Here is a 72,089-nt window from a genome sequence, read left to right on the forward strand (position 1 = left end):
TAGGTTTAGCAGGGTATTATAGGCATTTTGTGAAGGACTTTTCTAAGATTGCTAAGCCTATGACCTCTCTAATGAAGTAGGACAAGAAATTCGAGTGGGATGAGAAGTGTGAGGAAGCGTTTCAACTCTTGAAGAAAAAGTTGGTTACATCACCAGTGCTTACATTGCCAAATGATAGTGGAATCTATGATATATATAGTGATGCATCCAAGAATGGTCTAGGATGTGTGCTTATGCAAAATGGGGAGTTGATTGCATATGCATCAAGACAGTTGAAACCACATGAAGTGAACTACCCTACTCATGACTTAGAATTAGCTACAATCATTTTTGCACTAAAGATTTGGAGGCATTACTTGTATGGGGTAAAATGTAAAATTTACACAGATCATAAAAGTTTGAAGTACATTTTCACCCAAAGAGATCTAAACTTACGCCAAAGGAGATGGTTAGAATTTACAACGGACTACGACTTGGACATACAATACCATGAAGGGAAAGCAAATGTAGTTGCAAACGCACTAAGTCGTAAGACTAGTCATGGACTGAACACTTTGATAGTGGCCGATGAGTTGTGTAGGAAAATGAATTTAGAAGTGGTAGAATAGGGAGTACTAGCGAGTATACTAGCGAATCTAAGCATTCAACCAACAATATTTGATGAGATAAGGGAAAATCAGGCAGCAGATGTTAAGTTGGATAAGATTCGTGAGAAAATCAAGCAAGGAAAGGCCATAGATTTCAAAATTCATGAAGATGGAAGTTTAAGGTACAAAGGTAGATGGTGTGTACCATAAAAATATGAGGAACAAAGACAAAATTAATGGAAAAGGTCACAATACACCATACTCAGTACACCCAGGAGGGGAAAAGCTATACAAAGACTTGAAAAAGATGTATTGGTGGCCTAGAATGAAGAATGAAGTTGCGGAATTTGTAGCAAAGTGTCTAACTTGTCAAAAGGAAAAATAGAGCACAAGAAAGCGCAAGGAACCGTGCAATCATTGGAAATTCCTATATGGAAGTCGGACTGCATTTCGATGGATTTTGTGACTTGGCTCCCAAAGTCAAAGAGTGGAAATGATACCATTTGGGTCGTGGTGGATAGACTTACTAAATATGCAGTGTTCATACCAATGAAGGAGACCTGGAAGATGGAGCAACTTAAAAAACCTTACATCAAGAATGTTGTGAGGTTACATGGAGTTCCAAAGGATATCGTGTCTGATAGAGATTCTAGGTTTCTTTCAAAGTTTTGGACGAGTGTGCAGGAAAACCTTGGTACAACACTAAAGATGAGTACATAATTTCACCCTGCCACGGATGGACAAACTGAGAGAACTATTCAAACCTTGGAAGATATGTTGAGAGCTTGTGTCATAGACTTCCAAGGGGGATGGGAAGATAGCTTGGACTTAATTAAATTTTCGTATAACAATAGTTACCATGCAAGCATTGGCATGGCTCCATTTGAGGCATTATATGGAAGGAAGTGTCGCAGTCCTGTATGTTAGAACGATATATGTGAAACAATGATCTTTGGGCCTCAAATGATTGAAGATACAGTTAAGCAAGTAAAAGAGATTCAAGCAGCACAAGATCGTCAAAAGAGTTATGCAGATTTGAAGCATAGGGAAGAAGAGTTTGAAGTTGGTAACAAAGTATTGTTGAAAGTATCACCAATGAAAGGTGTCATGAAATTTGGGAATAAAGAAAAACTTAGTCCAAAGTATATTGGTCCATATGAAATATTACAGAGGATAGGAAAAGTAGCTTATAGGTTGGCCTTACCTATGGAACTAAGTAAAGTGCATGATGTATTTAATGTGTCTCAGTTAAGAAGGTATGTACCTGATAAGTCACATGTGCTACAACTTGAAACAATTGAGTTAGATCAAAGCTTAACTTATGAGGAAAGACCTGTCAAGATCCTTGACAGTAAAGTGTGTAGTACACGCAACAAGGAAGTTAAGATTGTTAAAGTGCTATGGTCTAACCAAGAATATGAGGAAGCAACTTGGGAAGCCGAGGATGAGATGAAAAAGAAATACCCTGAGTTGTTTGAGGTATGTTGCGTTACGGGGACATAACTCGTTTCCTTCAAGGGGGGGTCGAATGCGGTAGAATTTCGCGCTTTTTCCCTCTATTTTTAGTTATTTTAGTGCTTTTTGCACATTTTTAACGATTATTTCAAGTACTTTTGATTTCAAGGAGACATTAAAGGTAAAAGTATGTCAAAAGAGTACAACAATATTATTCAAAGTGAGAAAAAAAATTTGATTTTCGTTACCCAAGTTTCGGGACAAAACTTCTTTTAAGGGGGGTAGACTGTAATACCCCGTATTTTAATTTAGATTATTATTTTATGAAGCATTTAAATAATTTGAAATGAATTATTTATGGTATTTTATTAATTTAAAAAGTATTATTTTAATTAAAGGTCCATTTTTATTTATTTAATTGCTTTGAAAATATTTTATTTTATTATTTAGAAACTTTGGGGCATATTATTTTATAAAATGAAATTTAAAGTCAATGGTATTTAAAGAAAGTCAAATGACTAGTTTGAAAAGGAGAAGGGATCATTAAGGGTAGAAAGGGAATTTAATAATAGGAGGGTTTTAAGAGGCGGTATGAATACCCATCTTATGAGCAAGTTAGATCTTGCCCAAGTTGGAGAATACCCCAAGGTAAACTCTCTCTCTCCTCTCTTATTTTCTCTCCCTTAATTTTTCCCATCCCCTTTATTTTTACACACCAACATGCACAAACAAGGTGGCCGGCCGCCACCACCACCTCCCACTAGCCAGCCACCGGCGTGGAGGGTGGCAGCAACCCCCTCCCTGTCGTGTGGTGTGCGACTCTTTTTTAAAAAAAAAATCATTTTGTTTTAATCCTAATCTAGCCTTGATTTAATTATTATTTTTGGGTGTTGTGATGATTTTTATGATGTTTGAATATGATTATTATGTAAATAAATTTCAGATTTGGTTTTTGAATTTAAAAGCCCCAAATTGAAAACCCTAGGTTTCTAAATTAATGTATATTGATGGAAATTAATTGTAGTTGGTTGGAATTATTGAATAGGTGTTTTTAAACATAATTACAGCAATTTACATGTTTTTATAAAGCTCTAATTTTTATATAAAGGTTAGAATTATGTTTCTTGAAAGGATTTTTAATCACCCATTAATCGGGAATAAAAGTAGGGGTTTTAAATTAATTTTCAGCTTGTTTTAGAGGGTTTATAAGTGATTTAAATAGTGTATATATTGCTGGAAATTTATATTGAATAGGTATTAATGTCTCTTTGTAATTTTTGGTTGTAGGAGATTCCCAAGTGAGTGATTTCGTGTAGTCGTGGCAATTTTGAGATCATATTCGAGGTACGTTCGCTTACTCGGCAATTATTTAAGTGTATAGAAGCATGCTAGGCGTTGTTTAATTAATTCCAAGGTAGTATCATGATAGGTATTGGTTGGAAATGTTGATTAGATTATGTTGGTGATTGATTTGTGAAGTATGAATTATTTGTGGTGAATTGATGATTGGAATTAATTATGTTGGCATGTTGATTATGAACCACACTTTTATTATTGGCATGATTGAGAGCATGTTTAATTAAACTAAATGTTTAATTTGGTTTGGAATATAAAAAGGGAATTTTATGATGATTCATATAATTTTTATTCATGCTTTAAGCATGGGAATTGAGCTATCAAATGTCTTAATACACAGGAATAAAATGTATTGCGCTACCTAAGTGCACTTAAGGTGTTCTAAACACCGAGGGATAGGATTTTGCGGTGCTTTATGCGCTTAAGGTGTAATTTAACGCCGAGGTAATTTAAAAAGGGTTCAACATTAAATTTATGTGGTCACTAATTATTCAAGAATTAAATTGGTGTGTTTGATTGCTTGAATGATTTAATATGATTAATCGTATTATGGTTTGAGAGTCATCACCAAGTCTAAAAATATGTAAATCACGTAAAGTGAAAGAGATTACGCACCAAAACTCTTGCAACGTATATACCTCAAGTATGAACATATGGGGGGATTTATGCGACTTTATACTTGACCATAACTTCTACTAGAAGTACATGACGCTGTATTTTCCTTTATTTATTTTATGCGCAGGACGTCCAGTCACTTTCATGTGGCATTTGCCTACCCGGTTCGCTCCTGGTGTAGTTTACCTCAATTTAATTGGGGCAGGGATTTGGTGGGAAACCCGTTGGATGTGTAATCAAATTAAATAAGCAATTTATTTAGCTATGTATTGGTTGGTTGTGTTGTATGCTTGTAAACAGGTGCAACAAGGTAAGTTGTGTGTTGATAAAATGAAAGCATGTTAGTGTGTACTGTTTACACTTATGTACTTAGCATTGCTGATTGTGTGTTTGGATGTTTGTTTGGCCTTGTCTTTATCTTGGCCCTACGATGACCCATTTCTAATGGCGAGTAGTGGGGACAAAGTAAAGAGAAGTCTTTCAGGTGATGAAGCATATTCATGATGGGCAGGAGTGAAGAGCGAATCGTGCTTAGTTTCTATAAGGATATGATGTGGTTTATTGTTTTGATTATCATATATTTTGCTTGTGAGACTAACACAAATGTTTTTAAAATTTGTTTTGGGTTGATAAGGGCCTACAATGGTTCCAAGTTGTAGGTTGACTTCGTTTGACTTTGGGTTGACTTTACTTTCGTTTGGTTTGACTTTTTAAGTTAAATTGTTTTGAATGATTTTTGAACCGAGTCTTCTGCTGTGAGTCTTTGATAGTTTCCTTAGTTATTTTCACGGTGGCGGTAATGCCTTAGAATTTCCTAATTCGTATTTCAAAAAGAGCAAAACAGGTATTTTAAAGGAAAGGAATTTCTAGGGTGTTATAGTAGAATCTCGTGAAAAGATTCATAAATTGCTACTTGACTCCTTTCAATGTAGAATTAAGTCCACTGGATCCGCGAGTGCGTGACCAAAGTTTCTTACTCACTTAAGATAAACGGTGAGACTACCGAATGGTTTAAGCCCTCAAGAGGTTTAAGACAAGGAGATCCCTTATCGCCTTATCTTTTTATATTGTGCATGGAGGTTCTTATAAGGAAATTATCTCTAGAAAGTAAGAATCGCTAATCTGGAATAGGCTTTAAAATTACATTTCGGTCTTTCAATATCACTTGCCTTCTTTTGCAGATGATAGTCTTGTCCTCTGTAAAGCCACTTCTTCTGCCTGCAATAACCTGAAAAGGATACTTGATGAATTTTGTAGTATGTCAAGGCAACTTGTTAATTTTCACAAGTCCTCAATTATTTTTTCTTGGCAAATTGAAAATAGGCGACGTCCAAGCCTTGCAGCCCATTTTAACATGACATCGAATTCATTGCTCGGACGTTACTTGGGAGTCTTTTTTAGCTCTTATTATCCCTTGAAAAAGGATTTCAAAAAAGTACTTGACAACACGCAAAATAGAATACAACAATGGGAAGCTGGCTACCTCTCTAAAGCAGATCGTCACACGCTAATTCAAAGCAATTTAGAAGCATTCCCTTCTTTCCTATGCTCTTCCTCCCTTATCCTCACGGACATCGCCAAGAAATTAGATTCCCTCCATAGAAACTTTTTTTGGAGACAAGAAAAATATAAAAATGGGAGTCCTCTAGTAGCATGGAATAAAATGTAGACCTAAAGCTCTCGGGGGTTTAGGATTAAGATGGACATTGCCTCTAAATAAAGCTTTTTTAGCCAACTTTGGGTGGAATATTCTCTCTGAACCTTCTAATTTTTGGGTCAAAATCATAAGAGATAAGTATCTTCATAATTCTTCATTTTTCGAATACCACCATCAACCAAAAGATTCTCATATTTGGAAATTGGTGCTGGCCCAACGGGAAATTTTACGAAAAGGTATTCGGTGGAAGATTGGTAATGGTTCTGACATTTATTTTTGAATAGACAATTGGACCACCAATAAAAGCCTGCTAGAGACTCTCAACTTACAAGGACACCAAGTGGATATTGACCTAAAAGTTGCAAACTTTATTTTGCCAAACAATTAGTGGGACAAACCTAAACTCACTTCCCTATTGCCAAAACATATTGTAGAACTCATCTTGGGCATTCCTCTACCCAGTTCAAAAATAATAGTTACACCAGTACGGGGGCCTACCCCCTCTGGAAATTTCTTAGTGAAGTCGGCCACTTGGATAGCACTAGGGGTGTTAAAAAAAATCCGACTTGGTTGACCCGACCCGATGACCCGCCGACCCGGTAAATTTTAACCGGGTAATTTTTTTTTTTTCCAAAATTAACGGGCCGGGTACCCGACTCGGGAAAAACGAAGTGTAGTTGGTCGGGTCATGGGCCGCCCTTTGTGCTTGGCGGGTACCCGCTGACCCAGTAAGCCTTTTTTTTTTTTTTTTTTTTTTTTTTTTTAAATAGGGTATATATTGTAAGTAGGTTTTTTTGTTCCCTTTCAAAGCTTTGGCAGCAGCCAGCCACCACTTTTCATTCTCTCTCCATCCCGTCTCTCTCTCCTCTCTCCATCCCCTTTCTCCTTCTCGTCTCTCACTCTCTCTCATTCTCCATAGACCACAGTACCACACCATCTCATACAACCGTTCACACAGTCGTACCACACCGCACCGAAGCGGCCGACAGATATCCTACCGCAAGTACCACAAACAGCTAGCACACAAAGACAGGCCCGAGATATAAGTTGCAATGTTAATATTGATGCTTCGAGATGGGTCCGAGTTCAACTATGAATTTTAAAGATGCTTATTTGTAATTTTTAATATTTTTTGCCTATGCTAAACTATGATAAAGTATTGCAAATTATAAGCATCCTTCGATTTTTTAGATTTTATGGATTTGTAATTGTTAATGTTGTTCTACATTTGTTTTAAATTTTTAATTGATTATAATTTTGGTGTAATGAGATTTTTTTTTTTTTTAAAAAAAGACATGGATTTTAAAAACGCATGGATTTAATAAATTCAGGTACCATATGACCCAACCTGAGAAAATCGGGTACCTGATATCCGGGTACCCGTTTTTCCCGGGTCGAGTCATGGGCCAAGTTTTAAACTATCCGAAGATTCAGGTACCCGGATCTGAACACCCATAGATAGCACACAATCTCAAACTTGACATGCCTAAATGGCCCTACAATTGGATATGGAAGCTCGATATCCCTCCTAAGGTCCAAATCGTCTTATGGCAATTGATGCATGGTAGCCTCACAAAACAAAAATTATTCCTTTTAGCAATTGTAGCCTTTGTACTTTAAATTCAGAGACAATCAATCACCTGTTTCTCGGTTGCGAAAAAGCAAAAGAAATTTGGCTTCATCCTTTAACCAAGAGTTGGTTGAGCAGTTCTCTTACATATGGGGACCTTCTACCTACCTTAAACAACCTCAGAAAAAATAACTCCATTCTTAAAAAGTTTATCTTGTTATTACGAGGTATATGGAAAGAGCGAAATTCTTTAATCTTTCGAAATGAAACATTAGATACCCCTCGTACTTTCCATAAAGTGCAATTTGCGTTCAATGAGTGGAAATGTCGTACTCTCACAGATACCTTTTTAAGCTCGGGATCACCTATGTAGAGATCGCAAACTCATACCCACCACCAACCATTCATTCCATTCCGCGCCAGCAAATCGATCACATCATCGCTTACATCCTCAATCTTCTTCAAAGGTTTCAGCAATGGGATATTAACCATGTTTACAGATAAACAAACAGAGCAGCAGATTGGATCGCGAATGTAGGTCATCTTGTTAGTGATAACATGGACATTACTCTTTGTACTTCCTCATCTTTGTACCCTATTATTTCCTCTGATGCATTAGGAATTCCCCTCATGAGGAGGGGTCCTATTGTTTTCTTTTTTCTTACCCTTATAGAAAAATGTACAATTTAACACCAACGGAGTTTATTATAGTAATATATGACTAAAGCTATCATAGCTTTAGAAATTCCAACTTTCACCCTCTTTCTTCTAATATAATATGATGTGGAATGTCTACTAAATCTTTCTAACTCTCTATATTTGTATTCTTTTTTTTTTTTTTTTTTTTTTTTTTCACTATCTCTACTAAAAAGTCTATACCACCATATAACCTATCCCTAATATGTGTGTCTAATTCTAATAGGAATTAGTTGTGGGCAAAGAAGATTAACTATTTTATATCACTAAACTACGAGGAAGTACTAATATAGGGTGGTGAGGCACCTCAGATGTATTAAATATAGTAAAAGTATATGAAACAGAGAGAGAGAAAAAAAAACAATAGTGCTGTGGACCCCACATTATGTGGGGTTGTTTTCACGTGAAAAGGGAGAAAAAAGCAATGTGATATTGTATCATTGGAAAAATATAAAATACTATTGAAATTTTTTTAAGCAACACTATGAGTGTATTTTATACCATTGAATATCTAGTGAAATTATTTGTTCACTCAATGATACTAGTCTAAATTTATAGGGCAAATGACTTTTTTTTATTCTTGTTGGACAAATTTTTTGCGGCTCATCGTTAGCCTTTTAAAATGTCTAGACTAATGTAGGTGGAGACATTGAGACGAATCTAGTCATTAAATATTTAGAAGGAAAAACATCAAATTTACAACGAGAGATAATTTTTAGAGAATAGACTAAATTTTAGACAATAATGTTGAAATTACTCAGAGAAAAGTTCTTCAAATATTCCGTAGCACACAATTAGGAGTACTATATACTGTATATACTTAGAACTGATATTGGGAGGGTTTCAGAATCATCACAAGAATCCTCACATCAAAACGTATAGGTCTATGTCATACTACTGAATGACTAACAATCAATTGTACACTACGATAATAGCTAAATATAATCGCGATATAAAGTTCTTTTGTAACATTAAGCATAGTTTGCCAGTTGTAAGTTGAACTAGGACGAGCAGTAGTATTCTAAGGTGCTGTAAAATTTTCAACCCAAGCAGTCGTCTCTTCAGCACCAGAAATAATTTCCCGAGATTCTGGGGCCAAATTCTGCATCTCAATTCTATGTGAGCTATGTGAACCACCTGCAGCTTCTTTTCCATCTAAAATCCAGCTATCCAAGGCATTGTGGATATCTGATTTGAAAATTCCGTGCTTAAACATAGATCCCATCTACATAGAAGAGGTAGTGACATAAAATACAAGCATTTTTTAGCCTGAAGATGGTTGCCTGGCCTTATAACAAGCATATTAATAGCTCACCTGAGTAACAATTGTGTACAGAGGCAATGTACTGTAGCTGCAGAGCACTTGAACAATCACGCTGTCATACAAGAACATAGAGACGGTGATTAGTATAATAAGATTAATAGCTGACCCACGTCATTAAAAGCACCCTCAAAGAAATCAACATAGCACGAAGAAAAACCCCGGGACTTGAAGCCTAGAAATTGTTATATACACTCGGGTGTAAGGTGCACCCAAGTGTTAACTGCTCATTTGATATTTTTTTTTACTCATTTTTAAATCTAAAATGAGCAAATTATACCAAATGAGTAAAAAAACACCTTTAGGTGTACCTACTTCTATGTACATCCGGTTGTATATAAAAGTTCTCCTTGAAGCCGGGGATCAAAATACAAAGAACACTGCATTACACTAAACCAGATTAAAAGCTACAAAAGAAAGATTCACATTATGCCTGTCTGCTGAGAGTAAAGCGAACACAGACTAGAATGTTTATGCTGGACACTAGAGTGCAGCCACACATCAACAGGATTCCAAGTATTATACTACCTCTGTTAATTTTTAGTTGCAACAAAGGAGTATTATTTGTGAGGTATAAAATATTCCTTTGTTGCAACTAAAAATTAACAGATATAGTACTTCTTTTTTAAAATAGCTACTAAGGCAGTTGATAGTGTCTTTCCAGTAACTTAGATTACCTATGCAATTCATGATACATCTCCAATGTCTCTGCTATGTGAAACTCACGAATAGAGGTGATGACTTTGGAAACATTTAAAGAAAAAAACGCAGCTCATTCACAGGATAACAAAAACAATAGAAAGGCAGTTGATCTATGATTATTGCTAACCAGAACAACAAAACAGATATGTGGCCCAGCAAGATGCTTCCCATATACACTCTATGATGCTCACACTTCAATGGAAATTTAAGCGTCGAGCATAACAATTCTGTCATTCTCCATCTAAAGCACTTAGAATAATGTAATGCGTTGGGTATAGAGTGAAGGTACTATTGATAGTGCATAATTGGATTGAAGAGAAACTAAGAAAGCAAGGAAATTAGTTTGAGGAGATAAGAGGGAAACAGAAAATTCAGATCTCAGCATATAGTGTGTTAGAGGGGAAACCATGGAGAATGTTATTCAGTGTTTGATAAAGGCACAACATATTAGAAACTACGTAGCATTTTATTTACTCTGCCAATTAGTCATTTCATAGCTATATCAATTCATCACATAAGCACAACATATGTTTCCTTTTTCACAAAAAGAATGTCAGTCCTGTTTAGAACGTCAAAGAAAATCCCATTTAAGAGTAGAGCATAATTAAGCTATGTTCTATTCATCTTATTTGAAGAGTTATGGTGTGAATTTTTTAAGGTCTAGTATGGTGTTGTCTGGTCTTTTGGGTCAAGTCGACTAGTCTAGTCTAAATATTACTGATGTGGTATGGTCAAAATGTTTCTCATCTGTCTAGTCTGGTCTGGTTTTAAAAATAATGAGTAGTAGGAATAAGGTGAAGAGAACAGAGTTTTATTCTTCGCCTACAACCATTAGACATTACCCGTAAATTTGTAGATCCTTGGGATGCTTATAAACCACAAGAAATACGGCATTTTTAAGGGGTAAATTAAAATTTACAGGTCTAATACAAGTTATTTCTCAACAACAAATCTTCAAAACAATAACTACCCTAAAAAGAAAGAAGAAAGAGTCCTATGCTCCTAAGGTCCCAAATCATTCCATTGATCAACATTATTCAAAATTGTCATTTCATTCAAAGAAAGAAATATACAAAGTTAGGCTGGTCATCAAATAGAGGACACCTAATCTATCCTCACAATAAATACTATGGAACTGAGGATGATCATATATGTCCACATTGATCCAAGAATGAATATGGTAAGATTTCCGGAAATCTATCTTTTGCAATAGAGGTGACTGTTATGTGCATGTTTAAGGCAGAAAACCAATGGTCACACGTAAGTCCTGAAATTTAATGGCACGTGACCTCTCCTACAGCTATAGTATCGAAAAAGGTGTTTTTGTTTTCTCTAGTTCAGAACTTTAGAAGTTGCAAGCAATTTCCATGTATACAAAACTAAAACTAGAAAGACAGAGATGTAGAAGACAAATAACAGTTAATAGGAGAAAAATTAAGCAGCAAATCTTACTTACCCAACAATAAGCCGTGGGATAATGAAACCTAGTTTGTCAAGAATGCATGAATGGACACCGTATGTAAACTGGACAACAAAAGAATGTAGCCGTCAGAAATTAATTTTGCAATGGAGCATTCAAAGTGATTTGTTGTTTGCTGCTCACCAAAACCCACAAGAAAAAAGCTATCTCAAAAGAGTTCTGGAACAAAATGAAGTGAATCATGTACAGAAAAATGATGGGACGTCCAAACCAAAAGTGCTTGTCAGATGGTTGCACCCAACGTTCTTTTTCATCTGTTCCCTCTGTCTGGGCCTGGACTGGAATATTCTTCTTATCTTTTTCCTCAATCTCATCAGCCAAACATACAATAATGTGTTCCAGTTTGGTACCCACAATAAGCAGAAGCTGTTCTCAACTCAAGTCTAATTAGCAAAAGTACAGTGACTAAAATATGCGTTTTTTGTTTCCAATGTATAGCAGATGTACATATTAATTTCTCCCAAATCTGTAGGGAACTTACAATGAGAGGTAGAAACGATAACCAGAAATATGCATGCCATCCTACAAGTACAAAGCATTAAATTATTTCATCATACAAGATAACATTAATAAGTGGCACTGCGAATCAGGAAGAGACATAGGTCTACAGGTCTCTACTGTGTCTAGATCTCTCCCTGGGAAAATACCCCCAGGGATGACGGGAAGGGGGTAGAGCAATGCTGGGCCCTGAAGGCTGAGCATCTGCGACTCAGTGAGGCTGACCAGCAGGAGCAAGAATAATGAGTGAACAAAGCAGAGGAATGCCAATAACTTAAGGGTGATTGGTGATACCTTCCAGGTTGAGCAACAAAAAGAGCACAACAAATACCCACAAGTACCAGCTGCAGAAAGAAAGTATTCTTTTGTCAAAAAGCTCGATACAATTGCTTCAACAGGATACAAATACTTATGTGCGTACCTACCTTATGCCAACCACTTTCTTGAAATCATATTCTAAAGTCCGTAGCATGTACTTGTGGAAATCATAATTGAGATTTGTAGGGCAGTGAGTCTAAAGGATGGAGAAAAGATGCATTAGCCTGCTATTTTATCAATCAAAAGTGGATCAAGTACATATCAATTTATCAAATAAATCCCTTTCTCCTTCCCATTCCCTCCCTCCTACAAACAAGATTATGACAAATTTACCATAATGAATCCATGTCGCATGTTGATGTAGTCAGACTTCGTCACAGAGCCATAAAATTGTTTGAAAAATGACATCTAGCAAGTCACACAAGAGGTATACAACGTCAAAAGAAAGTAAGATTATATTAATTAGTTTCAAGCTAATGATAGATAATTGCTATCACCACTACGCATGTTCTAACATTATCACAAAGTGAACATCTCCAATACTTGGAAAGACTACAACACAATAACACATACCTTACCATGAGCCCGTGTCATAATACTGCCTGTTTTTTTTAAAAAAAAAAAAATATTTGCATCACTTTGACAGGCGCATTTTCCGAGACATAACTTTAACCATTAATATCTTTAATTGTATATTAGTAAAAATTAAAAAAATAAATAAATAAAATTTGAAAATAGAAATTGTAACTAATCCAATAGTACATTACAAAATAACACTAATTCATATAATAGTATTTAAAAAAAAAAACAAAAACAGTCAACAAGAGTATGTGAATAGTGCATAAGCCAAAGTTATGCAAATATTAAAAAAAGGAGGGAGTATATACCAAGTTTCTATAGCCTCCAACTCACTTTTCAAATTATCTTATCCAAAATCAATTATATCTTAAGGAAAATATTCTGTAATAACCACGACCATCATGTTGAGCATCCCATGGAAGTAATTAATTAGTAAGAGATACAATTTAATTAATTAGTACCAGATCATATGACAGTTAACTTCAATTAAATCTTGCTTGGAAAATCTCATGACAAGGTCCATAGTAAGGCTTCTCCACCTCTATGATTTTCTAAAAGAAATTCCTATTACTATTCTTATTCCTACTTCTGTTCCTATTCACTACCATCTTTATAGGTGGTAATATGTTGTAATAGAGATTAAAAAACACATATTTGGGGAATACTTGGAAGTAGAGCTGCATTGTTATACACATTGGCATGGGACTATTATTAAACAACTACATGCAAGATCATTACCAATACCACCAATTTTCACCAACAAACAAGCTGATTAGGTCACATTTTGTTGAGTTGGACTTATTACAAACTATATTAATCCAAGATATACATGCTATCTTCCTAAAGACCGTATAATGAATTTAGAGATCACTACAGGGGATTAATAAATTACATTTTCTATCTTCTTGTCAAAAAGTGTGAACTCACCGTTACACCTAAAACAGTTGAATATCCTCTTCGGGTCTTAAAGAACTCACGGCGATGTTGAGTATAAATATGATTGACCCTATCTGATTCTTCACCTTTAGCAATAGCCTCTTTCAAAAACGAAGAAAAAGAATTATATTTTTGTTTGCATGCTATCCAACTCTTCACCATTAATATAAGCATCATTCCCAAAAAAAAAAAAAGAAAAAAGATTTTGTTTGCATGCAAGTTCATACCTTTTTCGGCTTTTTGTGCTCTTGAAATCTCGCGTCGTAATGAGTCTTCCCAGTGCTTCCATCTCCGTACCTATACAAGAAAAAGAATTAAGCAGACACATTATATAAAGTATTGGACTACATAGCTAAAATTCACCTCTTTTCAAATTTCCTTTGTGCTTCAAACCAATGTGCAGAACCACATTATACACCCAAGCTTTGACTTAGATGTTAAAGGGAGAAAGGCAGTTGTTTCTCTAGTTACTCAAGGCTGATTGGGAAGGCAGCGAATGACACAGTAATTGATGTTATTGTTTCACCTCTTGTTTGGTTGACATAATTAAGGGAAAATGCGGGAAGTGAGAGTTCAATGGAAAATACAAAATCCCACACAGCATATATAACACCCTCCTCAGTAATTTACCCTTCATTAATTTTGGATATTTTATATCAACGTAAATATATTTAAATTTTTTATTTGATCCTCCCAAATAGTAAAGTTATACATTTAGTCCCACCCTCAATTAATTTTCAGGTTTTTGCTTTTATATTAGCTCTAAGTGGATGCCTGGATACTGGAAGGCGGGGGGTAAATTTTGGAGCTAATCCCCTCATGGCTTGAGTACATTGTGTCAGCTTTGCTTGGAAAGTTCCAATAAGCTAAACAAATATGAGGATTAAGATTTGCTCATCCTCACAGAATTTGGTACCATAGACCTAATTATGCACTGATAAAAATATACCTTGAAGCCTCCAAGAATCATGATTGCTGCACAGGAAATAACATAAACAATTGCCAAGACAAAGATAAAGATGTGTAGTTGATGCAACCCTTCCAATGATACTAATTGAGCCTTTCCCTGCAACCACGAATACAAAGGTTTCACTTTTATTTATATACAATTTGGCTTTAACTCAAAAAAAAAGTTGATGGGAAGGTGAGAGGAAAATATATATACTACCTTTGTTTCATATTATTTGCAACTTTGGGGTATTATTTGTGAGATATAAATATTCCAAAGTTGCAAATAATAGGAAACGAAGTCTTAAAGTCGATATAGAAGTGTAAAGAAATTTGGGACAACAAAGAAACAAAAGTGTGAAAGATAGCAAGGGACTGATGGAGTTTACAAAGTTAGAAGGATAAATTTAAAAAGTTAAGATTCTCATTGTTCAAGCACATTCGGGGAGTTTCTTTACCCTTCATTAACCAGGTAATTTAATGCAACACGGAATAGTTGTCTTAAGAAAGGGCATAAACTTTTTTCAGGTAAGGGCATGAATTCATCAGGTAAGATGAAAACCATTTTGATTACCTTTAGTTCACAATGACTACTAGCTTCAGCAAGAAGTCGTCGTTTACTCCATGAAGGTTGATAAGCATATTTGCTATGACTATTGCCTTCATGATCAGCATTTTCCTTTTTGCAAGGTAGCATATAGTTTGTGAGATGCTTTGGAATGCATATGTCACTTACAAATCCTTGGAAGACTGTCAGAAGTAGAGAGATAAATCCCAACAACATCAACTCTGCATACACCAGAAAGAGAAACACCGTTAAGGGGAAAGGCATCCAAGGAACATGCATACAACTCAAGATTTGCACAAGAAAAGAGCCAAGACCCACAAAAGTCAACAGTAAGAATGCCACTTTGTACCATAATACATGATCTAAGAAACAACTATCAGATTGAGAGAAATCATGGACAAAAAATAGTTGATGTCTGAATATATTCCGACATCAACTTACTGCTAATTTATCAAGAAAGAACATTTTAACTGTTCAAAAGAGTGTCCCAAATTTACTACAGCAAAAAATCAGTTACTTCCACTGTTTCAGAAAAAGGAAAGAGAGTGTTCAAAAGAGTGAGAAGACAACACTACCCTTTAAAGGGTGACGGGAGAGATGGGAGTTGGGTCATGAAAGGAAAATTCAAAGGATAATATTTATTTATAATATACAAGGAATGGTGCAATTATTATAACATTTCTGAAATTGAAATATGGCACAATTATATATTAAAATGGTGGAAGTATACAGTAAATATAAATTTGCATGAAAAGTAATACTACATAGAAGCATGAAACCTTAAAACGTTTAGCCAGAATATTTATGAAACAGTAGGATGCGGCCCAGAAGAAAAGGTTAAAGCATCACATTTTCATGGCACTACAAAATATGTTTATAATCTTCTCCCTCTTGATCTGCATTAGCACTTCATCAGCTGTTACTTTCAAATGATCCATATTAGTAGTTTCTTGCTAAGTCTTCAACTCGTAAGTGATACTCTAACTACATAAACCATAGTTTAACTTGGATATTTAAGTTTAACATGACACAAATTAGCCTATCAATTACCTTCACGGACTAGTAACCATTGGATTGCACAGCACATCGACATGCTACCGCAATAGCAACGGTATCTAACCTCATCCAAAACTATTTTCAGACAAGACTTAATTATAACCATTAGCCACCTAGCCAAAATCGGATGAATTTTTGCATCCCTGCATTATAATTATTGGACACATCATCACTATCTAGGCCATTTGGTTGAATGCAGGAAGTTAGACCTAACAATGATGTTTACATATTAAATTACAATGTTCTGCAAGATATATTAATAGGCTAACAAAACATTAAATTAATTGTACAAACGAACTACTATACTACAAGTAGTGCGATAATACAGACTACATGTAAAGAGCATCACCCAGAGCCTTGCTGAAACAATGGTGCCTTTAAAGGAAAGTAACATGTTTGAGAACACTACCAAAATATAGCTAACCTCCTTTTATTTTTTGCAAGGCCTCATATAACGATTCTTGTTCCTTTCTCTTCAAGCACTATATGTCATGACAAGTTCAGCAAACGTTAATCACTAATGGTTAGTAGAAATTATACCCAAAGATCAAAAAATATCTTTGATACCAGTTCCACCTTCCAAAACATCTATTTTTAACATTAAAAAGGGTCAGAGTAAGAAGATGTTCTACTGGTTTAACTCATTTCATTGAACAACAGCAATGTACGTAGTCTTGTAGCTCCAAAATAAATGATGGGGTACAAGGGTCCAGCCTAGGAATGAAAATGATGCTGCTGCATTTAGTATGGTAAAATGGTGATGCCAACCAATCAAAAGGGATTCATACAAGCTAAGCTCTATATATCATATACACACAACTTCATGACAACGATCCTAGTTGTTTCTTTGCCTTTGTTGTTTTATTCAAACATCCAAGACTAAGAAACTTTACTTTGAGGAAGGGAAAGATATTAAAACAAAAGAATATTACAGAAAACCATTGATTTGCAAAAACAGAACCTCTATCAACAAGTTAGAAAACTGAAAACAGGGATGTAAAGTAATTTCCTCCCAGAAAAATATTTGACTACTTAGTCATCGTAATATTGAAAAAATGCACTTCCATTTACTTGACCAAATATTTTTAAATGAGCAAAACTCCAATATTAAAATAAGAAATTTTGATATTTTGAAAATACACATTGATATTATTATAAGAAGACCCCACACAATACAAAACAAGAATTAAATAATAAATAAAAAGCTTAATAAACCCTGTTCTTGAACTTTAATTATTTATGCTAAACTTAACTTAATTTTGTTTTACTTAAACTATTCTCATTTAACTTGAATAGTTTTCATTATATTATTTTTACTAAACTTGATTTGTTTCCGCTGAACTTATATTATTACTATTGATTTTTTATTATATTTGTTATTTGAAGTTACTGCTTATATTGATTAAATTTTGTTTTAAAATGATTTATTTTTGCTCAAATAAAATTCTTTTAATCATAGAATAATGGTAAAAGTTCAATAAAACAAAAAATCATACCAAACAAAAAATATGCCTCAATAAAATCAAATTAGATCACCTTTTTCAAGTGAAAAGAATACAATCTAAACCCCTGGTAAAAATGAAAAAGTAATTTTTTAGTTATGCCAACTAAATTAAAAAAAATATTTAAAAAAAATAAAATAAAACCTCCTTCAAAAATCCAATATGTTAGTAGACTAGCACCTAGAGGGTCAGCAAAAGTGGATATTTTTTTATAATTTTTTTTTTGGTAAGTTAGCTAACATTTCAACCATCAATTAATTATAACAAAAACATTAAAACTTCTAACTTTATACTTGTTAAATACAGTTTTGGGCTGCACCCGCAAATTAAAAGAGAGAGTCCACTTCACAAGTTCAAAGGAGATTTCATCCCAAAATCATATGGCAATAAAAAGAGTAGTCACTTAGCCTATAAAGTGTTTAACTCTCTCTTCTTTTCTCAACGTGGAACAGTTGTTATTTGGTAGGATATATTTCAACAGTACTCTCCTCCATTTCTTTTACGGAGTAAATGTTTTTAGTTGAATCTTGCAACTTACAAGTATTCGTAGTTTGAGATATTTTTGCTTACAATTTTTCATATACTTCGTATAGAAAAACATAGCTATGTGGTCTTGTTGATTTGTCATAATTATTATCTAAAAATGTCAATTTATTAAATTTGAACTAATACTTCGTACGTAATAAGAGAAAATAGGGGTCACAGACATGTATTTGGAAACATTCAAAGTCAAACTATGAACATCTAAAAGACGTACAAGTATTATACATGCATAAACATGGAGAAATTAAAATGTGGCATACGTACAATTAATATAAGAAAATACATTGAAATAGAAATTGAATAGAGAGTACCTTGCCAAGACGGTGAAGGCCTCGCTCGGCAGCAAGAGAAAGAAGAACGAAAACGAAGCAGACAAGTGCAACTATCCAAGTGGGAGTATACTCCAAAGACTCTTCTTCTGCCATTCAATCTTTAATTCAACCAATTTGCTTAGACAACTTTCTGTTAATGGCTGCTTTTCAAATAATATTGCCATTTTTGGTGAAATTTTCAGTATTATATTAAGGAGATTGTGGAATATGAAGGAATGTGGCTGATTCAAGCAAAGAATTTGTAAAGAGCCAATTTTGGGTTAATCAACTGGAAACCTCGGCTTCAAGCAAAGCATACACGCGATACATATACATTTGGTTTTTTACTTTTTATTTTTTTTGGTCGTCATAAATTAAAATGAACTTCTTTTGATACTGGTGGTTGAGAAGTGACTGATCAATTCCTTTGAAAAAAAAAAAAAAAAAAAAAAAAAAACTATGGAGAAAAGAGTAAAATTGAACATTACCTTTGTTTTACAATATTGTACATGCACACTATATGTTTAAATTCAACTTATTTTTATTGAGATGAAATTAATTTTACTAAATTGAATGTAATTTTATTGATTAAAACTTAATCCTATTAATTCCCTATTATATTTGTTTTTTAAAATTTAATGAATTGAACTTATTTTTATTGAATATTACTTTTAATATTTTTATTTTTACTAAACTGAAATTACTTTTAACTTTTATAAGGTGAATAGGGCTTATGTCTTAAACTTATTATGTGTGACACAAGTCCTAACCTTTATTAAATACTAGTGTGTGACTCGAGCTTTACCCCGAGTAAGACTTTAAATAATTTCATTATTATATTAGATGCTTCAAAAGACTCATTAATTTTTTAACATGGGTAAATTAGAATACAATGACAACATAATTTATTTTGGATTTTTATGGTTTTAATTTTACATTCTAAAACATGTATGTATTTATATATAAACTGGTACACACCCCCAGGTGATGCCTCGGGTTCCCTCCATAATTATATATCCTTATGCTTTAAAAATTCTTACATTAATTGGCTACTTATAAAATAATTATAAGGAATAATTATTTTCTCAAAGGCATTATTACTAATGTCTAAATCTATCCATGTTTGAAACATTATATTAGTTGCTTTAAATGTTCATAATCGAATTAATAATTTAATTTTACGGTTCCATTGACATTTAGTAATTTGAGTACTCCTAGACTTTATTCGAAACCCTCAGTTTGAAAGTAAAAATATATTACTACGATCATAAAGTTGTGGGTTATAATTTTTAAAGTATATTATAAATGAATTTTTTTTGAAATACTCTTTAACACGAATATTATGATATAAAATAATAAATGATTAAGATAATATTATAGAAAGTTATAATTTTTATTTTTTAAATGGGTTATAATTTAATTTGTACATATAAATAATGGTATTTTATAGAAAATAAAACACTAAACCAGTAACTTTATCCTAAAATCTATTTAAATTTTATTGAAAATAAAACTCTAAACTAACATTTTTTATCTTACAAAATATATTTACATCTATCCAACATTTTCATCCTACGTGTCATACTAATAATTAATTGTTGCTTACGTGGTATGACACTTGGCAACAAATTAAAATGACAAGTGTCGTTGTCTCGTGGTCTGGCTAAAAGTTTAGATTTACATATTTGTTATATATGATTTGGATTAATGGAGCATGAATTAATTCTAGCTAAGATGGTAATGCATGTGATTCCGTTCAATGAGGTTTGGGGTTCAAATTTCTTTGTATGGATTTTAATTAAGATCATTGGATGTAGGTTGTTGAATAATGATGTGGCATTATACCGGCGTAAGAAGGGATACACGTGGTACATAAATAATTTTATAAACGTCTTTTATATATAGTATACATTGAAATTAAATATAGAAGTCTCATGAAAATGTGATATAAAATTCCATCATAATAATTAATAAATTAAAGTATTATCTCCGTTCCTGAAAGTTCGACTCATTTACTATTCATCTGGTAAAAATAAAATAACTTTGACCACATATTATGATTTATACAATAAAAATAAATTAGTATGAGGGGTCATATTAGATTTCCCTTATAAAATTTTCAAATATCAACTTTTTATAATTTTCACTTATACATAGCCGAAGATATTCATGGTCAAAGATGTTCATTGGAGACCGCACAAATGCAAAGTGAGTCAAACTTTTAGGAACGAAGGGAGTATAAAGTTTCTAGACACATTAATAATTCTACAAAAATCTAAACGAAAGAAATTGAGTTTAGGAGGGAAAATTCCCTCCAAAAAAAAAAAACTCTAATATAGTTTAGGTATATAGATAGATGGACTTAATATTTGAGCGGAGAATTTTTTCATGAAGTAGCGCCACATGTACAGCTTTGAGAAATATGACATTAGCGATTGCTACTTTAGTATTAGTTATTATAAATATTAATGTCAAAGTGGAAATAACATATGTAACGATCAAAGTAAGGGGAAGTAGTAATGCAGGAATGTTATGCATTTAGAAACTACACATATGTACAAATGATGCATTTTCTGGTATCATTGGATGATAAAATAATATCACTGAACATACGGTGATACTATATATACATATAGTGGTATTATATATGCATTAAGGCGATTCAGCTGTACTAAATTTATGCAAAGATAGTACCACTAAAAATTCAATGGTATTATATAAGCTTTTAGTGGAATAATCAGCATGTGGTACCCTTATCACGTGAGACAATCTGACCAAAAAAATAGGTAGGGTCCACCTACAGACCTCTGTCTTCTTATCTCTCTCTATCATATATTTTTAGAATATCTTAATCATTGTTATGTATTTACGAATATATAACATTCCTCCCTTTAAATTCCCTCATCAAAGTAATGCACTTATTTAAGTACAGAGATTCATAAGAAAATGGCCTTCATATAATCAGAAATTCATAAAAAGAAGTTCTCGTAGGAACTTCATTTCTATAATTAAAATAAAATGTATTGTACACCACATTCTATAAGCAAGAAACTTACAAATTGCACTAAAAATTCTGGAAAATTTTCAAGCGTGCAAATTGAAATAATGAAAACTAAAAATGACTAAGCAGCAGGAAGATCTGACAACCAGGGAAGCAGCTTTTCGTGGACCAGAGCAGGTCTATCATCATGAGGGCAGTGTCCAACACCACTGAGAACAGAAAGTGTCACGTTTCGGCAGCTAGAAGGCAAAGATGTGAAGTATCTCCCAACAGGACCATCAAGCGGGGTAAATGGGTCTTGATCACCCCATAAAACCAGAACAGGTATTGTGATTCTTGGCATCAGCTTGACTGGACTCGCTCCAGGAGGGCCAGTCACGATTGAAACGAAAGCATCCAATGCGCCTTCACCATCTGCAGGTTCCTTTATGATCTGCACTCCTCACATGGTATAAAATTTTAAATATTACCTACTCATAGTAAAACCAGTACTTCATATAAACTTGTGGGATGATGAGCTAAGGATCAAGAAACTAGCAGCGTATTTGAATGTGTGGAAATATACGATAATCTCTCTGTTCCCATAAGTTCAATTCATTTATTGTAGACTTTTGTTCATAGAAAAGTTCGTAAAAAGTGAGTGGGTGAAGATAAAGGTGTATAGAGTCAGAGAAATAGAGTAAAAAGGTCAGTGAGTATGTGTAAGACAAATGTGGATAACATATGAGAAGTATGAGGAAAAGTGTAAATAGTGTGGAGTGTTTGAAGTAAGGTAGTAAATGGGGTTTGCCGAAGATAGAACAAAGTAAGAATGAGTCTAACGTTCTGAAACAACTCCATATGGAAAGTGAGTCGAACTTTTGAGGGAGGGAGTATTTCAATTTGGACACATTTATTATCCTTGGTACAAAATAATTCTCCTGAGTTATCTAAAATAACCATTTAATCTTGCAACTGGTGCTGTAGCACTTCAATATACAAAGTTGTTTTAGTTTTTTCTTATTTCCAAGCGTTTTTTTTATCAAATTGCTTGATAAAGTCTGGTCTTTACAGGGTGGTGCCTAGCAACAGATGATCAAATCTCGTATGCAACAGTACCATTTATAGTATACCATGCTAAAATAAGGGGGGAAAAAACAGAAAAAGACACATGAGATGAAACTGAAAAGTACCTCAACCAACGTGTCATCCACTGACTCTTTACATCCATAGACGGACAATAAGACATTTCGTAAGTTCTCTCTGCAGAGAAAGAATATCATTTGCACAGGCTTTCACATTCTAAAATCAGTCAAGTAAACTGTACCTTTGTTTGACGCGTTCAAAGAGAGCTGATGCAATAGGCTTTTGCTTTAGGAGGAAGTCAATCAGCCAAAGCACGGGTATGAGCAATTTGATTCTCCAATCATCAACAATAGCTTTGTTGTTCATGCCACCTGCACAATTTAACAGGACAAGTCCACTGACCAGAGGTTGAGATCTTTGACAGGATTCTGTGTAGAGGAATAAGACCAACAGAAGAATTAAATCACGAACGAAATCCAAGATGAAGTTTAATTTTTTTTTCCATTGCTAATAAATTTTTTTTATCAATTAAACAAAAACACAAAGAAAACTTACCCGCAGCAGAAATCACACAGGCAAGACTACCCACGGAATTGCCTATAAGAACAGCTGGCTCTTGAACCACTTCATTCAAGAAATCCAAGAGCAACTGTTGAAAATGAGCCAAGTGGAGTAATCTGCAATGACTGTATACTCAATAGTATGTTAACATAGCAATTAAAACATTAAGCTTAACTATGATTTATACCCCTGCCCATGTTTCCATTGTATACATAAATCCTGCTGGCTTGTCTGATGCACCAAATCCAAGAAGATCAATAGCATAAACCGTGTGATCTTGGGCCAATGTTGTAATATTCCTACAGGTAAATTGAAAAGAATTAGAATCACCTAAATACATTTTGGTAACAACGAATCCATGAAGTTCTACAGTTTTTACATAATAGTTTTCACATGGATTGCGTACTGCATGCTCTTTTACAACTTCACCGGATACAGTCTAGCAGCTCTAGCTGTCTCTAAAGCACAAAAATGCCTTTGAAATGTAAATAACTGTGATGCCCTCTCCCCCCTTGTATCATTTTAATTATCGTGTACTGATATGACTGCGTACTGAAGGAGCAGTACGTAGGATGTGTCCAGGTTAGCAAGATGAGGATCACATATTGGATGTGTCCTGGATTCATAAATTTACAGGACACATCCTAAACACACTTCAAATTCATAGTTCTTCTGGCCTCTCTTTTTTCATATTTGTCACCAGAAAGCTTGCCACCATAACACTTCCAAATTACTTGTTCCACAAAAGTCAAGGACAGGAATTCCAAATGATAAATAAACTTCAAAAAAGAAACAACAGATATCATTCTAGATGAAAGTAGGGTTACAAATCATCATATGAATGGAATCGATCAATTAATACATACGAATGGATTGAGGTGATTGTCATTTATCCTATAGCATTAGCATGATACTCACATTATATGGTCTCAAATAGCAACGCAAGTTAACCTAGACTGTCTTCTGTTGGAAGAAAAGTCCTTTTCTAGGACAACTTAAACCAGTTTTTCTATGTTCTTACTGTTATATATATTTCAATACATAGATATTCTTTAACTTAGAGTAGTTTACCAGAAGTATTCCTTATATGACGAAATGAAGGACGAGTGGGTTTAGAAGCTAGATTCTACAAAGATCTTTCAATAGAAAATGCAATTCAATTCATAGTATTCTTCTCCATACCAAACAACTACATAGAGAAATTATTACTTTGACAATCAACATTCTTTTTTATTTTTTAACAAGAATTTTTCCCATTTCAATCGAAGGTATTCCAAACAGTAAGACTGAGCGAGGTCAATGAGCACAAATCCAAAATTATATTACCAAATAGAATTGAACAACAGCACCAAGCTAGACAGCAAGAGCATTGCATTTCACACACAAATTAGCAATATGACCTGACTTATTGAAGCAATGAATCCTTAAATGAGAAATATATTTCCTATGCATTACTTCTAGCAAATCTCATATTATACACATGGTCCTTCAATCAATTCATGACCATTCCTTGGGTTAAGAAAATCCAACTCAAATCAAAAGTAAAAATTAAACATGAATAGCACAAACATATTTATAACATAAAATAAGTTGTAATTTCGTAATCAAGTTGAGTTTTATGGTAAGCTCTGCTCGAGTTCAAATGGGAGTGCAACGAGCCTAGCTTGAGCAACTCAAGTTCGGCCTCGGCCACTCGGGTCACTCAATTATCACCCCTAGTCCATAGTCCATACACATGTCGACGGAATCCATGTAACAAAGTTGCAAAGAACAAGTACTACATAACAAATATAGCTGACAGAATAAAATTACACAAATCAAAAACAAAATAAGCGAGTAAAAGAAAAGGAAAACCTTCTCCAGTGAGGAACAGAAGCACCAAATCCATGTACAAGGACCAGAGGAGGCCGACGACGACCAGAATCAGCAGATAACGGAGATTGAACAAAGTAATTGATAGAGTAACGATCTTTCCATTGCCATTTACGGGATCTTTCTTTGATTTCGCTCACTTCTAAAACCTCTCCACTGCCAGTGTAGGTAGTTGTGGATGAGACTGAGAGTGGCAGCTGCAGCGGGCGGCAAGGGAAGAGAATGCGGTGGTTGAGGCTGACACTGCCTCCGTGACCGTGGTTTAGTTGGCGGTGGTGTTGAAGGATATATGGTGGCGAAGAAGGTGATGGTCGAGAAGGTGAGGATAAGAAGGTGGATGATGATGCTGCGGCTCCCGCCATAGATATTGTTGTTGCCATAGACATCACACAACCAACTATTCCCACCTCTCTCCTGTCTAAACTCTTTTTGTTTTTCCCTTCTGCTGTCTCTGTTAAACACCGTATATTAAGACCGAAAAAATTTAACTTTGAGTATTAAAATATAAAATGAGTTGTTTTTTGCACCCAGTGGTGATATCTAACCTAATTTTCAATTTAGCAACTCATATGATATACAACTTTTCAATGATAGAAACTCTCTTAAGTATACTAAAGTCATTTTCCAACATGGCCCATTATATCCAATTAAATAAACAATTTTAAGTTTTTTTTAAAAAAAACATTAAAAGTTAAATAAATAAACAAACCAATATAAAATTGATAAGGGGCCCACTTTTTTATCAATTAAGACTCAAAGTTGAGTATTTAAACTTAGCAACTTTCTTTTTGAGGAATTCCAAACGGAGATTTATACTCTACTTCTTAATGTTAACAAGGGGTATTAAAGACTTTTTGCAATAATATTGTAATGTCCACCTTGGCACTCCGTTCTCCAACTTTTGTACTTTTAAGATACTTCTAAATGGCAAATGACAATAATAATACTGATAAAGACAAGATAAATATTATCAAGATAATATTTTTACTAGTACTGATGGTTTTTAGCGTTTAATCAATACAAAATCACTTTTGGTATTAGTTATCACTACTCTACTACTTATATACCATAATGAATCCTCTTTTCAAGTTTAATGCCCACCATGCTTTGCAATAATAATTGTTTAATAAGAAAATTTTGACCAATACCTGAACTTAGTTGGCAATGGAACCTCTAACATTCTTCAGCTTTTGGCTTTACCAAGGTAGCTAACCCCAACCTTATCTTCCTTAGATTAGGTTCATCACAGATCTAATTATTTCCTACCTTAGACTGTAATCTCTAATCAAATAAATTTTATTGTGTTTATGATGGAACTTCTTAAATAAAAAGATAACTCATTTGATATAAAAGTTCAAGGGGATAACATTCCCTTCATGAATGAAACTTTTATTTAATTTAGAAAGATTACAACACTCATATTTTACAACATACTAAAAGCTTAAACTAACATACATAAGCCGAATTAGAGTTTTCTCTACTTTAAGAGAGATGGAGAACCAATCTGTCTCTTAAGGGGAGGATTTTTCCTTAGAGGACTTTCTAATTTTTTTAGAAAATGCTCTAGATAACTCCTTCCACTCTACTCTCTTCTTATTCTACCATCCTTTATATAGCAAAGGACTCTTATCTTCTACCGACACTCATGACTAAGCAGGCTCATAAGAACCACTCCTTTTTTACAAAGATATATACTTTCAAAAAGAAATACAAAAAATTAGTACATGGCTACAGTAGATTGCATGATTGTTGTTGTGGGCTCAGGAATCCATCATCCATCATCATGTCTTGTAGCCCACCCTCACGTCTTTACAGTCATCATAGTGGACACATGGGATTATCATCTTCTATGCCGAGCTCTATAACACATTTGGCAACATATGATTTATCTCATGTCATAAAAGTTTCAAACAGATACTCATGACCTTCAAACGATAGATATTTTCCACTCTCAACATCTTCTAAATATTTGTAGATCGACTCAGTATTGTTTATGCCATCTACTAAATATTCTCTTATCTCGTTTGGTGCTACAATTGTTGTATTACAAACATGAAATATAACAGGAGGATTTTCGATTCTTTTTATAAAATCATTCAGTTATTGTGAGATGTAGAAGACTTCCTGTGCTCTTGCTTCAGTAGGATTTTTAACAGTCTTTTGACAAACTAGTATGAGATCTTGACTACTAAATGTCATTTTCTTAAACATCATCAAATAATGAGGCGGACTGACTTTTCCTTCTACAACTTCAATATTCGCACATTGCACCCTTGCTTCTAGCTGAAGATTTTCTTTATTGTTATTGTCATCACAAAACTTTCAGACCTTGTTGAATGCATATTATTGGAACTTTGTAAGCTTTGGAAAGAATGAGTCATAAGGAGTAGGGAAATCATGAAAGGCATGTACCATCCCATAATCACAAGCTTTATAATATATCCAAAGGAATGGATGATGAGTGTCATTTAAGGCACTCAATTGATAGTATTTTAGGATGCTTTTGGTTTCTTTTTATAGCTTTCTTTCACTCTTTTCCTTAAGTTTTGATCTTTTGTTCCTTAGTTTGTCTTTTCTTTGCTTATTTCGTGCTTTCTATTATGTTTGTAGATTTTCTTCTGTTTTCTCCTTTATTTGTTCTTCTTTCTTGATTTGTAGGTATGAGGTGAAGCCTGAGACCCAACACAATGATTTTCCGAGTAGAAAGAGACTCAAAGTGCAAGGTGGAAGCTCAAACGTAGCTCACAAGGCAAAGAATGGCTAGCTCAAAGTGAGTAGATTCTTTGCTAGGGTGAAGGGGAAGCATGCATGACTGATGGATAATTGTGAATTAGGTGATTTTGATTAATTGAATGTTGTAATTAAATTGATTAATAGAATTGTGCATGTGTTTGGCTTGATAGGAGTGATCAGCCTAGATTTCCAAGCTGGATTGCATTATAATTCCTAATGACATGACCACTTAATTTAGGGATTGCATTTATTGATTGACTTTGAATTGTGATTCTCTTTGATTAGTCATTCATAGAGGAAACCTAGTTTGACTTCTAGGAGATAACCTTTTGAACTCTTTCGATTGCGATTATTATTAGTCCTTGCAAAATTTGTTTGATTTGACTTCCCCCGATTAGCATTTCTATCTTGATTGCATGTGGATCCTAATCCCTAGTGTTTGTGATATTGATTTTCTCTAGTGATTTAGTTTCTTGGATAACATAGCTTACACAACAAAACCCTATCTTAGCTTCGAAGTAGCTTGACCATAGACTTTAGCCATCGACTCCCATTCCTCATGGACCGACCCTTGACTTACCCTTATACTCATGTTAGGATAGTTGATGTTTACAAATATTGTTGATAGAGATTTGAGCATATAACGACGTGTTCAGCCCCTTTATCAAATGGCGTCGTTGCCGTGGAATGGCGTAGTTTGTTTACTATAGTTTCTACTTCATTTTTATTTGAAAAGCACCAAAAGGTTTTCTCTTTAGGCTACACTTGTAGTCGTGCTACTAATTGTTTCATTAAGTTTGTATGTATAGTGCACGTGATCGTTCTCTTGTTCCTTTTGATCCGGAGATAGAGAGGATAATTTCTAGAAGAAGAATTGCTAGACGTTCTTTGAGTTCTATTCCTTCAAGAGAAGTGCAACAAGAATTTGAACAAGCAAGCATGGGTGACAATCTAAGAGTTTCTTTTGAAAGAGTTGGGTATTCCCGGTGCTTATAGGTTTGAAAGTGGCATTGCACCACCTACAACTCCTGCCAATGACTTTGAGATCCGTTCGGCAATGATAACATTGATTGAAAAAAGGCAATTTAGTGGAGCTAAACATGAAATCCCCCTAAATCATCTCAAGGAGTTTGAGAAGTATTATAACCAATCAAGGTTAATGGTGTGAGCCAAAAGTTCATTCTCTTGAAGCTCTTTCCCTTTTCACTCATAGGAAGAGCTTTGGATTAGTTGGATAAGGAGGTGAAGCCAAATTCATTGAGAACTTGGGATAAGGTTACTAAGGAGTTCTTGTCTAGGTTTTACCCTCAAAAGAAGACGACGGAAGCTATAGCTCTTTTTCAAAGCTTCAAGCAAAATCCTAGTGAGAGCCTTTATAAGTCTTGGGAGTGATACAAGGAGTACCAAAAAGAGTGTCCTCATCATGGAATCTCAACTTATCAAGTAATTCAAATTTTCTATGGAGGTTTGAGTCTTCAAGGAAAGTCATGCCTCGATGCGGGTGCCGGAGGCCCTATAATGAATCGAACGGAAGAAGAGGTGGTCAAAATCATTGAAGATGTGGTGAGAACCTACATGGATTGGCAAGATAGTGAGAGCGAGTCAACAAATAAGAGTAGCTCCACGGTTTATTTTATTGATCATCTAAACGCCATTAACAATTTGTCATCACAATGTAGGGTTTTAGGTACTATATAATGGGGAATTTCACGAATCATATTCGTTCGTATCTAAACAGGATCTACAAGCATAACACATAAAGAATCACATAGTTCATACCTTTGACGCGTGATTTCCACGTTGTGATTGACTGTCAAATAGGGAGATGATAGAGCCCTAAGTGTTGCTCCTCTACTTAGTCCACGGGATAGGATTGAACCTCCACTACTGCTAGATAGTCGGACACGAACACTTCGAACCACCTTCTATGGAGAGGGGAGGAGAAAATCGAGCCACGAACAACCACGACCACCACCGTGAACCACACGCGCCACCTGCATGTGCGGACGTGAGGGAAGAGGAGAGAGTAAGTGCGTGCGGCTTAGGGTTTTGGTTGCTAGCTTGTCAATTCTCAATTGACTGCTAATAGTGTTGTATCTTAAACCCTAGGCAAGGCCTCTATTTATACATCATATGTTCAATTAGAGTCCAAACCAAGCCCAAACTATTCCTTCTTCAATCCCATATGGCCGACCACTCCATGAGGCTTAATAATGGGCTTCTTTCTTTTGTTCAATCCATCACCCTTTTGTGTCACCTTATAGGATCCATTTTATTGGGCTTTGGACTATTTAACTAGCCCAAAGATCATTGATCATGTCTAGCAACAGATAATGACGACCCAAAAGAATGAACTTATTATCTCCATAATATCGATCCATGATATATCTAGTAATTGCACTTGATGAAGACATAAATCCTTCAATCTCTCACTTGTCTGAGACAAGTGTGCAATATTCAAATTCTTCAAGTCAATATGTGTCGATTTGATAATATGATTACATCACATGTCGAGATCATATTAATCTACAAATCATTTCTTGAAATCTGAGTTAGAATTACAAAACAAACGATTACTGAGTAATACATTTGAGCGCGGCCACGTATTCTTTGAATTCTCCCTCTTCAAGGGGCCATGACATATTCCCTAATTGAATAGGTAGACTCAATCCAATCTTATGGCAACCAAAGCTTCCATTTAACTTTTGAAGTAACCTGGTAACACCCTTTATAAGCCCACTTTTATGGCATGACATTTGATTGTACCATAGCTAAATCAATCATTAAATGAAATGAATGTTCCACTCATGTCAAAGGAATCTACCAATATATCCGGAAACTCTATACTTGAACTTCAAAGTAGGTCAATAGTTCGATCATACATCATTCATGCATACCCATGTGATTGATCGAGCATCTCTATGCCCCTATAGCCCATGAAACTGCACTATCCAATCAATATTACATGCTAGTCAATTTATTGAAATCATTTATGTCTAATTTAATGATTTCGAACTAGGAACTTACATAAGGTATGAATATAGTTCACTTATGGGGTTTCATCAAGTCATCAACTTGATGAGCCCATCAATTCATAATTATTTTGGACATTTTATTTAATTCCAAAAACCATAATTAGATAAGATTGAAACTTTGTTTCAATTGATAAACATAATTCTGCAAGTTGATGTATTACTTATGTAATATGTTTTCTCAACACATATATAACTTAAATTACATATGCATCAATCCAAGAACCTTAGTATGACTCTCATACTTTTGGTCATGGAAGGGGTTTAGTAAGTACAATCCATGAGACATTCTCATAAACATGAATTTTACAACTTCTAAAATTTTATAATAATATTCATTTCCATACACTAAGAATTTTCCTTCATCCTTCCGCAAGGAATTTAGGAATTTCTAAATTATACTCCAATGTTATATCGGTTTTCGATTAAAATCTATCATCACTTGTTCTAGATGAGTATAATCCATGGCACGCATGATGTATCCTTTGCAAAATACACAAGGAGCATCACACAAACTCTTAGTTTCATCAACCTTTCTCAATGCATTAAATCTTTAAGCAATGTGCCATGTTATATGGGATTGAAACTCTTTTCAATATAATGTTGAATCTCATAAGAATCTTATCAATATAAGTTTTTTAACTAAGCTCAAACATTCTTCAAAAATTATCTCTATAGATCTTGAATCCCAATTGTACTCATCTTCCTCTTCAAGGTTTTTCATACAAAACGCATTAGCCATCGCTTGACCCTTCAAGCATGGAATAATTTCTCTTTGTACTAGACCAAGAAGACTTTATATCTCCCACTAAACATCTTGTATACGCAAGAATTTTTCTTCATTTTATGAGAACATCAAACAATTGATTAACTCACAAAATAAGGATATTAACTCCATGATGCTAACTTCAATCCATTAAAGGATCTTTTATGCATCCCTAGGATTATTGGATTTTTAAAAATATTCTGATTGTATCATATACAAAACTTATTTCATGAATCATTTCAAGAAAGCGTTTTGAAATCCATATACCAAATCTCATAAGGTAGTAATCACTCAAATATCTTTAATAGATCTTTACAACATGACTAATGTAAAGGTTTCATCGTAGTCATAGTCATAGTATGAATTTGTTGAATCCTGTAACAAGTCTTTGATTTGGTTAGAAAACCTTTTTCTTTCATGTCCATTTTTGCTTACAAAGGGTCTTATCCAATTTGGAAAATTTAATCAAGTGTCATACACTTGCTTACAGACTTAGAATTTATTTAAGATTTTCGTGGTTTTTAAACCACTTGGAGTTATAACTTGTAAAATAATTTTTCTTACTTGCATGATCATTATGTTCCAAAATCAATATTTTATAACTCTTAGTCAATATGAAATCATATTTCTTTGGCTGAATTTTAGATATGCTAGCTTAGTCATCATTCTGGGTCATTATGCAACAATTGAAACTTATATAACAACTTTGTTTAGTTTTCATTGATAAACGACAATAGAGGATGTGCACTTGGAATGTACTACCTTCGACACATGGTTATTAAACCCATTACACTTAATGAGACCACACATTGTCATTTATAACATGAGGTGAATCATGCTCATATTGTTGCTTTTATTCGATTATTTCTCGAATTTCTTCAAGATTTTTTCGAATTAACTTTTCTTGAACTCTTTCAAGGCTCTCGAACTCTTTCGAGATTCTTATACACCCACTTGCCTTTTTAAGAAGTACATTTAGCATAGGGTGAACCAACCATGGTTTGAACCATGTTTGTTTGTTGCTTTTTTTGAACTCTTTCGAGATTTATACTACACCCACTTGACCTTTTGGAAATGACATGTTTTCCATAAGGGCACCTAATTTAGCAACAAACATTTGGTGCTAATTATGACTTGTGTAGTGATACCCCGTGCTTTGAAATAGGAATTGAATGTACATTACACGATTTAATACATCTTTCATTCCTTGTTTGTAGAGAGACTTTATAAGAACTTTTCTTATCCATATCACATATGAAGTCTTTGATACATTTTGATTTGACGCATGTATTTTTGTTTAGTTTTGTAGCCTTATCTTAAAAATATATCCCTTGAATAATGGTTGGAAGATAGGGTATTTTCATCCATTTTCAAAATATATCTCATATATAGATTGATAGCTCCTTCGATAGACACTTCACAAGGTTTTCTTTCGGAGTTTGTTGTAAAACGATTTCACAACTCTTGGATGTTTGTCAAGGTCTTGGCTGAAATTCTCATTATTACGATCATATCGCAATACTTTGAATATATTACCAAGTAAATGTCTTGACTCAAATTTTCACCACTACAATCATATTGTGATGTATTTATTATTTTGTAAAGTTGATAATGAACTTCATACTGGACTTTTGAACTCTTCAAAACTTTCACTCTTATGCTTCAATTAAGTACAAGTGATCATGTCACAAATGAAGTTTCATTGTCCGTCTCTAGCCTTTGAACCTTAGGTTTTCTTACATCGATATGTATTTCTCTAAAGGGTGACTTTGTCAATTGTCAAATTAGAATGATATTTACATATATCAATAGATTCATAATCTAATGATATTGAAAGTCCATCCCTTTGGATCTTCCGTATGCAATGTTCATTTTTATTTGAATCATTCGACATTTTAGAGACAACTTATATATATGTAGAAATGGTTCATCTATATCTAACATACAAATCTTTTAACCTATTTAGCTATTCAAGACACACTTTGATTCAAATAAGCATAGATCAACATTTACTCTATGTTTTTGAATCTTCAATGCTTAGTCATTACTAACATTGATCGGTGTTTGATAATGGCAAGAATAAATAACATTTATTTAATTCTAGCCAATAACTAGGTAAGGTGAAAAAGTAAGTTCTACTTGTAAAGTTGCGACTTTTGCTTCTAAACTTGTAGATTCTACTCGTGAAGTAGCAACATTTGCTTCTAAACTTGTAGATTTATTTCTCCGTTAGCCATACTTCTTCATTTAGTTCAACCACATTCTCAATGAGATAGAACTAAACATGACATTATATGTCCAAGAAGTAGTAATATGCTAAATCAATTTCTATAATATACTTCTTAAATTGTAATATTTCCATTCCTTTACCTTCCAACTGTATGAGGTAGTTTCTAATCAATTGGAATTGGTCCATTTAATTGGAAACATTTGTTGTTCATAACAACTTTTAGCATATAAGTAGTTCTAGGTTTGAGAAGTAGAAACTTGATTGCATTTCTTGGCCTATAACTTCTTAATGCAATCCTAATGTATTCTTAAACCTTTCCCTTTGAACCACTTAGAACATTTCTCTTAGGTTCAAAATGATACTTTGCTTTACTTCTTTAAGCACTTTTCATGATTTTGCTAAGTCTATTAAATCACTATTCATATTAGAGTTTGATCAGCTATTTAACTCCATATGAAATGGATAAAGAATAATGTCATTTGATTAACTTTTGATCATAGAGACTTCCAATCATCACTTTCTTATATTCAATCATATTGAAGATAAGAGATTTAATTGGACTTCCATACTTGTCTTTTAGAGGCTCATACCTCCCATCTTATTATATCCCTTGAAACACTTTTCAAAATGAAGATAATGTTGGCGATTTACTCAAACATTTTGAGTTGAAGGAATCCAACCTTAGACGTGTGACATGGATTTCTAAAACTTGCCTTTTAGAACCATCTTAGCAAAATTGGAATATAGGTTTATGGATTATCTTTTAACCTTTTGAGAACGTTTCTCAACTTTATTTTCAATCGAGAAGATTATATATAATAATAAAATTAGAACGAAATACTACTTATAAATAAACACAAAATTGAATTATGTTTATCTTTAAAGCACCTAAAATTAAAACATAGGTAACTTTAACACTTTATTCAATTTAAATTGTCCCATTTGAATTAAGTGATTCTCAGATCCTTTATTTGTGTAATAGTTGACCTGACTGAGGCCCTACCATCAAGCATTACATTTTCAAGGTAAGTAAACTCTTTACTAATTGCGACTCCTACAACTCTTGGTTGAATAATTAACCATCTGATGTTTAATTATTACCCTTTGCTTCAAGGTTCTAAACGCTTTAGGTAACCTTGTTGAGCACAACCAATTAAATGTGTGGAACGTGATCTACCTCAAATTACCTAAAATAACAAGTGACACCCTATGGAGGCAGACCCATCACTCACGGTCGAAGGGTTGTTGGGTATCTAATTGGAAAAACAATCTCAATATTACTGGGACCTAGATTTTTATGTTATGATTTATTTAGTGAACTCTAGTGCATCATCATCAACGTCAATAAAACTAGCATGCATAATACAGTGAATGCATAAACAAGACATAGCATGACCCCTAATCCTAAGAAAACTAATAAACCCACTTGAACCTTCATGGATCTCATCCACCTCGCTTCTTTGAGCCTTCACTTCATGGGCTTCTTGGATTAACTGCAACCTGTAATTTTACTCTATTCTATTTACTACCTAAATAAAATAAATAAACTTACAAAAATACTTTATCGGTACGCAGACCGTACTTAGATTATTAAAATACATCACGATGTGCAGATCGTATTTAGTAATTTACTGGGCCATACTAGTCATTATATAGCAATATAATATTATATATATTAAATTGCCACATAATAAATATCACGTAAACATGCTGGCCTAAACTACAACATCGAATGTTCATAATTAAAGAAACATGGTACCAAATATCTCATATTTTAATCTGTAATTAGATAATATCATATATTATTCATGACCATCTTTAGAACATCATATATTTTAATTTAGGCATGAGATAGAATCAAATCATATTTTAATCTTAAAAGATAAATCATATTTATCCTCAAAGATTATCCTAACAAAATTAGGAGTTTCTATCCTAATTACTAGCCAATCACAAAATTTAAATCAATTACCTAACTAAGGATGGATAATTATATTACCAAGTCAATCTTTATCCTTTTGGAATCTTGCTCAACAATCCTTAAAATTTTCAAAGATTAAAACAAATTTTAAATTGATATTGTCTTAGATAAAATCAGATTTTATCTAAAATAAAATAAAATAAATAATTTTAATAAAATAATTTATTTTTTTTTTAAATTTGGGAATGCCGTGACTTAGCTTACTGCTAGTCACTTCCCAACCACCGTAGCAGCCAGGCCAAAGCCCAACCACCACAACAACCTACCGCAGCAGCCAGGACTCAGCCCAGCCACCGCGGTGGCCAGCTAGCGCAGCCAGGCCTCAAGCCCAGCCATGCAGCCAGCAGGGCAGCACCTAGACGTGCAACGATTGCACCGTCCAGCCACCACCCTCAGCAAAACTTTTAAGCTGCTCTTCCGTGATTGAGCACTTCGCCCAGCCACACTCAGCTCCTGCCGCAGCCAGGCCGGAGCCCAGTCACGGCCAACCGCGCAACCAGGCAGAATGCCCAGCCACGCCAGCTAGCTTGTAGAGTAGCAGCCAAATCGTGCAACTCTTGCACATTTCAGGCACTGCCCTCCCTAGTTCCGCCATCCCTGCCGCCCTCCGCTCCACCTGACCACCGGAGCAGCCATCGTGGCCCACTGGCAGGTGGTTCTGTCACCCAGCCGTGGCTGCTTCTTCTCAAAAGTAATTTTTTTTTATAAGATTTAATCTAATTAAACAACTTTTGTAAAATTAAATTAAATTAGGTCCTTTGAATTAAAACATAACATTTATGCCTAATCCAACTTTGAAATCAAATTCATAATTCAATTTCAATTTTGGGGTTCTTTATAAAATTAATTCAAATTCAATCTAACACTAAGATCAAATTAGTGATTAAAAATCATATTTTATGTATCAAATCAATCCAATTCAATATATGAAGAATAAATATTCGAAAATTATCAAAATTAAGTACCAAAAATCAAATTTAGGGCTTTATTTTAATCAAAATTTCGAAAAAACTAGGGCTTTATTCAGATTTTGTTAGGAAAAATTGAGCAATTAAATCACATTTACTCAAATTCCAAAACTTAAATCTCCAATTAAAATAAAAAATTGAACCATAATTAGAATTCTCCCTCTTAATTGAATTAAAAATTGTGGACATTAAAGAATTCTAATCAATATGCGTAAATGCAAGAGGCTACCTAATATCACTGTAGGGTTTTGGGTATTATAATGCGGAATTTCACGAATCATATTCGTTCGCACCTAAACAAGATCTACAAGCATAAAACATAAAGAATCACATAGTTCATACCTTTGACACGTGATTTCCACGTTGTGATTGACTGTCAAATAGGGAGATGATAGAGCCCCAAGTGTTGCTCCTTTACTTAGTCCACTGGATAGGGTTGAACCTCCACTACTGCTAGACAGTCGGGCACAAACACTTCGAACCACCTCTTACGGAGAGGGGAGGAGAAAACTGAGCCACGAACAACCACGACCATCACCGTGCACTACATGCGCCACCTGCGTGTGCAGACGTGAAGGAAGAGGAGAGAGTAAGTGCGTGAGGCTTTAGGGTTTTGGTTGCTAGCTTGTCAATTCACAATTGACTGCTAATAGTGTTGTATCTCAAACCCTAGGCAAGTCCTCTATTTATACATCATATGTACAATTAGAGTCCAAACCAAGCCCAAACTATTCCCTCTTCAATCCCATATGGCCGGCCACTCCATGAGGCCCAATAATGGGCTTCTTTTTTGTTCAATCCATCACCCTTTTGTGTGACCTTATAGGATCCATTCCATTGGGATTTGGACTATTTGAATAGCCCAAAGATCATTGATCATGTCTAGCAACAGATAATGACGACCCAAAAGAATGAACTTATTATCTCTATAATATCGATCCATGATAAACCTAGTAATTGCACTTGACGAAGACATAAATCCTTCACACAAATCTCAAATCTAGGGAAAGATATTACTTCTATCAAAGCCGAGTTGGAGAGTGGTTCTTCACAAGCACCTATTCTTCCCTCCCAAATTAAGGGGAGAGGTACATCTTCTAAACCTACTCCTCCTTTCTCTTTTAATAATATGTCTAGTGGATGCTTGTTTTGTGATGTGTGTGGGTCTTATGACCATGATTCTTCTTCTTGTCCTAATGCTTTCAATGATGCATGCAATGATTTTGATGGTTGTGAAAATGAAAAAGTGAACTTTGTGTCTATCTAATGACCATGGACCTTGTTTTGACAATCAACGCAATCATGGGCAAAGGAATTTCCAAAACCAAGGTGGTAATTTTGATAATTATAACCAAGGCGGAGGTTATAGAAACCAAGGAAATCAAGGTTTCCAAGGCAACTATAACAACCAACATGGTTATGGTAATCAAAACTACCACAACCAAGGTTATGGGAACCACAACGAAGGTTATAGAAACCAAAACCAAGGTAAGGGTAATTGGAACAATCAAGGAAAGGGCAACTTCCAAATTAAAACAACTCACAAAGTGGCCCTCATCCTGGGTTTGTTCCAAAGACTCAAGCTCAAAATGATAATTCCTTTGCACCAAATCCATCTTCTATGTCTACCTTGGAGGAAGTTGTTGCGAACTAAACCAAGTTGCTTACTACAAACATAGGTGTGAGTGAAAAAAGGTTCAATGAGATGATGGCCCATTGCATGGTAAGATGCTTGAGAACCAAATCACCCAACTAGCCAATGCTTTGAAAGACTATGCTAGTCCTTCTTCTCTACCTTCCCAAGGTCTTGACCCTAAGAAACCGATTTATTCTATCACCACTAGAAGTGGCAAGGTGTTAGAATCTAACTCCTTTTGATGTATTAGATTTCCTTTAGATGCTTTCCTAGAGTTTACTTTATGTTTTCTAGGCCTGAGATCCCATTATTATGTTATTGTCAGTGCAGTGTTCACTAGGGATTCTCCTTATTATCAAATTAAAGCTCTTTAGAGGGTGAATGATTGAAGGAAATTTTAAGCCTTCTACCAAGTGTTGCCTTGCTTTTATGCTTGTTTGTTGTTAGTCCTATATAGATATTATGTCTTACTTGCATAATAGCTCCCCTCCACACCAACTTGATGCACTAAGAACTCGTGGTTCGGACCCGCTTGTGCCCGCCTTGAAGTATCGGCCGTCACAAGCCCCAACCACCCGCATTCTGTCGCCCAAATAGACATGAGTGCTCTTGAGATTTAATTGCCCGCTTGTGTTGCTTTGTGCTAACAAGCCCCTCTTCCGCACAAGGCTAGCGTTCTTGCCGCCAAAAGGCTAGAACACGTCACACGATTCGGGGCCCAAAATGGTGGACCATGACAGTTGGTATCAGAGCCGAGGTCCAAACCTCGTCGCAAGAAACCCGTGTAGGCACTAAGAAAGGCTATACGAAGATGGAATTCGTGGAAGAAAGGCTTTCTTGGCTCGAGGGAAAGGCAGACCAATGGTCCGAGATCCAAGTCATTGTGCATGAGCAAGCCGCATAAATTGTGAAATTGATGGAGGATAGAGATGCTCTCCGCGAATAATTGAAACTTGTTCAAGGACAAGTTGATGAAGCACTTGAGAAATGTGCTACCCTAACGCGCGCTGTGGGCAGAGACGCACTTGGTGTAGGTGCGGTAAAGATCAAACCGCCCAAACCTCGCTACTATAGTGGCGCTAGAGATGCTAAAGAAGTTGACAACTTCCTCTTTGACATGGAGCAGTACTTTCGAATACGTCAATTGAGTGACGATTAGAAGGTGGATACTGCCATCATGTACTTGTCCGAAGATGCTAAGCTTTGGTGGCGCACCAAACACGCAGACATCGAAGTAGGAAGGATAAAGATTGATACATGGGCGGAGTTCAAAGAGGAACTTAAAGAACAATTCTACCCCGACAACACAGACTTTGTTGCTTGGATGAAGTTGCAAGAGTGCCGCTAGAAGGGCTATCTTCGCGACTATGTGAAGGAATTCTCGGTGATGATGTTGGACATCACAGACATGAATGACAAAGATCGTGTGTTCAAATTTGTCAATGGGTTAAAGGAATGGGCGCAACGAGATATTTTAAGGCAGAAGATTGACACCCTCGCTGCTGCCATGTGTGCTGCTGAGAGATTGATGGACCACTCAGTCGGGAAGAGCCGTCAATCCGAGAATTATTGAAGTGGGAAGTCCACACGCTAAGATAGCCCAGCTCCAAGCTCTCCAAAGGGTACGGAGAATGGATCTCGAGTATCGTCCAACACCGTTGATACATATCAAAGAAGAAGTGGAGGAGGTGATGCTCAGAGATCAACATCGACCCCCTCCCATAACCCCGGAAACTCTAAGGCAGGTGCGTCCTTGGCAAACACAAAGTTGCTCAATTGTCTACTTTGTCGAGGTCAGGTACTGTTGTAGAAATTTCCAACTGGATGAATCTTTAGGAACCACGGGACCCCTACTAGTTAAGGAAAAACAAAACAGAAGTTTTTCTTTGTATAGGTTGGGTTGCTGGATACGAGATCCTTATAGTAGGCTGGGCCAACATCCAGCCGAGAGAGGGCAGTCTTTAGAAGCAACAGGATGGGAAAGCAAGAGAAGGCTTTGTGTTTTCTTATCTTTTTCCCGCCCTAGGAGTAGCACAAAAAGAGGAACCGGGAAGGGTCTGCGTAAGAAAGCCTGCCCCAAGCCGGCCAAGCAGTTGCTTACCGGTACTAAAGAGAAGTAATAGAAGCGGCGTATTCTTATGACTTGATTTTCTTTCTCGAAAGGGGCCCTGTAGGGAATATGCGGCGTATCTGTCTTCGAGCAAAATCCTCTGTTTGTTCACCCATCTGATGGACCTCATTCAGTCAGTGTTACTAAGCTAAAAGGTGCAACTGATTATAGATCTTGGAGAAGGGCTCTTGTCCAGATTTCTTATAGCAAGCCAGTCACAATTCCGGTCAGCAGAAAAAAGGAAGAGTCATTTCGCTTAGCTAGTACAATTATAGATTTAGATCTCTATCATCCTCAAAAGCAGCAAGAAAGCATTCATCAATTCTCGCCAATCATATAGTGCTTCCTGTCTTTTTTATAGAAAAAATCGTACTTCTCTTGTAGCAGTAGCTAGACTTAAACCCTTTCAACCGGTAATATCGTATCCTAACAACCTATCCGGAAAATTCCATAACCCCAGGACACTAAATCAAGATCTATTCTAATTGAAGGGGGAAAAGGCACCCTTTAGGAGCAGGTTGTAATAGCTAAAGGTATGCTTTTGGAAAGAGGGAGTTGAGGCATAAGAATGTTTGATTTTAAGTGATTCTCTCCAGACAGCTTAACTCCGTCAAGCCTCTAGATTTGGTGGTTAAAGTATGTATAGGTGGTTGGTTGTTGACCAACAACGGACACAAATGGTGGGAGTGCAAGCACAAAGACGGGATTGACAAGCTTCAGAAAAGATTGTCATCCATGTCCGTACAAGAGGCCCCAAAAGAGAAAGGGAAAAATAAAGAGACCAACAGCTATGAGGATCCCACATGCAGGATGGGTTCCTTTAATCGAATAAGTACTATGAGAATGATAGCACCATAGGAAGAACCAGAAGTCCGACACCTATTGGCAATGCGAGTGATGGAGCAAGAGAAAAAGGCAACATCAAAGAAACAAGCTCGCACCAGAGACCCTGAGAAGCGGGTGATGAAGGCCAGTGAGTCGGCAACATCAAAGATACAACCCCGCCAAAACCAGAATCAGATACACTATTCGAAGCCAGCAACAACGAGCCTAGAGACACCGAGGAGACTCAAAAGAAGAACCTCCCAAGAGAAAGGGGATACCGTGTTCGAGCCATCAACAGAGGTCACGTGCAGGGGATCAAAAAGAGAATGGATAACTAAGAGGCACCAGCCACAATCAGAAGCTCACCACAATAGTCTCAAGGAAGAAGCTCCCTAATCGATGATCGAGGAAGCAGCTCTCCACCAGAATTCAATAGATACAGCTCCTAGGGGAAAATTTAGAGATGAAGCTCAATAAGTTGTTCGAGCAAGGCCACCCCAAAGACAAGCTCCTCAACAAGAACGAAGATCCAGATCTAGAGTCGACGAAGATTCAACAAGCCAGCCACATCAACGGCACTAGAGACTCCAAATAGATAAGAATTTTCTAATTTTGATTGTAAATCTTGTAAGTTGACAAGGTCCTCAACAGATTAAGCGGGGGAGGATGTTAGAATCCGACTCCTTTTAATGTATTAGATTCCCTTTAGATGCTTTCCTAGAGTTTACTTTATGTTTTCTAGACCTGAGATATCATTATTGTGTTATTGTCAGTGCAATGTTCACTAGGGATTCTCCTTGTAATCAAATTAAAGCTCTTTAGAGGGTGAAGGATTGAAGGAAATCTTAAGCCTTCTACCAAGTGTTGCCTTGATTTAATGCTTATTTGTTGTTAGACCTTAATAGATATTGTGTCTTACTTGCATAATAACTCCCCTCCTTACCAACTTGATGCACTAAGAGCTTATGGTTCGGACCCGCTTGTGTCCGCCTTGAAGTATCTGCTGTCACAAGCCCCAACCACCCGCACTCCGTCGCCCAAATAGACGTGAGTGCTTTTGAGATTTAATTGCCCGCTTGTGTTTCTTTGTGCTCATAAGCCCCTCTTCCGCACAAGGCTAGCTTTCTTGCCGCCAAAAGGATAGAATGCGCCGCACGTTTTGGGGCCTAAAATCGCGGACCGTGACACAAGGTCTTAGAAGAAAGTGTTTCTAAGAGGAGTTAAGAGAAGGAGAGGGTGATTGATTCATTTGATGATGATGAGCATGATAAGTCTAGCAAGAAAAATGAGAGTTCTAATGAGAAGACCAAGGAGAAAAAGAGAGTGCAAGATGAGGTTATCAAACTCAAACTTCCTTACCCCTTAAAATTCTTGAGACATAAGATGGATGAGCAATTTAGGAAGTTTATTAATATGCTTTAGTAGATTCATCTTTCTATTTCTTTCACCGATGCTTTAACACACATGCCCAACTATTCCAAGTTCCTTAAGGACTTTTTGAGTTGCAAGAGAGAGTGCAACATGGTTGACTAGATGAGTGTTTGGGAGTGTTGTAGTTCTTTTATCCACAATGACCTACCCCCAAAGATGAAAGATCCGAGAAAATTTTCTATCCCTTGCAATATCAATGGAAAATTGTTCCAAAATGCTCTTTGTGATCTAGGTGCTAGTGTTAGCATCATGTCATACTTTGTCTTCAAGAAGCTTAAGCTAGGTGAGCTACTTTCTACCACCATGACCCTTCAATTGGCCGACCGTTCCATTAAGTTTTCTAAGGGTAGGATTGAGGATGTTCCCCTCACGATAGGTGAGTTTACAATTCCCGTTAATTTCATTGTGCTTGAGATTGCGGAAGATGACAATATACCCATCATCTTAGGGAGACCATTCTTAGCCATTTCGGATGCTTTGATTGATGTGAAAGGTGGCACTATAAATTTGTGTGTTGGTAATGATAAGGATAGTTTCAATATCAAGTCAATGCATGAGTTTCTATCTTACATGCAAGGAATCATGTGTATCAATTCACTTCCTTTAAATGACAATGCTTGCATTTTTATGTCTTCTACTAATGACATTCTTGTAGCTTGTGATGATGCTCTTATAAGTGTTGATAGCAAGATGGTTAGTGAAGATGTCAAGGAGCTCTCAAAGCTTAAGGATGAGGATGAGTTTAAAAGGCCTTCATGGTTTGAGCTTTCTTTGAAGGATGTTGAGAATGGCCTTTCAAGAGTGGATGGTGTGGAGTTGCTAGCTCCTAAGAAGAAGAAATCGCGAAAGAGAAAGAGAATTTCAAAGAAGAAGAAGAAGAAGAAATTGAAGACCAATGTTTTTGGTTCTGTTCAAGCGTTTCCCCATGATGAGTCTTATGATATGATTGTGCCTAAGCTTGGAAATGATTTTGTTCTCTCTACCACTTTGGACAAGGTTGTCTTTGACCCTCCGTGATTTGGAGGAAGGGTCAAACTAGGGACCTTAAACTAGCGCTTCCCGGGAGGCAACCCGACCCTCTAACTTTTCTCTTTTCATTACTTGATTTTATCTTGAAGTTACTAACATGTTTTTGTATATAGTTTATCTTCCTTTCTTTTTCTAATCTTGTCTTGTAGATTAAGCCTAGCTTTCTTGGAGCTACGTGGAGGTATAAGCTTCCTTTTGCTTCATTTCTTTGCTTAGCTTGATTCGCTTGGTGAGATCTTTCTATTTTCCCTTCTTTTATTTTCTTGATTGCATTCTATACCTTGAGGGTATTTGGGGCCATTGGCGATGTTGTCGAATGGCCATTGTTTGTCGATTGGGATCTATATGATTTTGCATGCACCTTTGAACTCTTCTTCTCCTTTTCTTTTCTTTTCTTTTCCTTCTTTATTTTTGGTTAAACATAAAAATTCCAAAAAGATTTTTGTTTGGGGCAAAGTTTTGCATTTCTTGTTGTGTTTTCTTTTGTCTTGGACTTAATACATTTGAACTTGTATATTTGGATGTTTGCCTTCCTAAATGTTAACGGTGTGCACGGTTTGAGAGTATGCTCGGATGATTCTAGGATAGAGTACGCTAAGGTAGTGTATTTAGAACTTTTGGGAGCTTGAAGCCCTAGTCTACTAGGTGTTGCTTCCTATAGTGGATTTGAAGCTAAAAATGAGTTTTTGATACAACCATGTGAGGTTTCATTTCTTTAGCCTTATATGTATTTTGCCTTGACTATCGCTTACTTTATCTTGAACTTGACTTTTATCTCCCAAGATTGCGACTGAACCATTTGGGAAGGACCAAGGCAACTTTTCAGGGTGTTCATTTTTCTTTTTCTAGGTTTAGTTCTTTCATTTTTGGTTTTGGGTTTAAATTTACCTCCTTGCTAACTATTTGAGTCATTTACCTTCTTTTCTAGCCATATCTCAAGCTCTCTAGCCATTTGTTTCATTTTTGTTTCCATCTTTGGTTTTTGTGAAGCATGTGGTTCTTAGTTTGGTGGTGACTATGGGTGTATAAGTGTGGTTACTTGGTTCTCTTGCTACGCAAACATGTGTTATACATATTGTGTGAATAAAGGCAAATGCAAGTAGAAAAAGCCGTCCAAAGTTGAAAGAGGCAAGGACAAAGAAATAAAGGAAAAGCAAATGGTAATGCTTTGAAAAAGTTAAAAAACAAAAGGAAAAAAAAGAGAAAAAGTTTGAGAAATGAAAAGCACAAAAATATTTTGATGTGGTTATTTTTCTCCCTAGTTTCTTCTCCCTAGTTTCGAGCATTGAGGACAATGCTCCATTTAAGCTTGCGGGAAGCATATCTACGCTTTTTATATATAGTTTTGTGGTGTTGCTATGAATAAGCTTGGGGGTGTTGGTGTTTTTGTTTGGTGATAACTTGATTTTGGTGTTAAGAATTGGTCATTCTTTGCTTCACAAATTAGGTATACCACTAAATATCAAATTTTAGCCTACCTTTACTCTTTTTGCCTTGACATTACAACCTTTCAAAGACCTTTTGACCCTTTTGGTTGAGTTAGAAGTCGGTGGAGGGAGATGAGATTCAAGCTTATGGAGCGGGTTTGCATGGTTAAGATGTTGAGTAGCCCTAAAATCTCTTATTTTCCGGTTCCTTCGAGGAATCATTGAGATGCTCACTAGAGGTGGATTTGAAACTAGTAGGGAGAACGTGGTAAGATTGTTTGGGATGAAGGTGAATTGTGTCTCATTAGTCCTCTACGCTTAGCATATTTTATGTTTCAATCAACCTAGGATATCTTGAAACGTGACTCCCTTACTTATTTAGAAAGATTTGCATCCATTTGTGCTTGAACATTTGCAAAAGTCCATTTAATTAGCAAGTGTTTTCTTTTTAACTTCTTCTTTTTTCATTTTATTTTCATGCTTTGCCTCGTTTTGTTTTGAGAGTTATGGGTTAACCTCTTTAGGAAGCCTTTATGAGAGCATCACTCGTCTTCTAGGGCGATCTATGGGTTCAAAATGGCAAGTCACTAGCTAAAAGGTGATCGTAATTCCTACATTAGTGAGTTAGTGTATATTCTCATCCCCTTTTCTCTCTTTTCTTTTTTTGAATAAGCCCTTCATTTTCCTTGCTTGCTTTTGTTTTGCTCAAGAACGAGCAAAAGTTTAGTTTGGGGGAATTTGATAAGTGTCATTTATGGCACTCAATTGGTAGTATTTTAGGATATTTTTGGTTTCTTTTTATAGCTTTCTTTCCCTCTTTTCCCTTAGTTTTGATCTTTTGTTTCTTAGTTTGTCTTTTCTTTGCTTATTTTGTGTTTTCTCTTATTTTTTTAGATTTTCTTATGTTTTCTCCTTTATTTGTTCTTCTTTCTTGATTTATAGGTATGAGGTGAAGCCCGAGACCCATCACGATGATTTTTCGAGTTGGAAGAGACTCAAAGTGCAAGTTGGAAGCTTATACATAGATCACAAGACAAGGAATGGCTAGCTCCAAGACTTGGTGATTGCTCTCTCATGATGTGCTCACATAAGATTTTGGTGTTTAACCTATCGTAAACCCCATTTTGGGACTACCATACCTAGTGTGGATCAAGCGCGCCATCCACATCACGCACGCACCGAAGAAGTGAGCTTCATGTGTGCGGGCGCGCACAATAGCTGCGCGGGCACGTAGGAATTGGATTGTCGTGCCACAGCAAGGCTGACGCATCGTGTCAATGACTTCCGTGCCACAGCATGGCAGATGCACCGCGTCAACCCCTGCCACACCACGACAGTCTTGGTTTGCGTGGGCGCCACTCTGGTCTCTGTTTTCGTACCCTGATTGTCGTGGGCGCGCAAGAGCGCCTGATTGGGTCTATTTCGGGATATTTGCCTTATTTCCTTTTATTTAGTTGTACTATAAATAACTTTTCTCCTTTTTCTTTAAAAAGGGATTTTTTAGAATTTAGATTTTAGAGAGAGAAAGACTTGGATTCTTGATCTGTACTTCAAATTTGCTCTAATCAAGCTTGGATTTCCTTCATTCAATGATAATTAATGAGATTTTCTTTCCTTAATTCTTCTCTATTGGTTTAAATTTTTGTTTTGATTCATGTATGATTGTTTGATTCGTTGATTTTTGGTTAGTTGCTTGATTACTTGAATTTCTTCTTGATTAGTTAAATATGATGATGATTATGATTTACTTTGCTTTGTTTCTTCAATTCAATATGCTTAGTGAGTATATTCTTTGTTAGGGTGAAGGGAAGCATGCATGAATGATGGATGATTGTAAATTAGGGGATTTTGATTGATTGAATGTTGTAATTAAATTGATTAATAAAATTGTGCACGTGTTTGGCTTGATAGGAGTGATCTTCCAAGCTAGATTGCATTGTAGTTCCTAATGACATGACCACTTGATTTAGGGATTGCATTTATTGATTGATTTTTAATTGTGATTCTCTTTGATTAGCCATTCATAGAGGAAACCTAGTTTGACTTCTAGGAGATAACCTTTTGAACTCTTCAATTGCGATTACTATTAGTCCTTGCAAAATTTGATTTATTTGACTTCCCTCGACTAGCATTTTTATCTTAATTACATGTGGATCCTAATCCCTAGTGTTTTTGATATTGATTTTCTCTAGTGATTTAGTTGCTTGGATAACATAGCTTACACAAAAAAACCCTATCTTAGCTACGAAGTAGTTTTAATCGGGGTGTTTTGGAATCCCTCAGGATACAGGTCGTGAATACAACTGGTTAGTCTTGGACACCTGTAAATTCGTTTGACGGAATATTCGCCTTTGACGATCAAGTTAGTGATTGGAAAACGAAGGAATTAGAGAGGGAAAGTAGCGAGACGGTAGAGAAAATTGCGTATGCAATAAATGAAATGTCTCTATCCACCTCTCCCATCATAAATGATTGGGATATTTATAGGGGTGGGAATGTGTGTCATCTAGGGTTTAGTGACCTAGAATGGTGTGCTCTGATTGGCGGCGTAATCAGGTAGGGACAAGTGTCCTATGGGGGCCTCTTTATGGAGTCTTTCTCGAGATTCGGCCTCCTAATGTAACGAGGCATTATCTCATTCAAGTGTTATATATCTTTGTCATGCATGTGCCATCTTCCTATTAGGACATGTGTCGCCCTTTTATTGGGCCACGTTTCACTATGATATTGGACCACGTGTTGGGATATTATCTACCCTAAACATTTGCCCCTCAAAGGGGTGGCTTGTACCATACGGGCCGCTTTCATTATGTCCGCCTGATTTTGGGAAAGATCCTTTGGGCTAACTACCTTAATCCGTCCGCCTGATTTCCTCTTTTTACCTAAATCTTGAAATTAGACGAACGAGGGGTGCCCTGTATCAGGTGGGACACCTGTTCTCCGTATTTTCCGGACTTGATAGTTTAAGTTTTCTGACCTGACCGTCTATTTTGATGCGCCGTTTGGGTAACCGTACATCTTCCACGTCTATATAGATGGAATGGTTTAAATAACTGTTTGAGCTTTTAGGTTAGGTTTTTTTAAAAACAGTCGTTTGAGCTTTTGTGCGGGAAAGGTGATTTTACCATCTTGCCCCCACAAATTTGCCTATAAATAATATTTGTTTGACTTCATAAGATCACCTTGGAAATTTGCGATTTTTAGAGAGAGATCAGAGCTTCTAGAGAGAGAAAGTGATTTTCTTCCCAATCTTCAAGAGCTCCGCTGTGACTTTGAGTTTTCTGTCCGAGTTTCTTGAATTTTCCGGTCAACCCACCTAGATCTTCAAAGTCTTCAAGTTTTGTACTCGTACAGAGGTAACCGTCTGGTTTTCTTTTTTTTTTTCTATGCTTGTTTTATTTTTTAAACACGAACTGGAAAAATATTCGGACTCGTTCGTTTCTCCTCATGAGGTCGATCGTTCGCCTGGGACTGAGAAGTCTAGAGTGGACGGAGACGACTCCTCCTCTTTTGGAGTGGGTCCATTTCTAGTGCATACTAACTCACCTCCACCTATTCTTCTCTGTCCCTATAGTCGAACATGGCGCGTACGAGGCAAACGTGCGAGCGTGACACCGCTAGAAACCCAGACGGCCGTATGGTCAATCCCTTAGTCTCATATGATATAAGTAATACGGATGGGGAGAGTACAGGTGGTATAGTTAGTGGTAGTGCTTGTTCAGTAGTGGAGGTGACCGCCTCCTTTTTCGGCAACATGCCCAACAAAACACCCCCTGGTCTTCTTCCAGACAGGCCAAGGAGGGAGAGACTGTGGCGTTGATGAGTCTATTTTATATATATTTTATTCTCCGTCCCATGGTCATATTTATGCTTATTTGAGCTCTACAGAGCTATTTTTATTACTAATATACGTTTTCTAGTGTTTTTGTAGAGTTGAGATTATTTTGCAGGAATTTGCAGAATTATGGTAATTCTCGAGCTTATTAAACCACTACGAAGATATTGGATTTTGATTGTATTTTATGACCGTAAATTTAAAGCCCAAGGTCGAGCTAATTAAATTAGGTTCGCTGATTAAGGGCTCGACTTGTAAAGGAGTCCAAGTTTTAAAAGCTAGTATATGGAATATGGACCAACCGATTAAGCAAATGAAGGGTTAAAGAGCTCAAGTTAAAGAAAGAAGCCCAAATAATATCTTATGCTGCTGGGCGTGATTTTTGCCGAGCCTAGTTGGGTGAGGTTCATTCTGGTCCACGGGAATGCGCGTGATTGCTTGGCTGATTTTGGGACTTTGATTACTAGATTTATTTTGGCAAATTTATCATAAGTTTTAGTTTTTTTTTTGGTTCATATGAGCCACTTAGGGCGGGGATGAGAATCGATCCCAAGATCACCTGGAACCGGGAGGAGAGCTTTTACCAACTGAGCTATCCCTCACTGTCCATCATTAGTTTTAGTTAATCTAGGTTTACTTTTCTTAGTTGACTTTTAATAGGATTCCTTTTTTTCTTTATAAAAGGAGGAGGAGTAGTAGTATTACGAAAGCTTAGCTTTTTAGTTTAGTTTTTAGATTAGTTTTAACTTTTTGTCAAATACTTTGTTTTCATGGTTTTGTCCATTCGTATTCTTTAGTTTTATTTTATTTCTCCGTATAACTTTAGTTTTATTTTATTATTTTTATTATGTTTATTGTAGTCGCTTTGTTTAGTTTAGTTTTAATTGTACGTGAGTAGTTTAATTCTAGGGTTGTGGAGATCCATGAATAATATGAAGGGATGATTTATTATTGTTGATTGTTAATGCTTGATTAATTTCCTATTGATTGATTTACTGCTATGCAAGATTCGAGATATGCGATTTAATACTGCTAGATTAATTATGTGATTATAATACGTAGCGAAAGCCCCTTATAATCTGGTTAATTTATGCGTTGATAATTGATTGTTGTCTTTCATCCCGGAACATTATTTATTGGTGAACCTATGCCCTAGGCTTTTATTTATTTGATATTGTCTTAGTTTTATTTGCTTAGTTTAATTAGTTCTCTTATTTGATTTATATAAATTCATATTTGTTACTTGATAATTTAGATAATAATTGATTAGAAATAAAAGAACATTATTTCCCTGTGGATTCGACCCTACTTCCCTATCTATTTTAGTTAGTGGTTTTAGAAATTACTTTTGATTAGGTGATACGACTTTAATTTGCAAAATTTGGGGCCGTTGCAGGGGAAACGACTTTTTTTATTTCTAGTTGTTATTAGTGTCTAGATTATTATTTTTTTTCCCTTCTTTTTCTTATGAGTTGAAAATATACATGCCTTAGAAATGGATGATTTATTTTCACGTCTTGCACCACGTGACATTTGTTCTTGTCGTAGTAAACTAACTGCCCTTGTATTGCTTCTTGTGTGCGTGCTCTGGATGATTTTAGAATCTTTCCGTTTATATTTGATGATTTTCAGAGACGGTGAGTTTTAAATGGTATTTATAGGAAGATTCATGATGAATATTATCATAACTTGCATTATACGCCGGAAGAAGCTAGATTCATTGGATGAAGAACCGATGGTTGAAGAATCATCACTTATGGAATTGGTTGTTGAAAAATCATCTGTTATAGAATCTGTAGAGGAAGGATCATTAGTTGTAGAACTTATGGTTGAAAAGTCATTAGTTGTAAAACCAGTGGTTCAAAATTCTTTTTCCTTTTGTTTCGGGGTTTTTTATGTGTCTTGCAGGAAAGTTACGTCACCAAGACTGGATCCTCGCTGGTTGTACCTGCACACAAACGGAAGCTCCGGGGGTCAGAGTTACGCCTCCGACGATCAAGTTAGGACCGGTCGAAGTAATGTAAAAAGTGCGGAAAGTAAAAGTAAATCTTCTCGGATTCCGAGATCAGGTGTTTTCTCTGATGTGAGAGAATTGATTGTATGTAATAAATAAACGTGCCTCCAAATTGGGGTAAATCTCCATATTTATAGGGTCATGGGAATCAGTGCTCCATTTTCTAGGTCATTAACCTAAGTAAATGGGCTGCACCATTTTTACGGCGTTCTCGGGATTTGGGCCTTTGAAAGCCGCCTTTTTCCCTGATGATTGGGAGTACCACGTGTCAGCTGGTGATTAGTCCTTTTTGGACCTCTCTTGAGGTGACACGTGTCCCCTTCCAATTGGGCCACATAGCCTGGATATTTTTACCCAAATCACCTTTGATGATATGCTTATTCGCGAGCGTAAAATAACAGAGTCATTATTAATTGGGTGATGATAAAGAGCAAGACTACCTCCATGTTTATTCTATTAATTCTAAATTTTTAGAGAAGGAAGTAGAAGGTTGTGGTATATTTTCTTCTCTTTATTTTTCTTTTTCCTATTACCTTGAGTTTTCTTTATGTGCTCCTAATTTTTTCTATGTAAAGATAAGTGTGCTTGAAATTAAGCCCTATCTAGTGCTTAATGAAATGTTTGCAGGAGCATTTGATAAATTACTCAAGGCGTTGAATTCTTCTGATTGAGAGAAGGAGTATAGTCGAGTGAGACCTTGATAAACTAGCGCTTTGCGGGAGGCAACCCGTATTTTAATTTTTTTTTTTTTTTTAGTTTAGTCTTTTCTTATTTTTGTGTGTTTTCGTTTTTTTTTTTTTTTTTATTTTTTTATTTTTTACCTTAGAGAGGTAAGGAGTGTGTAACTTATGCTTGTGGGAGTTTGTTTTTGTGCAGATTTTGAGCTAGAGAAGAGTTCATTCACGTTGGACTGCAATCGGGTTCGACCGAGCAGAGCTCGACCCGATCGAGCGCGGGTACGGATCAGCGAAACTGCTCAACTTTGACATGCCATAACTTTTGCGTTTCTTATTGGATTTTTGAATGTGACCTATCGTTAGAAAGATCTTCAAGTCTACTTTCCAACCCAACATTCATACATCAAAAGTTATGATCAAAATAGTGCACCTGACTCAATTTTGGTCTTTTTCCCACTAACACTTTGTTTCATTCTTGCCCAAATTTGTTCCAAAGGGATGCATAGCGATCCTTGAGGCTTTGGTGACATTGATGCGGTGATGACAAAGAGTAGTCCTTGACTACTAGCTTTCCTTTAAGACAATGAGGACATTGTCTGATTTAGCTTGGGGGAAGGTTCTCATGTACACATGGTACATCTTTCACTCTCTCTCTTTTATTGCTTTCTTAGGTATATATTTTATTGTTTTATTAAAAATTAAAAAAATCCAAAAATATGTTCCAATAAATTATGAAACATGCTTCCCTGTGCCCTTGGATGAAATTTTTTTGAAATTGTTTTGATTCTTGGTTATTGATAAATATTGCGGATTAGTTAATCATGATTTGATGTTTGATTGCCTTGAAATCTACATATGCGTCAATTTCGCCCAACTACTTGTGAATATAGTGCTTGACTAGTTGATTTGGTGAGGAATGTGTGTTAGTTCTTGGTATGTCAATGAAGTTGAGTATTGGTTTATAATTTTGAGTAATGTTTGTATGACTCATTATTATGCACATTGAGGAGGAAGAAGGAGTTTATTCATTTAGGTAGCCTTCAGACGATATTAGATACATTTGCTCCCTTCTTGCTACCCATGTTGTTGGTTGTGCCCTTTAATTGTTTATTTATCCACATTATAAGTCTATTTTGCCCCATTGGTTACTAGTCCCAAGCTTAGCTTGGGGAGCTATTAGTGAAGGAAGTGAGTGAGTTGTAGTGTGCACATAATTTGCACAATTTGGGTGGATTTGAGAAGTTATTTGTTCTTATATTCTTACTAGATGAAGCCCGTGCGATGCACGTTTTGTTTGTATTTTTTTAAATAAAATATTTTACTAAATATATATTTATTTAATAATATAAACTTTGTGATGTTCGCTTGCTTACTATTTTAATTTTTTATTATAAAATGAATTATTAACTTTGTTTCTTTTATCTAGATAATAAAATTCATAATATAAAAAGATAATATTTTATTTCACAAAGTTTCATATGTGGCTGGTCACACCGTGTGGTCGGGATTACTTGGTCAGGAGATACTTGGTTGGTCAAGGGTTACTCAATCGATTAAGGGTGTGATAGTAAAATTACGATATGGCCAACCACACTAAAAACGCACTGATTTTATTTTTATAATTAATATAAATTTTTTAATCTAAAATAAATTGCAATTGGCTAAAATATAACATTTTCATATCTGACACTCTAAAATTAATCTTACGTGGCATAATCCTCTTGTAGCGTTTTAAAATTATTAATCCTATGTGGCGCTTTTTTATTAAATCCTACATAGCGCTTTAAAAAATTTAATCTTACGTGGCATAATCTGATTGTAGCGTTTTAAAAATATTAATTCTAAGTGGTGCTCTAATAGTTTTTTAAAAATTAAAATCCTACGTGGTGCTCTAAAAACTCGGGAAAAAACTCCCCTTTATATATATGTATATATACATATACATATATATGTATATATATATACATACATATACATATATATGTATATACATATATATGTATATACATATATACATATACATATACATATACATATACATATACATATACATATACATATACATATACATATACATATATATATATATATATATATATATATATTAGATTGGAAAGAATTGAAAAAATTGTTCAAAAGTTGAAACAAATTCCAATGTGATATAAAAAGAAAAAAAAAAGAGCAAAAGAAAAAAATTTGTTTCAATGTTCGAGTGTTCTAGTTGAAGGTTGCTCAAGGGAAAAAAAATGGAAAAAAAGAAAAGAAAAAAAGCTTTAAGAAAGAAAGGATTCAAAGTTTGTTTGTTCACTCAAGTGTTTATTATCATATTTATATGAGTGAATTAAATTATATGTGTTGGGAAATTTGTGAAATATTGGATTGGTTGTTTGGTGAATTTTTGTGGAGTTGAGTTGAGTTGGAGATGATTGATCATTATTCATTTTTGACCTTGGTTTTATTTGGTAGGATTTGGCTCCCTTAAGCATAATTTTACTAACACATTTTCCCAAATATTTCCTACCCTTTACCTAAGCCTTACATTACAAGCTTTGAAAACCTTCCAACCTTTGTGCATAGAGTTGTATGAATGTGAAATTAGTTATTTATCAATGCGAAGAATGATTTGATATATTTCGAGTCGACTATTAGGTTAAGTGCTTGTCTTTTCAAACACATGAGTACATCTTTTACTCGCCACATAAATGAGAGTTGAGTATGTGAGCACTAGTATTGAATTCTATATGCTCTTGTGGTTTGCTCTATTTGACAATTGTTAGGGAAGATTGGTAATTGGATGGATTAGATTGATTGACTTTGATACTTATTTGTCGGATTTACCATGAATCATATTTATTGATTTAAATTGTATTTGGGGTGAAGTATTGATTTATTTATTCATTGTTTTGCTTAGGGACAAACAAAGGTTTAGCTTGAGGGAGTTTGATGAGTCTAATTTATATATATTTTTATTCCCTGTCTCATGGTCATATTTATGCTTATTTAAGCTCCACAGAGCTATTTTTATTATTAATATATGTTTTCTAGTGTTTTTGTAGAGTTGAGATTATTTTGTAGGAATTTGTAGAATTATGATAATTCCCGAGCTTATTAAACCACTACGAAGATATTGGATTATGATCGTATTTTATGACCGTAAATTTGAAGCCCAAGGTCGAGCTAATTAAATTAGGTTTGCTGATTAAGGGCTCGACTTGTAAAGAAGTCCATGTTTTAAAAGCTAGTATATGGAATATGGACCGACTGATCAAGCAAATGAAGGGTCAAAGAGCTCAAGTCAAAAAAAGAATCCCAAATAATATCTTATGCTACTGGGCGTGATTTTTGTCGGGCCTAGTTGGGTGAGGTTCATTATGGGTCGCGGGAATGCGCGTGATTGCTAGGCTGATTTTGGGACTTTGATTACTAGATTTTTTTGGCAGCTTTATCATTAGTATTAGTTAAGCTAGGTTTACTTTTCTTAGTTGACTTTTAATAGGATTCCTTTTTTTTTCTTAAGGAATTTGAATATTGCACACTTGTCTCAGACAAGTGGGAGATTGAAGGATTTATGTCTTCGTCAAGTGCAAAAACTAGATATATAAATGGATCAAATTATGGAGATAATTAAGTTCGTCCATTTAGGTCGTCGTTATATCATAGCTAGAGGTACGAACGATCTTTGAGCTAGTAAAATAAGCAAAAGCCAGTTGGACGGATCCTATAAGGTCACACAAAGGGCCTAGATCAAGCATAAGAGGACGAGGCCCATGATGGGCCTCATCACTCTAGGTGGTCGGCCATAATGGTTGGTTTGGAGGGTTTTAGGCTTCCTAACCTAGTCTAATTATAATAGGATTATAAATAGACTAGGTTCCTAGGTTTTTATAGAGAACAGTTTTACTATTAAGTTGAAACCCTAATTAGCAAACACGAGACCTAGCCCTCTCAAACTCTCTCTCTCTCTCACGGTTCTCCTCCTCTCGCGGCGCCAGTGGTGTGCCTCATGGTGGTTGTGTTTGTGTGGTGGTCGGTTGTGCATTAAAGGTAGTGATCGCGGTTTTTCCCTTCACTCGACCAATCTAGTATTGGTGGACGCTTGTTCGAATCCCCTGGACCAAGTAGAGGAGTCACGCTTGGGGCTTTATTCTCTCCCTGATTTGCTGATCGAATAGCTACGTGGAATTCACGCTTCAAAGGTATAATTATGTGATTCTTGTGTGTTATGCATGTGATCCTGTTTTAGGTGCGTATGAATATGATTCATGAAATTCCGCTTATAGTACCTAAAAGTCCTACACACATATCTTCTCACCCACTCCATCAACTGCGGGCTTGGTTCTAGCTTCTCTAAGAACATTTTTGAAGCTCTCACAACAGTTGTTCAAAAGCATACCTGACTTGGAGGAGGAGCTGAACTTGTGTCTTGACCAATGAGCAGGCGGAATGGCTTGTAAGTAGTTAAAGGCATCTACACTCAACTCTTTGATCTTTTGCATATGCTACTTGAAGTGATGCTATGGCATACCAAAAGTACACAAAAGTCAAATACATGTCAAATATGTTGCATATATAAGCATGCAAATCCTACACTAACTATTGTACCTCTGTGGTTGACCTAGCAACTTTCCAGAAGTGCTCTTTGTAGACAGTCCTAGGGAATTTGTTCTTGAAGTTTCACCAAATGTACCTGCATCAGTACCTAGTGTTTGCATCAGGCATAAATGTAGCAAATGTATCCAATAAGCCCTATTTCATATTTTCAGAGTTAGCAATAAGCATACAATAGGTGAGTTTGGTTTGACAAATGAACTAAGTTGTAAGCAATACAAATACCTTCCTGTCACTCATGTAAGTCAATTCATCAGCTTCATGAACCTAAGTGACAAAGTCTGCAACTGTTTCTATGTCCTTCCTTAGCAACTCCAAAAACCATGCCCAAGTTTCCCCATTTTCTACTTCTACAACTGCCCATGCTACTGGGAAGATGTTGTTGTTGCCATCTTTCCCACAGCTGTCAGGAGAATGCCTGGATAAGCCCCCTTCAAGTGAGCACCATCCACTCCCAGGATTGTTCTATATCCTGCCATGAATCCCTGCTTGCAGGCTTGTAAGCACACATATAACCTCTGGAAAACAGGTTGGGGGTTGAGCACTCCATCTACCTTCACAACAGCTGTACTCCCTGGGTTATACTTCAAGATTGCAGCTGCTTAATCCCAAAACCTTCTCATATTCCAAAGCTACATCCCCAAAAATAATCTTAAATGCCCTTTTCCTAGCATACCATGTTAAGTAGTAGCCTATTTCTACTCTACACACTCTTCTTGCCCTTTTAATGAATGCACCTAGCTTTCATGTGGGGTCATCCCTCTAGTCTTCAAGGTATCTCTCAGCTAGGTACTGAGAAGTAATCTTTGAGTTCTTATGTTGGTGCCCACATATATGCTTAAGCCTAAGACTCTTAATTTTCCAAGTTGCTTCACCTGTTAACTTCCTGTAATGAATCTTAAACCTATACTTTCTTCTAGCATTGCATTTACATTCCAAAATTCTTGCTCTCTTCCAAGGGCACCCATACCTATGAGCACAATATGCACTCACTCTTTGGTTTTTGTTATGGAGAAAGTAAAAGTCATAACCATGGTCAATATCATGGTACTGTAAAGCCCTCCTAAAGCATTTGTTGGTTGGGAACTTCAAGACTTTAGTCAACAACACTTTGCCCTTAAAAGCAACCTCTGGGTTGAACTTAGGATACACTGGCCCCTCATCATCTGAACCAACCACACTGACTACTTCATCATCTGAATCTACTATGTCTTCATTATTCCCAATCTGCAAACCATCCTCAATATTCTGCTCAACATCATCCTTTGACAAACCCCGTAAACTCCTAGTAACCTTCTCTTGTATATTATGATCTACAAACTCATCAAACAAATCATCGTCATCTTTGTCCTCATAATCATTCTCACTTAATTCAGCATCATCTTCCTCAATTTCTTGCACCTCATAATCCTCACCCAGCTCATTCTCCTCAACAGTATGCACAGTAGGCACTAATTCACCAGTTGGTTCTGCCTCACTCAGGTTTGTTCTTTCAATTTCATTTACCATCAACTGCTGGGTATTTGATTTTGGGTTGGTTTCTGGCAAGGTAGAGAATGCAGAAAGAACAGTGACATCTGGAAGAACAAGGAAGCTGCTAGCAGAATTAGAAGGGGTACTTAAAGCAATGAAATGGGTGGGTGGTTTTTTGTGTGCTAAAATTATTGGAAGCTTTGGCCTTCTAGTTGTATCAACTGGTTTGGAGGGGAGAACAGTTTTCGAATGTGTTTTAAAGCAATGCACTTTGAGTGCTAGAATACTCAGATCTACGGTTTTTAGTTTGGGAATCATGCACTTTAATTTGTGTGTTGGTGGACCCCCTCTTCATTATTTAATGAGTCACCAACCCCATTGCTTGCCATATCACTACCTTTCCTACTTGTTCTCTCACTATCTGTCTAAAAAGAGACACCTGGCCCAAAAAGTAACCTCCTATTAACATCATCCACCTTCTCTTCATGCACAACATAAGGTGATAAAATCCATCTTTCTCAAGTGCTTCAAGAAACTCAGCTATGTCCTTATCTCCCTCTATTCTAGCCCTCCCAGTGTGTAAAGAAAATCCCTTTTTCCTATACCAAATTTCCCCAACCTCATCAAATCCTAAGTCAGATTTAATGCAGTAGGCAAGCTCAAAATAGCAAACCTCCTCTTCATTCACACGCAATGTTATCCCATACTTTGTTGGGTCTACATTTGGTATTTTTTCATAAGTTGTAATGTTTTTCTTAGTCACAAAATGGCCACCGTTGTACATCCTAATGTTAATGGATTCCATGAATTTAAACCGAGGTTCAAACACATTCACTCTATCGTTAAACCTGACAAACACACCAAAAAAAAAACAAAATTCCAGAAATCAACAAATTAGGGCAACAAATGAACAATTCCAGTTAAAAAATTCAACAATCCAATCAAGTTTTCATGTATTATGTAAGCATCACAGTTCAAAATCATCAAACAACCAGCAACAATTAGGTTAATTAAGTTTATTTATTGTCGATTTTTTGTGATAAACCCTAATCATTTAAACGCGAATTGTGCAAATGAGTACGAAATTGAAGAACTTACCTGGGTTTGTACTTTACTACGTAATTAGGAAACCTTGTTTTACGTCCAAATATCCCCTTTCTTCCTCCTTTAGCCATTGAAAACAGTAACAATGCGAGTTTTTCAATTGTCTAAAAAAAGCCCCAATTTTTTTTTTTACTATTTTTGAGTAAAGAACTAATGATTTTACACTTACCTCAATTTATGGTTGAAGTATTGATGGCGAGCAGAGAGAGAGAGAGAAACCTAATTTGATGTGATAGTGTTGCAGAGCATTCATGGAGGAAATAAGAGAGAGAATATAGAGGAAATTCTTTGGAGGGAAAAATAAAAGGGGGAGTGCAATTATAAAAACAAGTGGCAGCAAGTAGGGAAAATATTGAGTCAACGCTTGAAAGTTGGAGTCAATGCCAGAAAAGATGGCCTAGGTTTCATGAAACAAAAAAAGTGATCATGATGGTTTTTTTTAAACAAAGAATCGTTAAAGGTTTTTTCTTGCAAAATGAGGCATTTAAAAGTTTTTTTTTTAACAAATTTTTCAATTGTATTTTAGGTCAAGAAAAACTTATTTTGGTTTGGGTACAACAAATATTTTTGTTTGGGTACAATAAATATTTTGGCTTGAAAGCTCTAATGTCTTTATTGTTTGCAAATCCTATGTTATAAAGCTATAAGCGGAATTAATCTTGCTATTGTTTCCTTTTGTCTCTCTGTGATTACGATCTTAGACCTTATGTTTCCTTTATTGTAATAAATCATTGAAGATTCATCCTTGAGTTTTGATTAGATTATTAAAACCTTGGTCGTCTTTGCTCATGTTAATAGTTTTATGGGAGTGATATTTATATGTATGTTGCTATTTTAAATGAAGAAATGCATGATGATATAACTAATGGGAATGATTGTTATACTTTGGAGTTAGCTCCTTGTATGTTGCTATTTTAAAGTTGAATACATAATGCTTTTGCACAAGGTGCCTTGACAGGTCGTGTTTTTGTTTTGCGAGCACGAGCTGCATGGCCTCACAAGGCTGCTGCTGCAGCTAGACTCAAAAGGTTGCAGCTGCTGCTGCCCTGCCGAGGCTGCTATTACAGCTGCCCTGGCAAGGCTGCATCTGCTAAAAGTCTGCCAAGGCTGCTACTGCTGTATACCTCGCACCTCGAAGCACCTGTTATGCAAAGGGACTTTGCATTTGTTCTATGTCTTTATGTTAGCATATTTTTTGATGCTTTATATGGGTTGCCTTATGTTACCACCTCACTAATCAATTTTTGCTTTCAAATCCCAATTTAAGTTAACTTGGGTGTTCAATAAACTTTCTATTTATCATTTCATAATTGTGTTTCTACTACTTATCCAAGTTTTTCTTTCGCTTACACTTCACGCTGCATTTCTCTTCTTTGCTTCTGCTTCCGTGTTGCTATTCTGCTACTATGCTACTGTTTTTCTGCTATTTTGGTCATTGTAACCGAGTTTGCTCATGAAGTTTCTGAAAAACACGTTGCTGACCATGTTATAACAGGTGCAATATGGTTTAGACTCCTGTATTATGGGACAAATGCGCTATATTGTACCAAGGCTCATCATTAGGTAAATACTTCATTATTTTCTACTCAACTCTAGCCATAAGTCAATGGGCTTCAATGTTTTAAATCAATTATTTGGGTGGTTCAATTTAAAAAATGAAATTGTGGAATTTATTTTTTGATGTCATTATGTGCATCTGAATCAGTTTTATTTTGATTCATTTTGGTAGTTGGACAAGTTCATTCCCAACAGATTACGCCCACTACACGCAGCATTTCTCTTATTTGCTGCTACTTTTGTGCTATTGTTCAGCTTCTGTGCTGCTGCTTCTACACTGCTGTTCTGCTACTTCATTTTTTTCTGCTCAACTCTTGCCATGAGTGTATGGGCTTCAATGTTTTAAATCAGATTGTAATATTATAGCTTTGTATTAATGAAATTATAAGCTTATACGTATGTTAGTATGTATATGTCAATTTAAATGAAAAAATGCAAAAAAATATCATAAAATAAAATAAATAAAATTAGGCATTATTCGCACCGGTTCAAACTGAACCGGTGCGAATAACTTTTTTTTTTAAATTTTTGAAGGCATTATTCGCACCGATTCAAACCAGTATGAATAACTTTTTTTAATATTTTGAAGGCATTATTCACATTGGTTGATTGGTGCGAATTAGTGTTATTCCCACCAGTTTTGAACCGGTGCAAATAATTTCACTAATTTGCACCCCTCAAATCTAAACCAGTTCAAAATCGGTGTGAAAAGCCAGTTTTGAACCGGTGCTCATTTAGTTTTTTTCTAATAGTGTTCCACTATACATGTTTACTCCATCAGTTAATAACTTGATTGCTAGAAACTTTGGAGCATATGAATCTTCTAAGCTCACATAATATCTAGATTCACATATATAACTTACATTTCCTACCTTGACTTAAGCTACATATGATACCACTAATAATTTGCTCATAGAACTCTTTATGTATGATATCACAAACAAAGCTTAAACATTTAACATTTTTACCAAAATCTTGTAAAGGAGTTATGTATATTTGTACTGCACCAATACAAATATAACTATAATTTCCTTTTTCTTTATGGTTCTTGATGCTTTTCCAGTTTATGATATTAATTTCTGATGCTTTCTTTTCTAAATCTTCGATTTTTATACTTCCTTCTATTTCTTCACATACATATTGTTTTAAAGAAAGAAGTTTTAAATATTTTATCTTTAGTAATCTGGGGGAAATTCCAACTTTATTTGTTAGTTTGATCTAGATCTTTATCTTCAATTAAGTACTCAGCTCTTTTTAGTTGACCTATATATAGCCATTTTACTTTTATCCTCTTCATCATCTGATTCAGAGTTTTCTAATACTTCTCCTTCCATCATATTATTTATTTCTCATAATTTTTATCTTCAAATTCACTATCTTCAAGTTCTTCATAATACTCATTTTCTTCCCCGATCAATTATTATACCTTTAGTATTACCTAAAGCTAATTCTAAAGCCTCATCCTTTGGTATTTCTATGTAGTCCCAACTACCTAAGGCTTCCATTAGTTTGTGATTAGCTTTCTTACATTCATTAGCATAATGTCCTAATTCTCCACAAGACCAACACTTGCATGTTTTCTTTTTCTCAGGACAATATGTTGCTTTTTTGAAAAATCTACTAGGTATTCTATACTTATGCTTATAATACTTCTTCTTATAGGTTTCTCCTATGTATCTATCAAATTTATTCTTCTTATAGGTTTTCTTCTTGTTATAATTCCTTCTTTCACATCCATAGTTATTTGAAAATCCCAACAAGTGAGAAATTGTCTCTTCATTTGTTGAGTTCCTGCAACCTCTCTACATTTCTTTTTAATCCACTTTCTTAGGAAAGCAATTCGATTACCTATAGTATAATACGTGTTTGGGATCCAAGTAACTCATTTGGGTTAGTCCATTTAATGGGCCTACAGCCTCCAAGTCCTCAAAGGACTTCTCCCTGCCTAAAGTCCACATTGCCTTAAGTCCACAACAATCCCATTTACCTTTTGGTCCAAATTAGCCCATGACTAGGGCCCACATCTAAAAGGTATAAACTCCCCAAATTTATACCAACAAAGTATCTACAAACATAAAAATATTTATACACTTGCATGCATTGAATTTTTCCATTAAGCTTTCAATCATACGTACGGACTTAGGCATCGAAGGGGTTTTCTCATATACACTCCCAAGGCTAGTTAACGTGATGTTCATTGCAAGTGATCTCCAGCCCAACTTCATACAGACCAAACCCAGTCTTCTACTCACGGAAAAAAATTCATAGTCTTGACTTCATTGTTTCACCTGAAACAATACATATATAACTATTAACTTAAGCAAAACATAATATATTGTGAGACTTTTCCCCACCACACAACCACTAGCACCGCCACACCGCTCCTACTACACGACTCCACCGTACAACCATTAAGCACCGCCCTACTGTTCCTACTAAAGGACCCATCGTATAATCATTAGCAGTCTATCACACCACCCTTTGTCTTCAATAGTGCTGACCCACAATCGCGGCGATTAATCATCGCCCTCTTTGTCAAACCTTTCCCTAAAGGGTTAATACGAGTCCACTTTACATACTCTGTTACTATAGGGTTTCGTAGTGACCCGACACTACGCGGAAGGAAACCCACCAAGACCCGCCCCTTAATTAAAACAATTAACAAGCATATTAAACTTAATAAAACAAGATTTAGATCAAGAATTATACCTTTGACGCGTATTTCGCTCCCAAAGAGCTCTTACTTCAAAATCCCGAAAACACGAGATCTCCGACGGATCGTACCCTCGACCCGACCCGAGCATCCTAAGTCTTGAAGGTTAGTCAAGACCCGGACAAAATAACTATGAGTTTTACGAATCAAAAGTTTACTCTAACTTAGAGTTACCTTTTTAATTCCACTCAAGGTTGTTTATTCCCAAATACCCAAGCTTGGTATTTATAGGGAAATGATCCCTTGATTTCCAATCTCTCATCAATGTGAGAGAGTTGGTAAAATGATAATTATTTACTTCCAAAATTAAATGATTAATCAATTCAATCACAAATCGACAAATGGCACAATAATGGAGAAAGCCAAGTGAGGACCAAGGCTTGGGGGGGACCATTGCCTTGATCCCCAAGGCCATGATTTGGTCCCCACAGTCTATGCACAAAACCGGGTCAAGGAGGGCTACCTGGCTGCCAGCTAACGTGCCAGCTAAGGCTGCCAGCTAGCACCGCCTTGCTGCCCAACACCCAGCCAGCCAGCTAGTGCGTGCTGCTACTGGGTTGTGCTGGTGCTGCGTGCTGGCGCTGGTGCGTGCCAGTGCAATGTGCTGGTGCATGCTGGCGCTGGTGCTATGCCTCGCATCTCTCTCTCGCACCATTTCTAGCATGGCCAGCATGCGTGCTGCTAGCGAGCCACGCATGCTGGCCTCTTGCCTCGCCAGCCATACGCACCAGTCTCGCACACCATGCGTGTCATGCATCCAGCCCCTCTCGCACGCAATGCATAGCATGCGTGGTGCTAGCAAGCCACGCATGCTTGGCTTGATGCTGCTAGCTTGCTAGCTCTCCCTCGCATACACTCGCACAGCCACACGCATTAGCCTCGGGCATGCATCATGCACTATGCATGCAGAAGCCTCGGCTAAGCACCACGCAACACGCATGCGCTTGGTACGTGTGGTCCTGCCATGCGCCCAGCATTGTGCTAGGGTCGCGACGGCACCAGGCCATCTTAGGGCACGCATGGTGCGCCTAGAGATGTTGCTTGGGCTGCGATGGTGCCCAGCCATCCTAGGGCACGCATGGTGCGCCTAGTGATGCTCTTTGGCTTGCGATGGTGCCAAGCCATCCTGGGGCACGCATGGTGCGCCTAGTGATACTCTTTGGCTTGCGATGGTGCCCATCCATCCTAGGGCACGCATGGTGCTCCTAGTGATGCTCTTTGGCTTGCGATGGTGCCCAGCCATCCTAGGGCACGCATGGTGCGCCTAGCACACCTAGTGTGCTTAGGCTTGCGCCTAGCACACCTAGTGATGCACCTAGTTTGTAGCGCATGTCCCCAGAAAGAGATAGGGAGTTCACTAAGACCCATCATTGATCGAACCATGTCTAACAAGGTTCGATTTCTCTGTTCGGACACTCCGTTCCTTTGAGGAGTTCTGGGAGGTGTCAACTCTGAAAGAATGTCATTTTCTTTTAAGTGATCGTCGAATTCATGGCTCAATTATTCGCCACCTCAATCCGATCGAAGTGCTTTGATTTTCTTGCCAAGTTGATTTTCAACTTCTTTCTGAAATTCTTTGAATTTCTCAAAGGATTCAGATTTATTCGACATTAAGTAAACATAGCCATATCTACTATAATCATCGGTGAAAGTGATGAAATATCGGTAACCTTGTCTTGCGGGTGTGCTCATTGGTCCACATACATCTGTGTGTATTAGACCTAATAAGTCACTTGCCCTTTCTCCCAACTTGGAGAATGGCTGTTTTATCATCTTGCCTGATAAGCATCCTTCGCAATTTTCAAACGACTCTAAGTCGAATGAGTCAAGAACACCTTCTTGAAGAAGTTTCTTGATGCGCTTGATGTTAATATGGCCAAGACGACAATGCCACAAGTAGGCTTGATTCGACTCGATGGTCTTAGTTCATTTGGTATCATTCCTATTTTCTTTGTGTAAAGCATGCAATTTAATTTGAACATATGTTTGAAAGATATTTTTTTAGAAACAACTACGTTAGAAGTCTTTCATTTCAAACATCTTGGTGTCCAACACCATTGATCAAAAATTGTTCAAAAGCATGATAAAACTAGAAATAGTTTTAATTACATCTCAAAGACAAAATGGTGCATGCAAGCACGACCGGAAAACCATCTTCGTCGTCTTCTTGCTCTTGCACCAACACTTGATAATCTTCTCACTTGGTTCCTGAAAAGGCAACATAGAGTGAGTCATACTTGGTATCCAATACCTTATGATAAGCTTAATTCACAAGTGTTTAGGAAGATACCTGAGGTAGATGCTCCTTTCCTCTCTTCCTCCTCTCGAAAGATCTTGCATTCTCTCTTGAAGTGGCCTTGCCCGCCACAATAGAAGCAACGCATCTTAGCCTTAACCTTGAAATCCCTCCTTCTTGACGGTCTTTTGGTTGCCCCAAATGAGTTGGCTCGGTGAATTAGCTCCACCACATTCTTTAAGGAATGTGTCTCCTTTGATTCAAAAATATATGCCTTTAGTGCATCATATCCTGAGTGGAGTGAAGTGAGCATAATATGACCAGCCATTCCATTTTCTAGTGGAATTCCGAGGAGTTCCATGTGCTTGAAGAGCTTATTCATTCTTGCCACATGGGGTCGGAGGGGCATACCCGGTCTTAACTTGGTGTTGCAGACTGTAGACCAAAGATGGTACCTCTCTTTCGCAAGACAACCTTGATCCGATGGCTTTACATTCATGTCTGTAAGTGACCTAGTCACTTCAAACAAGAGTCCATCATTGTTGTCGTTGGAACTCTTAGAGAATCTCACACCGACTACATCCCTCAGTCCTCCAAGGAACAAGTCCGGGAAAGAGAATGGAAGTTTTTCTTTCCATTCTTCCGGGATGGAATTAGCCATGAGTTGTGACACTAATTTGCAATCTCTTGACCATGCACAATAAGTTTCGTCACTCAAGAGTTTCTTGGAACAGAGGGTTGGGAGGGAAGTATCCAGAACATACTCTTTGGAATAACTCTGGAGAGTTCTCCTGAGTTCTTCTTCCCATTCTTCAAGGTTTGTTAAGTTATGATTGATAGCTAACTTTTCGGGGAGTTTTGGGAACATATGGTTGTTGTTAGAGTTACTTGCAGACATGATTCTACAATTGAAAGAATTTGAAGTGAAAAACCATTCATATATCAATAAGTTGAAAATGTTCATGCATATATTCAATCTTATTGAACATTTTATCCACGTATTCAAATTTTCCCTTATGGGCGAGTTTTAAATGATTCCGAGATCCCAAAGATCAAGAAATGGTTAAGCATGCTTTGGCTTGTCTTAATCATTAAATATCTTAAGGTAAGCAATCTAATTGCTAATAGCTCCAAGCTACTCTCGGTTTGATAAAATGTCGCATCTAATGCATCCTTGACATTTTATCTCTTTTGCCACGACATCTAAGGACTCCTTACTGATATCGTTGAGCTTAACCAAGACAACTTGTATACCTAGTATACCTTACGTTCCTAGGAAAGTAGTGATGCCTCGCTTTGGCGTAATCCATCACGTACGCGCATTAGTTCGGTAAGTGTTGTTCTTGGAACGGCAAATTTTAGCTCAATATTATTAAGGGACCTAGGGCTTCTATGTTGGTTGATTTAAGTGAACTTAGCTAATCGTCGCAACATAATAGAAATCCTAGACATGCATCTAGCAATCATATATAACAACAATATATAAGGCATAAAATAGATGCATTTGGCAACTAGCATGACCCCTTGAAATCTTCAATTCCATGGGTCTTCATCTTGGTTTGTCTTCGTCGAAACGCTGTCTTGAGACATCTTGGCCAAAATAAAAGAAGCTAGCTAGAACGACTAAGATTAATCTAATAGTACAAAAATAATTAACGGTTTGCAGACCGTATTAAGATTTACAAAAATACATAATGGAACGCAGTCCGTATTTTCTATCCTAGTCGGGCCCCACTAGTTGCTATTTTCAAAGACCTGTTTTGAAAAACAATCTTCCATTCACCCATTCACTATTTGTGAATGGCCCATGCAATTTTACGAAATACATAATTAAACACGCAAAACTAGTAACTAACTTAGGTGCTTAATGCAATTAACGCGCCTAATTAAAACTAGTCAAAGTGATTTAATCCATTATTTCTAAACGCAAAATGCTTACGCACTAAATTAAGCTCCCACTAAATTCCGCATCCGTACTTAATTAATCCGATTAATTAAGTCGGCATAACCCATAATTTGTTAAAATTTTGCAAAATCGAAAATCGAGGTTTTTAGCCTCGTTAAAATAATTATTTAAAATTATTAAAACGACAAAAAAATATCGCAAAAACATAGCTCAAACTTAAGCAAAACGTCCCATAAAAAAACCTTTGAGGGTGCGCACCATGGTTGCTAGGCAGCCCATGGCCCCTGCGCCATGGTGCGTGGTTCTGGCAGCTAGCAAGTGTGCCTAGCACAGCCTGCCTTGCTAGCTAGCACAACAGCATGCTACGCATGCTAGCAGCTTGCTGGCGCAGGCAGCAGTGGGCTGGCTGGCTAGGGCTTGCTGCCTCGCTGCCCAGCAGCCTAAGGCCCGCGCACCAGCACACGCACTACACAGTAGACGCCTCCTCGCCACACAGCCACGCACCAGCGACGCACTGCCATATGCGCACCATAGGCAGCCTACATGTGGGTTGTTAGGCAGCCCGGCTAGCCTTGGTGACGCTTGCGGTTTTGCATCGATTTGCATGCATTTCTCGGGATTTTGATTCCGATTTATGTGTGGCATAAATTAATTCAAAATTACATTTTAGAATCAATTTGAGGAAAAATAAAATAAAATAAAATTAAGTCCTACTTAAATAAAATTTATTTTATTGGTGCACAAGCCTAAATTATCCAAAAATTTCAATTTTGAATAAAATTAGGTCTAATTTTATGCTTAAAATAAAATGAGCTATGTCCAAAATTAATCTTCCCAATATGCAAATTAATAATGGATTTGACAAATGGGAGTTGGAAAAATAAATTAACCATCCAATGATAAAAAATTTTCCAACTTGCATACTTGTGTAAAATACCAAGATTACATCTTCCAATATGAAGATTAATCAAATTTTACTCACAAGTAATTGAACTTGATGAATTTCAATCAACCAAAATGAAAAAATCCAAACTTTGTTCAACATGGAATTTAGGTTAGGGTTCCAATCATTTAAACCTTTAAAGATTAGAACTTTAACATTATTTGGGAACTTAAAATTACAAGATCACAACAAGTTTTCACACTTTATTGCAATTTATTTGCAAAATTTGTGAAAAACAAGTTTATGTGAAAAATTGGTATATCAACTTAAGCACTAATAAAAAACTCCATTATTATGCTCAAGGATATTTTAAAACCAGTAGATTAGTGATGCAAATGTCCATTTAATCTAACCTTGTAATGCTTGCATTAATCAAGGCTTAAAAAGTATTAAAATTTTCGTTGAAAAACGAAAAACCCCAGAAAAATTGGGTTTCTATTTCGAATTTGGCTTCTGGACAACCTTAAAAGGGTTGAATCTGTTCCAGAATGTTGATTCCACCCAAAAATCATTATTTTTGAGCCAAAATCTGGGTTCGACAGCCAAATCGAAAATAAAATCGAGTTTTAAAATTAATTAAAACGAGCATCTAATCTAATTAGAAGAACATGAACCTGAAAATTAAATTCTTTTAAAACACCTTAATTAAAAATAATTGCAAAAATTAAAATGAGCGTGGCTCTGATACCACTGTAGGGTTTCGTAGTGACCCGACACTACGCGGAAGGAAACCCACCAAGACCCGCCCCTTAATTAAAACAATTAACAAGCATATTAAACTTAATCAAACAAGATTAAGAACAAGAATTATACCTTTGACGCGTGCCTCGCTCCCAAAGAGCTCTTACTTCAAAATCCCGAAAACACGAGATCTCTGACGGATCGTACCCTCAACCCGACCCGAACGTCCTAAGTCGTGAAGGTTAGTCAAGACCCGGCCAAAATAACTATGAGTTTAACAAACCAAAGGTTTACTCTTACTTAGAGTTGCCTTTTTAATTCCACTCAAGGTTGTTTATTCCCAAATACCCAAGCTTGGTATTTATAGGGAAATGATCCCTTGATTTCCAATCTCCCATCAATGTGGGAGAGTTGGTAAAATGATAATTATTTAATTCCAAAATTAAATGATTAATCAATTCAATCACAAATCGACACATGGCACAATAATAGAGAAAGCCAAGTGAGGACCAAGGCTTGGGGGGGACCATTGCCTTGATCCCCAAGGCCATGATTTGGTCCCCACACTCTATGCACAAAACCGGGTCAAGGAGGGCTAGCTGGCTGCCAGCTAGCATGCCAGCTAGCACCGCCTTGCTGCCCGCACCCAGCCAGCCAGCCAGTGCGTGCTGCTACTTGGCTGTGCTGGCGCTGGTGCGTGCCAGTGCCATGCGCTGGTGCGTGCTAGTGCCATGCGCTGGTGCGTGCTGGTGCTGGTGCGTGCTGGCGCTGGTGATATGCCTCGTATCTCTCTCTCGCACCATTGCTAGCATGGCCAGCATGCGTGCTGCAAGCGAGCCACGCATGCTGGCCTCTTGCCTCGCCATCCATACGCACCAGTCTCGCACACCATGCGCGCCATGCATCCAGCCCCTCTCGCGCGCAGTGCATAGCATGCGTCCTGCTAGCAAGCCACGCATGCTTGGCTTGATGCTGCTAGCTTGCTAGCTCTCCCTCGCATACACTCGCACAACCATACGCATCAGCCTCGACCATGCATCATGCACTATGCATGCACAAGCCTCGGCCAAGCACCACGCACCACGCATGCGCCAGTGCCTAGCACTAGCTGTGCTTGGTGCGTGTGGTCCTGACATGCGCCCAGCATTATGCTAGGGCCGCGACGGCACCAGGCCATCCTAGGGCACGCATGGTGCGCCTAGAGATGCTGCCTGGGCTGCGATGGTGCCCAGCCATCCTAGGGCAAGCATGGTGCTCCTAGTGATGCTCTTTGGCTTGCGATGGTGCGCCTAGCACACCTAGTGTGCTTAGGCTTGCGCCTAGCCATGCTAGGTGCATGCTAGCTCGAAATAGCCTAGCATCCACATGGCTAGGCCAGTGCGGTGCTAGGGCTATGTTCATACTTGTCGCTTTGTGATTTTGCGACGCTCGGTTTGAACGTTCTAGGCTTGATTTCCGACGTATGTATTCGTAAAACTCTGCCGACTCATTAAATCCTTTCGGATTAATTCGTCGTCTCAGATCGGTGATTCGATTGGGTTCGACCCGAAGGGTTCAGTTAAGATTAAGCTGTAACATCAATTGTACATTGATATTACTGATCGGAAGCGGCCTCCACCTAGGCATTCCGATCATTTGACCTTACTAAAGAATTAGCTCCGTAATAATCCTAAAGCCTCTATCGGAAGAATACACTTGTTGGAAGGACACCATTCCTTTCAGTTACTAGGGTGTCTTTTCTTCGGCTGGTTGGTTTACAGCCGTGGAGCGACGATATATAGGTGATTGTCGTGGCCATGGGAGGAGAGGAGAGGAGAGAGAAAAGGAAATAATCTTGTGATTTTGTCCATGGTGAATGGCGTTAAAAATAAGCTGTTTTGGATACCTGGCGTAAACAGAAGAAAATTTGTTTTTTTTATTACATAGGACATTTTTTCAATGCAAATTAATTACAAAAATGGCATAAGGTAAACGCACTTGGTTTATCAAGGTTATAAACTTGGACAACCTCGAAAACAATACCTCCGATAAACAATCAACGCATACATTCAGATAAATTGATGTTCCTCTAACTCAAGGATAATTAAATAAACAACCATCTATAACAAATTGTGCAAATACTATGCCGAACAACTATCATAGACTCACAGTCATATTAAGAAAATATCAAGAGTCCAAAGAATCAAATGCAAAGTGAACCACGAAATTTTAGAAAATAAAAGGAATGATACCCAGGTTATTAAAAAGAAGTTATGGAGTTAGCTCACAAATTCTAACTATACCCTAGTAATTTAAAATAGAAAATGATCAAATTATTGAATCGCTCTCCATTTGAAAGAGATTTTAATTGCTGAATTCTAGAATTTCTATATGAAATGAATTCAAAGCAAAAAAGAAACAAATGATTTCAGATATAGGTAACATATAAATTAACTGCTTTTGTCAAAAAAAAAAAAAAAAAAAACATATAAATTAACTAAGAATTAGTTTTTATGAAATAAAATTTTAAAAAATAACCCAACAATTGAAATAGGTATCACCAGAATGGCAGAATTATATGTGGAACACCAAGTACCTTTTAGTATTAAAACATGCAGACAAGAGGAGAGTGAAAGTCAGTAGAAAACGAATTGGAGGTTTCAGATTTCTTACATGCCCCATGAATGGGATTAGGAGGTATGATTTTTTGGTTGAGAGTGCAGCGGCCAACTCATCAGCCACGAGGTTGACTAGTGACAACCGACGAGGGTTATGAGCTTAATTACGACATAGCCATGGGTGATATTAATTTTTATTTTTATTTCTTAAAGAAAGTTGTTGCAGGGGATTTAGGATTTTTTTGGGTAATAAATGCTAACAAGGACTTAACATTTGCTAATCAAGGGAATAAGCTTCTAACCGCTGCTAAGGTGAGTTAAAGGTGTAGCCTCATTCCTAACCTCATGTCATAAAGGTGGAATAAAAAGTATGAGGTCCT

The 72,089-nt window shown here is 36.3% G+C and overlaps 2 protein-coding genes across 4 annotated transcripts; both read right to left on the reverse strand.

Annotated features, from left to right (window-relative positions):
- Positions 1–8,733: 8,733 nt before the first annotated feature.
- On the reverse strand, positions 8,734–19,209 carry LOC110688612 (MLO-like protein 13). Its single transcript, XM_021865379.1, has 14 exons — positions 18,699–19,209; positions 16,767–16,824; positions 15,293–15,507; positions 14,720–14,836; positions 13,998–14,067; positions 13,762–13,871; positions 12,589–12,663; positions 12,363–12,451; positions 12,232–12,281; positions 11,921–11,961; positions 11,563–11,805; positions 11,416–11,483; positions 9,252–9,312; positions 8,734–9,161 (listed from the first exon to the last, which is right to left on the reverse strand). Exons 1-14 carry the CDS (start codon positions 18,810–18,812, stop codon positions 8,958–8,960), a joined length of 1,515 nt encoding a protein of 504 aa, XP_021721071.1. The 5' UTR covers positions 18,813–19,209; the 3' UTR covers positions 8,734–8,957.
- A 2,457-nt stretch (positions 19,210–21,666) lies between these two features.
- On the reverse strand, positions 21,667–25,642 carry LOC110688623 (uncharacterized hydrolase YugF-like). Of its 3 annotated transcripts, none has more exons than XM_021865388.1 (6): positions 25,180–25,642; positions 23,513–23,624; positions 23,320–23,413; positions 23,006–23,192; positions 22,872–22,941; positions 21,667–22,132 (listed from the first exon to the last, which is right to left on the reverse strand). In XM_021865388.1, exons 1-6 carry the CDS (start codon positions 25,581–25,583, stop codon positions 21,821–21,823), a joined length of 1,179 nt encoding a protein of 392 aa, XP_021721080.1. In that variant the 5' UTR covers positions 25,584–25,642; the 3' UTR covers positions 21,667–21,820. The 3 variants fall into 3 exon arrangements, with proteins under 3 accessions (XP_021721080.1, XP_021721082.1, XP_021721081.1); XM_021865390.1 differs by having other exon boundaries at positions 23,320–23,441; positions 25,180–25,344; XM_021865389.1 differs by having other exon boundaries at positions 23,320–23,450; positions 25,180–25,344.
- Between the last annotated feature and the right edge of the window lie 46,447 nt (positions 25,643–72,089).

This window comes from Chenopodium quinoa, unplaced genomic scaffold (assembly GCF_001683475.1).
Source record: "Chenopodium quinoa cultivar QQ74 unplaced genomic scaffold, ASM168347v1, whole genome shotgun sequence".
Lineage (NCBI taxonomy): Eukaryota > Viridiplantae > Streptophyta > Magnoliopsida > Caryophyllales > Amaranthaceae > Chenopodium > Chenopodium quinoa.

What these genes read in the sequence shown, in the direction of transcription:
- LOC110688612 (XM_021865379.1), bottom strand. Translation starts at nt 18,812, where the DNA reads ATGGCAGAAGAAGAGTCTTTGGAGTATACTCCCACTTGGATAGTTGCA. An exon ending in TGATTCTTGGAGGCTTCAAG is followed by an intron (nt 14,068 to 14,719) that starts GTATATTTTTAT and finishes TTTCTTGTATAG; the next exon opens with GTACGGAGATGGAAGCACTG. An exon ending in TTTGTTGCTCAACCTGGAAG is followed by an intron (nt 11,962 to 12,231) that starts GTATCACCAATC and finishes TTGTACTTGTAG; the next exon opens with GATGGCATGCATATTTCTGG.
- LOC110688623 (XM_021865388.1), bottom strand. Translation starts at nt 25,583, where the DNA reads ATGTCTATGGCAACAACAATATCTATGGCGGGAGCCGCAGCATCATCA. An exon ending in CTGTGTGATTTCTGCTGCGG is followed by an intron (nt 23,193 to 23,319) that starts GTAAGTTTTCTT and finishes TCCTCTACACAG; the next exon opens with AATCCTGTCAAAGATCTCAA. An exon ending in TTTGAACGCGTCAAACAAAG is followed by an intron (nt 22,942 to 23,005) that starts GTACAGTTTACT and finishes CTTTCTCTGCAG; the next exon opens with AGAGAACTTACGAAATGTCT.